Here is a 72,089-nt window from a genome sequence, read left to right as displayed (position 1 = left end):
TTCTTTTTTATATTTGGGTTACTTTCAGGGTTGTAATTCAAATATCTCAGTATGATTGTTTTGTTTTGATGTTAACTGTTTTATCGTTTCAAATTCAAAGAAATGTAGTTCAATTCCGTATTAAGTGATGTATCTTTTCCTTTTCCTAATTCCTTTCATTTTATTTCCATTTTAGTTTTGTTAATGACGGCTTTGATAACATGATATGCAGGCGGAATTCACACCCAGATCTTAAAAAGCTGTCTAATTTCGAAATAATGCATCAAGCGGTTGAATATGATGAAGATAAGGCTGTTGAGGAAATAAAAAGAGAATTGGAACAATTTAGAAACAAGCCTAAGCCCAACCTCAATGAAACCAAGCCAATTAACCTTGGAAGTGATGAAGAAATCAGAGAAACAAAGATAGGCATTCACACTGAACAAAAAAACCAAAGATAACTTGATTCAAATTTTATTTGAATACATAGATATGTTTGCTTGGTCTTATGATGATATGCCAGGTTTAAGTGTTGATCTAGTGGTTCATAAGCTTCCCATGTATCCTGATTTTCCACCAGTCTAACAAAAGAAACAAAAATTTTAAACGGACAGGAGTGATAAAATCAAGTGAAAATTATGAAAACATTGAGCGCTAGTGGCCAAAGCTGTCCAATACACCACTTGGGTGGCAAATGTTGTGCCTGTGCCAATGAAGGATGGAAAAATCATAGTCTGTGTTGACTATTGAGACCTGAACAAAGCAAGTCCAAAGGATAATTTTCCTTTAACGAACATCCACATCCTTGTAGATAATTGCGCAAAGCATGAGATACAATTTTTTGTGGATTTCTACACTGGGTACCACTAGGTTTTAATGGATGAGAATGATGTAGAAAAGCCCGCTTTCACCACTCCATGGGGTAGTTATTGTTATAGGGTCATGCCATTTGGTTTGAAGAATGAAGGGGCAACTTACATGAGGGTCATGGCCACAATTTTTCATGATATGATGCACAAAGAGAGTGAAGTTTATGTCGATGATATCATCATAAAGTCAAAGACACAGGCTGATTATGTGCGCAATTTGAAAAAGTTCTTCGAACAACTCCGGAAGTATAACTTTAAGCTTAATCCATCAAAGTGTTCATTTGGGGTTCCGTCTGGGAAACTCCTCAATTTTATAGTCAACCGCAACGATATCGAATTGGATCCATCTAAGATAATGTCCATTCGACATATGCCACCCCCGAAGAAAAAAATTGAAGTCATGAGTTTGCTCGGGAGGTTGAACTACATCAGTAGGTTCATTGCTCAGCTCACAACCACATGCGAGCCCATATTTAAGTTGTTGAAAAAGGATGTTGTTGTTAAGTGGATAGACGATTGCAAAAAGGCATTCGACAGAATCAAAGACTATCTATCCAAACTCCATGTATTGGTCCCCCCGAGCCTGGTAGGCCTTTATTTTTATATCTATCGGTTATAGATAATTCCTTTGGATGTGTTCTATGTTAACATGATGCGACAGGCAAAAAGGAACATGAAATCTACTATTTGAGCAAGAAGTTCACCAATTATAAGGTCAAGTATACCCTATTAGAGAGGACATGTTGTGCCCTGACTTGGGTCGCTCAGAAGCTGATGCATTATCTTTTGGCCTACACTAGTTACCTCATATTCAGCATAGATCCTTTGAAGTACATCTTTCAAAAGACAATGCCCATTGGAATGCTCGCAAAATGGCAAATTCTGCTCACAGAGCTCGACATCGCCTATGTCACTCGCACCGCAATGAAGGCACAGGCTTTGGCAGATCATTTGGTAGAGAATCCAGTTGATGATGATTACAATCCACTGAGCATGTACTTCGTAGACGAAGAGGTCAACTCTATACAGGAAGTAGTTCTGGACGACAACCATGAAAGGAAAATATATTTTTATGGGGCTGTCAATATCAAAGGAGTTGGGATCGGAGCAATCCTCATCTCACCTATTGGACAATATTACCCTGCAATGGACGGGCTTTGATTTCTATACCAATAATACAGCAGAACACGAGGCTTGTTTCATAGGTCTGAAAATGGCCCTCGATCTAAATGTGTATGAACTATTGGTTATGGGAGATTATGAATCGCTTATCCGACAAGCCCAAGGCAAATGAGAGACTCGAGATATCAAGATTATTCCATACAGACAATGTGTGCAAGACCTGAGCAAAAGATTCAAATCCATCGAGTTCCCAGGTTTCACAATGAGCTAGTCGATGCCTTAGCTACTTTAGCCTCGATGCTCCCTTATCCAGGCAACACTCATATTGACCCACTAGAAATCTAAGTTCGGAATCAACACGGTTACTGCAATACAATTGAGATATAACAAGACAGCAAACCATGGTATCATGATATAAAACAATTCCTGAAAACAAGGGAATACCCAGAGCATGCCTAGGGAGATAAAAAAGAACTATAAGGCGGCTCGCCAGTGGTTTCTTCCTGAATGGGGAAATTTTGTACAAAAGGACCCCAGATTTGAACTTGTTGAGATGCATAGATTCCATAGAAGCTGAACAGATCATAAGTGAAGTGCATTCGGGGGTATGTGGACCTCACATTAATGGATATGTTTTGGCGAAGAAAATTCAGTGGGCAAGGTATTATTGGCTTACTATGGAGTGGGATTGCTTTAGTTTTGTTCACAAGTGTCACCAATGCCAAATTCATGGTGACCTGATTCATTCGCCTTCCTTGGAGTTGCACCACATGTCCTCTCCTTAGCCTTTCGTTTCATGGGGAATAGATGTTATTGGGCCAAGCATGCCAAAGGCTTCAAATGGGCATAGATTCATTTTGGTCGCCATTGATTACTTCACCATGTTGATAGAGGCAGTTACTTTCAAAGCAGTCACCAAGAAAGCAGTGGTAGACTTTGTTCATTACAATATCATATGTCATTTTGGTATCCCAAAGACCATTGTCACTGACACTGCAGCTAATCTAAATAGTCATCTTATGAAGGAGGTATGCGAGCAATTTAAAATTGTGCATCGCCATTTTAGCCCTTACCGGCCAAAAGCCAATGGAATCGTTGAAGCGGCAAACAAGAATATCAAGAAGATTCTTAGGAAGATGAGCGAAGGGTCCAAGCAATAGCATGAAAAGTTGCCTTTTGCTCTTTTGGGATACTGCACGACTACTCACACATCTGTTAGTACAACTCCTTATCTGCTGGTATATGGAACTAAAGCTGTAATACCGGTTGAAGTCAAAAATTCCCTCTCTTCAAATCATTGTGGAATCGGAGATTGAAGACACAGAGTGGGTCAAGACCCGTTTGGAATAACTAATGCTAATTGATGAAAAACTGTTAGCAGCAATGTGTTTTGGCCAATTATACCAGCAGAGAATGGCACGCGCTTATAACAAGAAAGTGCTCCCAATGCACTTTGAGGTAGGCCAACTCGTTTTGAAATGCATCATTCTGCACCAGGTAGAAGCTAAAGGAAAGTTCACCCTGAACTGGCAAGGACCCTACTTCATCAAGAAAGTGTTACCAAAAGAGGCCTTGCACTTGGTAGATGAAGAAGGACGGGTACCAGACATGACTCTTAATGCATATGCTGTCAAAAGATGTTATCTTTGATAAATACCCACTGCAGAACTTCCACACATAATTTTCTCGGATCGAGATAACGAAGGCTATTATTGCTCACTATCCCAAATAGGTGTCACCCTTTTGTTAACCTTTTGAGCGGTATTTGTCCTTTTTGTTTTCCCATTTTTTGGAACTTGTGTACTTGTAAAACCAAAAATGAAAAGAAAAGAAGAAAAAAAAGAAGAAGAAGAAGAAAAAAAGAGAGAAAAAAACCCAATCAAACAACAACTCTTCTGAGTAAGTGAACTACGTTTAACCTAATTCCAAAAAGGATACATAGTCATCCCTACCCTGTGTTCGGTCCCATTAAAACAAAAAATACACATCCCCAATACTCAAAAATTGGGGCAGAAGTTTGTTTTATTTTTTACGGTCTTTCTGTAAAAGCGGTTCCAAAAGTTGTGATTTAGTTCAAGGTTCTTTTAGCCTTTTCCCATTAAGGCCTTCTGATCGATCTTTAAGAATATTTGAAGTCACCATGCCAAGGGCGTTAGACAACCTGTCGTATGCAGTATCTTAGTCAAGGGCGGCGGAAAAAAAAAGAAAGAAATGAGAGAGTCTTATTGGTAAAAACCAGTATGAGCACCATAAGGCGACAGTGAGTAGAGAAATGAGAGTCTTATTGATAAAAACACATACGGGCACCATAAAGCGATAGTGAGTAGAGAAATGAGAGAGGCCAGTTAGCGAAAATCCGCAAAAGGGCGCTACTGGTTGAATGATGGTCTTCGATACGCCAGCATGAGCACTACCAAGAAAGTTTCAAGATGAACGCTTGCGACATATTTTGAGAAATAGACAGCTCAGACGGATCAGGTGTCCAGTCCAAAAATACATGTCATGATTTATTGAAGTCGGCATGTACCTCCAGACAAGTCTCCCTTTTCCTTTACCGAAAGGGACATCTTTTATTCAAACACAGTTCTTTTTCTCTTTCAATTACTTTTTTGTTTCACCTTTAATACTTTTTGAGTCCCTTTCGGTCTAATCATGCATCAATAAGCAAAGAAGTGGTTGCAAGACTGGCTATAGTTTCTCTGTAATACCAAGCACAATTTGGGGCATATACGGCATTGATAAAGGCTCAAATCCATCTGTGATCTCTTTTGATAAGCCGAACAGTTGTCTCAAAGAAACTGAAAAGGTCACCTAAGCAAGACTTGCTTCATGGAAAAAGTTGATAGCACTATGGACACAAACTGGTATTGGGTGCAAGACAACTAAAGTTTGATTTTTTAAAAGAAAAGTTGTCTTTAGGACAAGGGTCAATGGTATCGGGGACATCCGGGTATGAAATAGTTGGGGGCGGCAATGGAAAGCCAAGGTCTCCAAAAAGCAATACAGAGTATCCGAGCAACTCGGTACCGCGCTGAAAGAATCAGTTCTTCTGCAGCAAAGTGGCTGTGAATTCAAACTACTCATGGCATCAAGGCCACAAACGACCATCACTTTAAAAACTCACAAATGTTTATTTGTATGAAGCAGGAACAAAGCAGTGCAAAATGGCGATTCTCAAAAGCATGAATGTCAACAAAGGTAAGTTCCTTAAAATCTCCATTTCTTTTATTTTTAGCATGCATCCCTACTATTCATACCTCCCATTTTTGTAGCTTAACTCAGGTAGAACGTTTTCGCCTAGGGAGATCCAGTTTATGTTTTCGGGTAGAAGTACTCTTCGCTCAGACTGTTTTACGTATCTTAACTCAAGTAGAACCTTTTCGCCTAGGGGGATCTAGCTCATATTTCCCGGTAGAAGTACTCTTCGCTCAGGCTGGTTTACGTAGCTTAACTTAGGTAGGACCTTTTTGCCTAGGGGGATCCAGCTCATATTTTCGGGTAGAAGTATTCTTCGCTCGGGCTATTTTACGTAGCTTAACTAAGGTAGGACCTTTTTCCCAAAGGGATCCAGCTCATATTTTCGGGTAGAAGTACTCTTCGCTCAGGCTATTTTACGTAGCTTAACTCGGGTGGAACCTTTTCACCTAGGGGGATCCAGCTTATATTTTCGGGTAGAAGTACTCTTCGCTCAGGCTATTTTACGTAGCTTAACTCAGGTGGAACCTTTTCGCTTAGGGGAATCCAGCTCATATTTTCGGGTAGAAGTATTCTTCGCTCAAGTTATTTTACGTAGCTTAACTTAGGTAGAACCTTTTCGCCTCTAGGAATCCAGTTCATATTTTTGGGTAGAAGTAGTTTTCGCTCAGGCTGTTTTGCGTAGCTTAACTTAGGTAGAATCTTTTCGCCTATGGGGATCCAGTTTATATTTTTGTGTAGAAGTACTTTTTGCTCAGGCTGTTTTGCGTAGCTTAACTCTGGTAGAACCTTTTCTCTTAGAGGGATTCAACATTTTATCAATAATACAGGGCTCCAACCCCTAGTTATATTTTCTTTCAGTAATATAGGGTACCAACTCCTGGTTAAATTCCTTCCTAGTGATACAGGGAGCCAACACCTAGTTACATTTTCTTTCAGTAATATAGGGTACCATCCCCTGATTTCATTTCCTTTTGGTAACACAGGGTACTACCCCGTGGTTTCATATCCTTATATAGCTAGTTTATACTACTAGCTTTGTCTTCCTTTCAATAAATTAGATAGTTTATAGTTTTCTCTAAATAACTCACAAAATTTTTCTAGTCCTAAACTGGGGTAGAAAGTTTTTGTTCGTTTTGTTTGTCTTTGATGACTTTGAAGGACCCTTCCGTTAAATCACAGATTGTGACGCAAAGCTTGCAGTTTCAGTTCTTATCAGAAAAAAGAAGTTTTTCGATCACAAGATAGTTGGAGCTTTGATAATATATGGACAACTCAGTATCTCAAGGCTCATCTTCTTAATTTTGGATTAGGAAATCAAGCAACTGAGATTGAGTCATAATCTTTTCTTCAAAGAGCATCGAGATCCAATCTACAGTCAACACAAATGAGCAAATCAAGATTTGACTGTAGAAGACACATAGATAGGAATTTTGTAACTCTTAGCTTGCAGGGAAACGTAGTTCTCTTCTCTTTTTCTTTTGATGTAAGCAGCAAGTAACAGTAACAGCAACAACAATAGCAACACCAGTCTTAACTCCAGTGTCTGGTAGTTCCAGCTACCAAATTTTCTCAAAACTACATTGACCTAATTCCTTTATAGCCAAAGATATGTAGGTAACTTCGGAAGCAAGGTTCGGTCACCTTTTTCAAAAAATGCTTTCATTTGAGTCATATGTGAGTAAAATTAGTCATGACATTTACTATCTTTGCACGAAAACTTTTTATGGTCTCGAGCAAAGATGGGCAGCTGTAAATGCTTAATTTTTTATCTTTTTTTTTTCTACATTATGTTTTCTTTTTAGATTTATTATGTATGTATTTTTAGGTTTTAAATTATATTATATTAAATAGTTTATGTAAGGGGGTTTAGGGGATTGACATTGTGATTTTAAAGCAAAGATTGGGCAAAATTTGGCCCAAGAGTACCTGACCCCCGAGCCTGCAGGACCTAACCAGACGTGTCCAAATGGCATCGTTTTGGTTAAGTGGATGAGATTTAATCTGAACCACCCATCTTGACTTGATCCAACATCTCTCATCATTTTCCACCCCAGGTATTAAAAGCCTAGGTTAGCCGAAATTTGCGCCCCATTTTCCCTTATTTCTTCCCTTCTCTTCTCTTCCCTTCTTTACTCTTCTCTCTTTTCCCTTCTGCCAGCTCCGCTGCCTGAACGCTAGCGTTGACGGCCGAAAATCACCTCACAGCGGCGGCGCACCTCCAATCCCCACAAAATCGCACCATCTCCTCCTCTCTCCATATCTCCAACTCAAGTCCTCAAAATCCCAACCAAACTCCATGAATCGTCAAAAACCCGAAGCCCTAGCCTCCCCTTTCACCTCAAATTCCTCAATATTGAGACCTCACCACCCCTTAATACATACATGAGCGTGTATGTCTTCCCTTGATCTATAACATAGTACTATTTTGGACCCAATTTCCGATGACTAATTCCGGCCAAACTCCGGCCACCACCACTATACCACCACTGCTCCATCAGCCAAACAACCTTTGTAACTCTTCTTCTAGCATAAACATGACCGCACAATACCTTTTTCTCTTTGGCATGATCTGGAATTAACCCCAGTAATACCAAAAATTATTTTTTCCAGCACTTGCCATCGAGAAAATAGTGCTTGGGTAGTCGATTTGCTGCGGTTTGCATCGTCCTTGAGATTTGAGGACAACCGATTTGGATCGTTCGGTACAACTCCTAACTTTTTTTATTTTTCTTTTAGTTTCTATGTTCTGCTTTTTAGTTTCTGGTTTTGTTTGTCTGTTTTTATCGATAGTATGATTGTTGATTAGTCGTCTCTGTTTAGCCTAGTTGTTTATTAGATTGTCATTGACCAAACTGATCTTGGTGTCGTTGAATCGTTTATTTAGTTGTTGTTAGTCATTGTTGGATAGTTAACAATGCTCGTTTAATTTTTGTTTCGCACTTTAGTTGGTGAATTCAGTTGTTTTCCATGTTAGTTTGCTAGTTAGTTTGAGTGCTCAATTTAGTTAAAATCAAAAGTATTGTTTCTGCTTTGACAGTTCCATAGTGGTTTGAGTTTGGTTTGTGTTGATCAAGTAGGTTGGTACTGATAGTTAAAAGTTGAAGATTAGATAAAGTAATCATGAAATAGGGTACTTTAGTAGCCTACGTTTTACTAGTAGGGTGGATGAGAAGACTATTTTCTTCCTTGCTTATGCTACATCAGGTTTTCAGGCTGTCCTTTTACCTTTTGGACATCCTTTGAACAGTAATTAGCACACAAAGTTAGTCCTTTTTGGACATACTTTTGGTAAACCAAAATCTATCCAAAAAGTAGCTTTCTTTACCTATTTAAGGGTTGGCTTTTTTCTCACTTTAGACACACACACTCTATCACACTAGAAATCAGTTTACACACTCAAAAAAGAAAATAAAACTTGAGAGGAAAAAATCAACAGCTGATTTCACTACTATTCATTGCTGTTTTTGCTGTCGTTTTTGCTGATTTCACCGCTGTATTTCTTAATCTGCGAACCAGGTGATTTCCTCAACTATTGTACTATTTTTGGGTCAAGAATGAATACAATTGAAGCGCTTTGAGTTCTCTTTACTTCGTTGTACCTTAAAAGCATTCTGGTCTCATTAGCCTTGTGTTTAAATGTCAAGCATATGTAATGGACATTGAAGGTTCCAATTCCTTACGCGTTAAAAATAGATTTTGTTTAAGGTCAATTTTATACCATGTTGATGTTTTTTTTCCAGATTTATTCTTGTGGTAGACTCAAATGGAATACTATATTTAGTTTCTTGCTTACACCTCTATCTAAATAGATTACTGAAAATTAGCTTGCCATTTTAATTAGTTTAATGGCTCGGTAAGATTCAAGTCATATCCTTATTAACAGATTTCTCTGTTTTAGCATTTCAACTCTAAACTGATGAGTAGTTTAACTCGTTCTAGCTCGATTAGCTAAAGGTCTTCTATGTTCTGATTTTGGAGATTGAATAGTTTTCTGTCCATGTTGATATCTTTACTTTAAGTAACATCTTAGTTGCATGCTTAGGTCATTTTATTTTAATTAGCATGCTAAATGTTAAGTTTAAGTACAGAAATATATCTTGTTGGTTTCATTTTAGCTTTAGGAAAGGAAGATTGGGCCATGAGAGATAGAAAAGACTTTAAAAAAAAGATGTCCATATTTTAACTAATAAGTTAGCCCATTCTCTACAATAACCAACAATTGGCCCAATGGCCATTAATTTCAAAACAGGACAGCAGCCCAAGAAGCTACATGAATTGGGCTCAATGCCCATGACAACTAAAACATGCCAACATTTTCAATATAAGTGAGATGGCCCATCACTAATTTTTCATATATTATTTTATATAATAAAAAAACAAAAAGAAATCAGTTTATTGTTTAACTATTTTAATAATTTAATTAATTTTAAACTTTAGACAATTAGTTGGCACGCTTTAACTTTTTTATTCACAGACTCGCTTGCGTAGCGTGATGTTTAATACTTCATAAATTAATTCAATAATCTAAATAGCTTGATTCATTCCTAATTTAATTAATCTCTTACTATAATCGCGGATTCGCTTGTGTAGCGCGATAGTGGTATTTAATAATTTCCTAAACTATTTTCCTCAAGCACAAATGTATGTAATTTCACAAAAGTACTACAAATAATTGATTGTCATGATTTCGGATTCGCTTGCGAGGTGTGATTATGATAAGGTAATTAATTTTATTTTCGATCACGCATTCGCTTGCGTAGCGTGGTTATGACAACGTAATATTATCCAAGTCATTCTTAAATAATTCTAATAATCAAGCAATAAAAGCAGACATAGAAAAAATATAAAAATCATATAAATCACAGTTTGTCCAAAATTAATTCAAGCCAAGTTTAAGTCAATAAAGAGACTGTGCTAGAACCACAAGACTCGGGAATGCCTTACACCTTCTCCTCACAGAATTCCTTACCCGAACTTCATTTTTGCGGACCAATAAAAATAGAGTCAAATCTTTCTTTGACTAGGGATTCAAATAAAAGGTGACTTGGAACACCGAAAAATTAATTTCAAGCGGCGATTCTGTAAATAAAATAATCCCAACTCAAATTTGTCACTTTAATTGAAAAAACTCTTTTAACCCACAACAATCCATAACATATAACGTTTTGGGGTAAAAAGGGGTGTGACAACCGCATGTTAAATTATTAAGGATATATTATCTAATATGCATAATAATTTATCATAGTTAAAAAAATTGCTCTACTTTTACAAGATAGGGGTAAAACTACGTACACATTTGTGATGACCCGATAGATAATCTAGAATTTTAACCCTTAATTCTGTGTTCCGAGACCTCAAATAGCATATTTTAGCCTTCCTCCATTTGTGTGCGCAGTCCAAGTCTTTTTCTTGAAGGCTCTTATGTGAAAAATATTTAATTAAAATGTGAATTCATGCCTTAAAAATCCATTTGAGTTGACTCCGGTCAACGTTTTAAGCAAATAGACTCGGATTCATATTTTGACGGTCCTGGTGGGTCAGTGTCGTGATTTAGGACTTGGGCGTATGCCCGAAATCAAATTCGGAGGTCCCTAGCTTGAGTTATCGCAATTTGTTGAAAATTTGAAGTTTAAAGGTTTAAAGAATTTATGAATTTGACCAAAGTTTGACTTTGTTTCTACCGGGTCCAGATTTTGGTTCCGCAGCTTAGTATAGGTTCATTACTATATTTATGCCATGTCTACAAAGTTTGGAGCAAAACAGAGTTGAATTGGCGTGATTCGACGTCCGATTGTTAAAATAGAAATTCTTAAGTTTCATTAAAAATTTCATTTGATTTGGTGACCGATTCGTAGTTCTAGGTATTATTTTGATATTTTTATCACGCAAGCGAGTTCGTATGATATTTTTGGACTTGTGTGCATGTTTGGTTTGAGGCCCCGAGGGCTCGGGTAAGTTTCGGATAGGCTACAGAGTATTTTTTGGACTTAGAAGCATTGCTGGTGAAGTTTGGTTCTCGTGCAGCCTCTGATCTCGCAATTGCGAGGTCCATGCTCGCATTTGCAAATTGTTAAGGTTCCTGTCAGGTTCGCATTTACGAAGTAGTACTCGGGGGAGTGGGAGTGGTTCGCAATTACGATCAAAGGGTTGCAATTGTGGAAGTCCCATGTTCGCAATTGCGAACAAAACCATTGCATTTCTGATGGTAACAGAAATGGGGGACCTTCGCAACTGCGAAGGATTTCTCGCATTTGTGGGGTTCACAATTGTGAATCCCAGGTCACAATTGTGACATCTGCGCCTCGACTTAAGAAGGAAAAAATGGGATTTTAGCTTATTCTTTCAAATTCTCAACCCTAAAAACCTTAGAGGCGATTTTTCCAAGAGCTCTTCTTCCCCAATTTATTGGTAAGTTACTCTAACCTACTTTGATTAAATTACCCATTATATTTCATAAGATTTCAACCTTAAATCTAAGATTTTCAGGGTAGAAATTGGGGATTTGGGTAGGATTAGGGATTTTTGTAAAATTGGAATTTAGACCTCAAATTGAGGTCGGATTTCGAAACAAAGTACATGATCGAGCTCGGGGTGAATGGGTAATTGGATTTTTGTCTGAATTTCGGGTTTGGACCAAGTGGGCCCGGGGTTGACTTTCGTTGACTTTTTCAATAATGACCTAAATTGAACCTCTTCCATCTATGGGTAGTTCCTAAGGCTTATTATGAATCGTTTGGTTAATAAATTGCTAGATTTGGTTAGTCCGGAGGCTGGTTCGAAAGGCAAGGTTGTGGTTGGACTTTGAGTCAATTTTGAAATGAGGTAAGTATCGTGATTAACCTTAACTTGAGGGTTTAGGACTTGTTTGCATATTTCCTACGTGTTTAAATGTTTGGGCATAACGTATATGTGATGTGACGATTACTTATGCGTTGTTATTGGGTTAAAGCATGTGGGGGGGAGGGGGGGACTTGTTTCCTTGAAAATTATTTCCTTCTTTGATTATGATATACATGCTTAGACTAGTTTATTTCTTAATTGATCATTCTTTCCGCATTTATGAACTATTTGTGATAATTGAGTACTTTTGAAAGTTGAGGTTTGGTATTTTGGAACCGTTGTTTATGTAAGGTTTGTTCTTGCTTATTCTACCTCCCAAATGTTATATATTCATTGCTACATGGTAAGGGAGAGTGTTAAACCATGAAGGGTGATGTCGTGCCAATTATTATTTATTTTTTTGATTAATACATAGTGAGGAAGAGAGTTAAATCACGAAGGGTGATGTCGTGTCGTATTTATAGTTTCATGACGAAATTGAAAGCAAAAGCACGAAGGGTGATGTCGTGCTGTATTTATCATTTCATAAAGAGATTGAGAGTAAAAGCACGAAGGGTGGTCACGTGCCAATATTATTGTTTCATGGTGAGGTTGAGAGTTAAAGCATGATGGGTGATGTCGTGCAGTCTTTATTCATTATGTTATCCGTTTTCATTGGTTGGTGATTTACTTGGCTGTCCTATGTTGACATTCCCATTATAGCTATCGTATCTTGTTCCCCTTCGCATGTCCCCTCCCATTAGTACGTGTTTAATCTCTATTTGTTGTCATGTTGCACTTATATCTTCGTTTGTATAAGTTTAATTACGTGGGTGTCCTGTCATAGCCTCGTCACTACCTCGTCGAGGTGAGGCTGGACACTTACGGAGTACATTGGGTCAGTTGTACTCATACTATACTCTGTACTTCTTGAGCAGATTTTGGTACTGGTATCAGCCGTCTATGAGGGGCATCAACTCGGATTAGCTTATTTGGATACTCGAGGTAGATCTGTTGGCGTCCGCAAACCTTGAAGTCCCCTTCCTCTTTCCTTATTTATTGTTTATTTCATTCGAGACAGCTGTATTAATTTTAGACTCTATTTGTAGAACCTCTTGAAGCTCGTGTGCTTGTGACTCCAGAATCCGGGTTGTACTTAGATAATTAGGTTATTATGCTATTTCTTATTTGTTTTAGTTTCATTTCTTTTTAATTGGTTAAATTTGTTCGAAGTGTTTAAAAATTGGCAAAAGAATTACTCAAACGTTGGCTTGCTTGGCGAGTGAAATGTTAGGCGTCATCAAGGTCCCGAACATAGAAATTCCGTATCGTGACAAGTTGGTATCAGAGCACTAGGTTGCCTAGGTCTCACGAGTCACGAGAAGGCTTAGTAGAATTTGGAGGATCGGTACAGAGACGTCTGTACTTATCTTCTAGAGGCTATAAAGTTTAGGAACACTTTCACTTCTACTCTTCTCTGTCGTGCGATTTTATTCTATCATTGATGATTAAACTCTTCGATTCTTGCTCTCTCGCAGATGGCGAGGACACGTACTGCATCTTCAGCTGGACAGCAGCCGGAGCCCCCAGTGGCAGCTCCTACAAGGGTCAGAGGTCGAGGCCGAGTTCACGCCAGAGGCCGAGGCAGAGCTCAGCCTATAGCTCGAGCAGCAGCACCAACAGTAGAGCCTCGGGTGGATTTTCATGAGAAGGTTCGAGCTCAGAATGTACCTGTTGGATAGGATCAGGTCTCGGAGGGGTTCATCGCCACTCCAGTACTTCAGGACGCTCTAGTCCGTTTGGTGGGCCTTATAGAGAGTGTGACCCAAGCTGGTACATTTCTGGTAGCACCAACCGTCTCTCATGCAGGGGAGGAGCACATATTCCCACCACTCACGCTCCGGAGCAGATGGCTCATCCAGTTATTGCGACACAGGCCGATGATAGGCCCGCCATGTCTTCTGAGGGTTTATTGAGATTGAACAAGTTTACAAAGCTTTTTCTAGTTCACTCCAGTGGTGCACCTTCTGAGTACCCACAGGATTATCTTGACCGAACCATGAGGTGCTACAAAACATGGGTATAGTTGAGACTAATGGGCTCAATTTTGTTGTGTTTCAGATGACAGGTTCTGCCAAGAGGTGGTGGAGAGATTATTTGTTGACCAGACCAGCTGGGTCGCCTGCACTTACTTGGGACCAGTTCTCTCAGCTATTTCTAGAGAAGTTCCTCCCTATCATACTGAAAGAGGATTACCGCAGGCAGTGTGAACATCTCCAACAGGGAAGTATGACTGTTACTCAGTACGAGACTCGTTTTGTGGATCTACCTCGTCATGCCCTTATATTGCTTCCTATTGAGTGACAGAGAGAGTGAGGAGATTTATTGATGGACTCACTCACCCTACCAGGCTATAGATGGCCAAGGAGACTGGGGGAGAGATTTCCTTTGAGGCGGCTGCAAATGTTACTAGGCGAATCGAATTGGTGCTTGCAAAGGAGAAGGGGCAGGGGTCTGATAAGAGGCCTCGTCATTTCGGTGGGTTCAGTGGTGCCTCGTCTGGAGGCAGGGGTACTTTTGGTAGAGGCCATCCTCCCAGGCCATTTCAGTCAGTTCTCCAGGCTTCTCACAGTGCTTCAGGTAGTCGCGGCCCTCATATGTCTCATCCCGACCATCTAGCCTACAGTGCACCACCAACTCCTATTAGTGCACCTCCACTCCACAGGGTGGTTACCCAGGTCGACAAGGTCAGTTCCTGGGTCAGAAGTCATAGCAGCCGAGGTCATGTTATACTTATGATGATCCAAGACACATTGCTAGATTTTCCCCTAGGCACCGGGCAGCATACAACAGCAGGGTTCTCGTGCCATGGTTCTGGCACCGGTTGCTTCACCGCCCACTTAGCCATCTAGAGGCAGAGGTCAGTCAGCCAGAGGTGGAGGTCAGGTTGTTATAGGTAGAGGTCAGGCCATTAGAGGTGGAGGTCAGCCAGTTAGAGGTCGTCCCAAAGACATGGTTCAGAGCAGTGGGGCCCAGTACCGGTGTTATGATTTCCCGGCTAGGCCTGAGGCTGAGTCATCCGATGCTGTCATCACAGGTATTGTTCCAGTTTGCCATAGAGATGCTTCAGTGCTATTTGATCCGGGCTCTACTTATTCCTACGTGTCATCCTATTTTGCTTCATATCTGGTTGTGCCTCGTGATTCTTTGAGTGCTCCTGTGTATGTGTCCACACCTCTGGGAGATTCTATTATTGTAAAGCATGTCTATCGTTAGTGTGTGGTTACTATTGGGAGTCTTGAGACTAGCATAGATCTTCTACTTCTTGATATGGTAGATTTTGATGTCATCTTGGGTATGGATTGGCTGTCACCTTATCATGCTATATTGGATTGCCACACCAAGACGGTGACCTTAGCCTTGCCAGGGTTGCCTCGATTAGAGTGGAGGGGGACTCCTGGATATTCTACCAGTAGATTTATCTCTTATGTAAAGTCTCGACGTATGGTCGAGAAGGGGTGTCTAGCTTATGTGGCTTATGTACGCGATTTTAGTGCGGTGGTTCCTTCCATGGATTCAGTACCAGTTGTTCATGAGTTCCCAGAGGTGTTTCCTGCAGATCTGCCGTAGATGCCACCCGACAAAGATATTGACTTCTATATTGATTTGGCTCTAGGCACTCAACCCGTTTCTATTCCGCCATACCTTATGGCCCCGCCAGAGTTTAAAGAATTGAAGGAGCAGTTACAAGATTTGCTTGATAAGGGCTTCATTAGACCTAGTGTCTCACCATGGGGTGTACCTGTGTAGTTCGTGAAAAAGAAAGATGGATCGATGAGGATGTGCATAGATTATCAGTAGTTGAACAAAGTCACCATCAAGAACAAATATCCATTGTCGAGGATTGATGACTTATTTGATCAGCTTTAGGGTGCCAAGTGAGTTTTTGAATATTTATTTGAGATCTGGCTACCATCAGTTGAAGATCAGGGCATCCGATATCCCTAAGACAGATTTTCGAACACGGTATGAGAATTATGAGTTTCTAGTGATGTCATTCTGGTTGACAAATGCCCAGTAACATTTATGGATTTGATGAACCGGGTGTTCAATCCCTACTTGGATTCCTTCGTGATTGTATTTATTGATGACATCTTGATCTACTCCCGCAGTCGAGAGGAGCACGAGCGGCATCTTCGGATTGTACTTCAGACTCTGAGAGACAGCCAGTTGTATGCCAAGTTTTCAAAGTGTGAGTATTAGTTAGACTCAGTCGCCTTTTTGGGGCACATCGTATTGGAAGAGGGCATAAAGGTGGATCCTAAGAAGGTTGAGTTAGTTTAGAACTAGCCTAGACCCACTTCAGCTACAGGGATCCGGAGTTTCCTGGGTTTGGCGGGGTACTACCACCGGTTCGTGGAAGTGTTTTCATCTATAGCAGCCCTATTGACCCGGTTGACCCAGAATGGTGCCCCGTTCAGATAGTTAGACGAGTGTGAGTTGAGATTTCAGAAGCTCAAGACTGCTTTGACTACGACGCTAGTATTGGTACTGCCCACAGGTTTAGGATCTTACACGGTGTATTGTGACGTATCTCGTGTTGGGCTTACTGCAGTATTGATGCAGGATGGCAGGGTGATTGCATATGCACCACGGAAGCTGAGGGTTCATGAGAAAAATTACCATGTTCATGACTTAGAGTTGGCATCCACTGTTCATGCGCTGAAGATTTGGAGGCATTATCTTTACGACTTGTCGTGCGAGATATTCACGGATCATCAGAGTCTACAATATTTGTTCAAACAAAGGGATCTTAATTTGAGGCAGATAAGGTAGTTGGAGTTGTTGAACGATTATGATATCACCATTTTTTATCATCCCGGAAAGGTCCATGTGATGGTCGATGCTTTGAGTAGAAAGGCAGTGAGTATGGATAGCCTTGCGTATATTCTAGTTGGTGAGAGGCCGCTTGCTGCAGATGTTCAGGCTTTGACCAATCAGTTCGTAAAGTTGGACGTTTCAGAGCCCAGTTGTGTTTTAGCTTGTACAGTCGCTCGGTCTACCTTGTATGAGCGCATCAGAGAGCGGCATTATGATGACACTCATTTGCTTGTCCTCAGGGATACAATGCAGCACGGTGGTACCAAGCAGGTTACTATTTCTAGATGATGGGGTTTTGAGAATGCATGGTCGTATTTGTGTGCCCAATGTGGATGGGCTTCGTGAGTTGATTCTTGGGGAGGCCCACAGTTCCCGATATTCTATTCATCTGGGTGCCACCAAGATGTATTAGAACTTACAGCAGCATTATTGGTGGAGAAGGATGAATAAACATATAGTTGCATATGTATGTCGGTGTCTAAATTGTCAGCAAGTTAAGTACGAGTATCAGAGACTTGGTGGTTTGCTTCAGAAGTTAGAGATTCCCGAGTGGAAGTAGGAGCGTATCACTATGGATTTTGTTGTTGGACTCCCATGGACTCAGAGAAAGTTCAACGCGGTATGGGTCATTGTGGACAGGCTGACCAAGTCAGCGCATTTTATTCATGTGGCAGTTACCTCTTCTTCAGAGTGATTGGCTCAGGTCTACATCCGCGAGATCGTCCGTCTTAACGGTGTGGCCGTGTCTATCATTTTTTATTAAGGTATGCAGTTTAACTCGCACTTCTGGAGGGAAGTACAACATGAGTTGGGCACGTAAGTTGAGTTGAGCACAACATTTCATCCACAGACGGACGGACAGTCCGAGCGCACTATTCATATATTGGAGGATATGCTTCGCGCCTGTGTTATGGATTTCGGGGGTTCTTAGGATCAGTCCTTGCCACTTTCGGAGTTTGCCTACAACAACAGCTACCAGTCGAGTATTCAGATGGCTCCCTATGAGGCATTATATGGGAGGCGGTGCCGATCGCCAGTTAGATGGTTCGAGCCGAGGGAGAGGCTCGGTTGCTGGGTACAGATTTGGTACAGGATGTCTTGGATAAGGTCAAGATTATTCAGGATCAACTTCGCATAGCTCAGCCTAGGTAGAAGAGTTATACTGACCATCGAGTTCATGATGTTGCATTCATGGTCGGAGAGAGGGTATTGCTCTGGGTTTCACGCATGAAGGGTGTGATGAGGTTTGGGAAGAAGGGCAAGTTGAGCCCTAGGTACATCGGACCCTTCGAGATTCTTGAGATAGTGGGTGAGGTGGCTTACAGGCTCGCATTGCCACCTAGTTTAATAACAGTCCATCTGGTGTTCCATGTGTCTATGCTCCGGAAGTATCACGGTGATTCGTCCCATATGTTAGATTTCAGCTCAGTCCAATTGGACAAGGATTTGGCTTATAAGGAGGAGCCGATGGCTATTCTTGCCCGGCATGTTTGATAATTGAGGTCTAAGAGTTATCCTTCAGTCCGAGTGTAGTGCAGAGGTTAGCCGATCGAGGCAGCCACTTGGGAGTTCGAGTCGGACATACGGAGTAGATATCCACACCTTTTCACCAGTCTAGGTACTTTTCTACGTCCGTTCGACGAACGTTTATTTTAGAGGTAGAGAATGTGATGACCTGATAGGTCATCTAGAGTTTTAACTCTTAATTCTGTGTTCTGAGATCTCAAATAGCTCTTTTTAGCCTTTCTCTATTTGCGTGCATAGTTCGAGTCTTTTTCCGGAAGGCTCTTATGTGAAAAATATATTAAAATGTGAATCCATGCCTTAAAAATCTATTTGAGTTGACTTCAGTCAACGTTTTGAGCAAACAGACCTGGATTCGTATTTTGACGGTCCCAGTGGGTCCATGTGATGATTTGGGACTTGGGCATATGTCCGAAATCGAATTCGGAGGTCCCTAGCTCGAGTTATCGCAATTCGTTGAAAATTTGAAATGTAAAGGTTTAAAGAATTTATGAATTTGACCAAAGTTTGACTTTGTTTCTACCGGGTCCGGATTTTGGTTCCGGAGCTTGGTATCTGTTCATTACTATATTTGTGCCTTGTTTACAAAGTTTGGGGCAAACAGAGTTGAATTGACATGATTCGGATGTCCGATTGTTAAAATAGAAATTATTAAGTTTCATTGACAATTTCATTTAATTTGGTGTCTCATTCGTAGTTTTAGGTGTTATTTTGGTGCTTTGATCGCGTGAGCGAGTTCGTATGATATTTTTCGACTTGTGTGCATGTTTTGTTTGAAGCCCATAGGGCTCGGGAGAATTTCGGATATGCTGTAGAGTGATTTTTGGACTTAGAAGCGTTGCTGGTAAAGTCTGGTTCTGGTGCAGCCTCTGATCTCGCAATTGTGAGGTCCATGTTCGCATTTGCTAACTGTTAAGGTTCCTGTCAGGTTCGCATTTGTAAATAAATTATTCGCATATGCGAAGTATTACCTGGGGTTGGGAGTGGTTGGCAATTGCGATCAAAGGGTTACAATTGCGGAAGTCCCATGTTCGCAATTGCGAACAAAACCATCGCATTTGCGATGGTAGCAGAGACGTGGGACCTTCACAATTGCAAATGATTTCTCGCATTTGTGGGGTTTGCATTTGCGAACCCCGGGTCGTAATTGCGATATCTGCGCCTGGACTTAAGAAGGGAAAAACGGAATTTTAGCTCATTCTTACAAATTCTCAACCTTAAAAACCTTAAAGGCGATTTTTCCAAGAACTCTTTTCCCCCAATTTATTCGTAACTAACTCTAACCTACTTTGTTTCAATTACGCATTACATTTCATAAGATTTCAATCTTAAATCTAGGATTTTCATTGTAGAAATTGGAGATTTTGGTAGGATTAGGGATTTGTGTAAAATTGGAATTTAGACCTCAAATTGAGGTCGGATTTCGAAGCAAAGTACATAACCGGGCTCGGGAGTGAATGGGTAATCGGGTTTTGGTCCGAATTTCGAGTTTGGATCAAGCAGGTCCGGGGTTAACTTTTGTTGACTTTTTCAATAATGACCTAAATTGAACCTCTTTCATTTGTAGGTAGTTCCTAAGGCTTATTGACATAAGGTTTTCTCTTGCTTATTCTACCTCCCAAATATTATATATTCATTGCTACAATGTAAGGGAGAGTGTTAAAGCACGAAGGGTGATGCCGTGCCGATTATTATTTTATTTATTAATTAATACATAGTGAGTAAGAGAGTTAAAGCACGAAGGGTGATGTCGTGCCGTATTTATCGTTTCATGACGAAATTGAGAGTAAAAGCACGAAGGGTGATGTCGTGCCGTATTTATCATTTTATGGAGAGATTGAGAGTAAAAGCATGAAGGGTGATGTTGTGCCATTATTATTGTTTCATGGTGAGGTTGAGAGTAAAAGCACGATGAGTGATATCGTATAGTCTTTATTCATTATGTTATCTGTTTTCATTGGTTGGTGATTTACTTGACTGTCTTATGTTGACATTCCCGTTATAGCTATCGTATCTTGTTTCCCTTCGCATGCCCCCTCCCACTAGTACGTGTTTAATCTTCATTTGTTGCCATGTTGCACGTATATCTTCGTTTGTACAAGTTTAATTATGTGGCTGTCCTGTCATAGTCTTGTCACTACCTCGTCGAGGTTAGGCTCGACACTTTCGGAGTACATTGGGGTCGGATGTACTCATACTATACTCTGCACTTCCTGTACAGATTTTGATATTGGTCTCAGCCGTCCGTGAGGTGCATCAGCTTAGATTAGCTTATTTGGAGACTCGAGGTAGATTTGCTGGCGTCCGCAGATCTTGAAGTCCCCTTCCTCTTTCCTAATTTATTGTAGATTTCATTCGAGTCAGTTGTATTTATTTCATACTCAATTTGTAGAACTTCTAGAAGCTCGTGTACTTGTGACTCCACATCCGGGTTGTACTTAAATAATTGGGTTATTATGCTATTTCGTATTTATTTTAGTTTCATTTCTGTTTAATTTGTTAAATTTGTTCAAAGTGTTTAAAAATTGGCAAAAACATTACTCTAACGTTGGCTTGCGTAACGAGTGAAATGTTAGGCGCCATCACAGTCCCGAAGGTGGGAATTCTGGGTCGTGACAACATTATCTTCCCCAAACCCCACTTGTCAAGTAAAATAAATTTATTTAGAAACACATGTTATACATCTATTGGTATGATGAAAATATTTTGTGCGAATAATTTTTACCCTGCGGGCACTATGATAAATATTGTCGGTATTTATTAAAAAGATTGCATGCGAAATTGTACAAGAACGTACATATGTACTGCCTTGCTCATACATTGTACTCATAATGAGTTACATTTGTGTCCAAATTATAGCTAAATGTTCCTTTATTAGAATAACAATGTTATGATGATTGTGCCCATTTGGGATTTCCAAGTCTCAAAAACCTTAATCATTCATTTTGTTTCGGTGAGTGATTGCATCCACCAAAAATATCTTGAGAAGTATATGAAGTTAAATTGCTAAGAATAATTATAACTATTTAAATTGCTAGCCTTGAATTGCTAAGAATAACAATTTCCCTGATAAATTTATGAAGTTATTTTTAGCAGAATATTTTAATATAATTATTTAAGCTGGAATTATTTTGCGTTTTCTTAGGAGTAAATAGCAAAAATAAGCTAAGAAAATCCTAACACCAAGCATGATTTCTAAATACGGTCAAATCTCTTTATAATAATCGCGTTTGTTCTCATATTTTTTAGATGCTATAGTGAAGTGTTGTTATAGATGACATGTATTATAACATAATACAAAAGATCGATTCCGAGAAAACTTGGCTTTTATGATAAATGTCTGTTATATAGGGATGCTGTTATAGAGAGGTAGAATTGTATAACTCAAGTCCAATGTACTGGTAACTATTTAAGTCCTACTATTGCTAGCTACTCCTAATACCATTTGTTCGCAGAATGTTTATTTTTAAAAAAATCATGTAGACATCATTTTTGTTTTATCTCTTTTTTAAAATAAAAAATAATGGGATGTGAAACTAAGCTTATATTTCCTTCATATAGAAATTAATCCAAATTCCATACAAGTTGTCTCGCGTCCTAGATATTCTTTATCTATTCCCCTGCGTTAGTTTGGATACAAGTACACAATGTAGGTACAATGTGAAAATTGTTATGAAAAGCGAACTATTTTTGTTTTCTTCTTCTTAATTCCTCTTAAAAGTTATTTTTTTTACACATAAAAGTGACCAAATTGGCAATTTTCTGGAATTTTGGGAAGAATTTGCATTTTTAAGTGTGACAACCCTACATGCGCAAATGAAGAGACATGGCCCTTCCCACTTAACTTTTTCCTATTTATCTTTTGAACCTTTGGCTAACTGCGATTAGTCAAACTTAATCCAAATTGTAATAAATGGGTGAACAATTAAAAAGCAATTATTCATAATGCAGTATTGGTCAAAAGGGAGAATTTTACTAATCAAATTTACTGATTAAAAGCTAGAGGAAGGAAGGAGGGAAATCTTTTTTAAAAGTTAGGCCAAATTAATTAAACACTGCAAGAAAATCATATAATTGTGGGTTCAAGAGGGGACATGCATATCCCCTTGAGACTCACATACCTTGATTTGTTTAAGAAAAGGGTAATCATGATTTGATCTGCAATTAGAATCTAATCTCTTACATGCATTCTAAACACTAATTAGAATAAGCATGTTTAAAGAGTTCCAAGATGTCGGAATCAAGTTTAGTCGATGAATCTGCCATGGGACATTTGTTAATTTAAAACTATTTTATTATTAGTCATTTTGGACTTTCTGAAAGCAGGTTTGTCACACCCTTTTTCTACCCCAAAAAAATTATGTGTGTTGATTGTGGGTTAAAGAGTTTTTTCAATTAAAGTGACAAACTTGAGTAGGGATTATTTTATTGTTCAGAGTCGTCACTTGGAATTGATTTTTTTTTTTGGTGTTCCAAGTCATCTTTTATTTGAATCCCTAGTCAAAGGAAGGTTTAACTCTATTATTATTGGTCTGCGAAAATAAAGTTCAGGTAAGAAATTCTGTTGATCGGAGAGAAGGTGTAAGGCATTCCCCGAGTCTCGTGGTTCTAGCACGGTCGCTTTATTGACTTAAAACTTAGCTTGAATTAATTTTGGACAAACTGTAATTTATATGATTTTCATGTTTTACCTATCCGCTTTTAATACTTGCTTTATTAGAATTGATAAAGAATAACAAGATATCGTAACCACACTACGCAAGCGAATATGTAGTCATGACAAGGATTATTAGCACACTATGACTTTTGGGAAAATTATTACATTTGAGAAAATTAATTTTTTTTTTAAAATTTATTAAAAGTTAATTATCGCGCTACGCAAGCGAACCAACGATTTTAGCAAAGAATTAACTAAAACTAATGGTTATGGTGTGAGGTTATTGAACTAATTTATTGAATGTTAAACTTCACGTTACGCAAGCGATTCCATAAAGTTAAAAATACGCCTACTAATTGCCTAGCGTTTAAATTAATTCATTTGTTAAAATTATTTATTTAATAAATAAACCTAGTGTTTAAAAAACTGAGTCAAAACTTGTTTACTACTTTAAACTTGACAAATTCAAATTTTCCAGTAGCCTTGATGTTAAAAAAATGGCCAGCAAATTTAAACTAAAGGTGATAGTGGCCTAAAATATTCTTAAAATTAATGTAAACCCAACTAAGACATGTAGCTAAAAATAATGCATTAATGAACATGGACTTCTAGACATATAACTGAGAAACAAACATATGCATCAAGCTCAACCAAACAGAAGTTCAAAATAGCAATAATACATTTAAGAAATTCTTTCACTGGTTCTCTCCTCTCTCCCGCACACTCATCACATACTATTCCCCAACTTCATTTCAACTTAACCAAGAAGAGAAGTATTACTATCAGTTATTTTTAGCACTAAGAGAAAAATTAAAATAACAAAACCACAAATACATAAAACCAAGACAAAAGGAAACTAAACTCTACATAATAATTCTAAAAGATGTTTCTTTTCCTTAACTAGATACACTTAACATAATGTTATTTGAGCTACACATGTAAAGAAAAATGGAAGATCAACCAAATATTATAGATGTACATGCTAAAATATGACTATATGAATAACATGATAAACATTCATTTATTCCAGTAAAGCACATCAAGCGTATCCATAGAGCTGAAAAAGAGACATATCCTCATCCATTGAATATAAAAATCTGCATTGCAAAGTTTAAGAAAATACCTGGATTGCAGAAAATAAATACAGCAGTGAAAAAATAGAGCTCAGCAGGAAAACAAAAAACAGCAGCAGTTTCGTTTTTAAACAGCCCGAAAACCTTAGAAGAAACCCAGAACCAGCTCTAAAGAAGACTTATACTTTTCTAAAAGTTTGTACTCTAAAATTTACTCACAAAGCTCACCATTTCAGCTTACTAAAGGGTGCTTTAGTTGCTGATTTTTTACTCTCCAAGTTGCATTTTTAGGGTGTAAAGACTGTCCAACAAATGTGTGATACTCTCCTCAAGTGAGGAAATAGCAGCCCCTTAAATAGGCAAATAAAGTCCTTTTATTGGGACAGATTTTGGTTCACCAAAAATCTGTCCAAAAGACTGACTTTGTGTGCTAAACACCGTTCAAGATTTGTCCCAAAGATGAAAGGACAGCCTGAAAATCTGCTGTGTCAGAAGTAAGGAGAAAATATATCATTTCAGCTACCCTACTAGTAAAAGTAGGCTACTATTACCCTATTTTGTGATAAAATAAACTAAACTTTAGATTTTAACCATCAACAACAAACTACTTGCTCAACACAAATCAAACTTGAACAACTATGAACTGACAAAGCATAAACGAGACTAAAAACATAATTGAACTAAGTATTCAAACCAACTTGATGAGACTGAATTCGATTTGTGCAAACTAATTACTAAACAAACAACTAAATTCACAAACTAATGTTCAAAACAGAACGAGCATCGTTAACAATCGGACAACGACTAACAACAACTAAATAATCGACTAACTAAGTGAATGATTTAACTAATACGCTAAAGATCATGTTTAAATCAATAACAAATCTAACAAACCACTAAACTAAATAGAGATAACTAATTAAATAAACCTAACTTGAAACTCTAATTAACAAGAAACAACCAAAAAAGAAAAATCAAAAATTAGAAACTAATCTACTAATATAAAAAATCAGAAATTAATTAAAGAGATGACGATTATACCTAACAAGTATGCTTGAAGCTGTTCGAGCCACGAGAAGACACCGGAGATGCTAAAATGCGCTTGCCCGACTCCGAAACACACATTTCTTTCGGGTAGATGCTAGAACGAAATGAGTTTCAGCATCTCACCAAAAGAAACGAGTGTCTTTGAGTCGAAAAATAGCAAAGATGGGGGTTCGGGATATTTTGGCGGTAGTGAGGCAGTGGAGCCGCGGCGGCAGTAAGGAGCGGGGCCGGCGACGACGAGGATTTTGGGGGTGAAATAGGTAGGAAATGATAGGTCTCGTGGAGCTCTATCCATTTATGTATATGTTGTAGGGTGGTGTTGGCCGGAACATCAAGAATTTGGACCAAAAAGCGGCGGCTAAAGTTTCCTAGATCTAAAATTCAAGGAGTTTGAGGGGGTTTTGAAGGAATTGATATGGAGATATGGGAAGAGGAGGTTGTGCAGATTACATGGTGTTAATTTGGAGGTGTTTGGAGGTGGTCCGCCGCCGGTGGGTGATTTCCGGCGGCGGCGGAGAGAAGAGAGAGAAGAGAAGAGATAGAGAGAGAGAGAGAGAGAAGAGAAAGAGTTATGGGGGAAATGAGGGAATTTTTCAGATTTTTGAGGCTTTAAATACCTCTTGAGAGATCAAATATGGACCATTAGATTAAGGGGTGATCAATGGGTGAGATTTGATCTTGGGTCACTTAATGAAACGACGTAGTTTTGAGTCAAAACTACGTCGTTTCAGACCCTTTCAAGGGCAGCCCCTTATCTTGCACTTTTGGTCACTTTCTCTTTCAAATTTGGCCCAATTTCTTTCTTAACCCTACTTAATAAACTAAATTTATACAAATAAATAAATTAATTAAGTAACTTATTCAAATGATCAATTAACTAGATTAATTCACCAACTGAATAGTTAGTTAATTCCTAAAATACACAAATAAAGAAAGAATTATTTTTTGGTATTTTTATGATAGGAAATATGCAATCAGAGACACAAAAATTGGGAAAAATAATTAAAGTAACAAAACACTAATGACTTTAGGAGGTGTTAAAACAATAAAAAAATTAGGTATCCACAGTTGTCCCTCTTTGCTCGAGAACATGAAGAGTTTTCGTGCAAAGAAAAGTGAATGCCATGGCTAATTTTTGCTCATATATTACTCTAATGAAAGCATTCTTTTTTAAAAGGTGAACGAACCCTGCTTTCGAGGTTGCCTACATATCTTTGTTTAGAGGAATCAGGTCAGTGTAGTTCTGGAAAAATTTGGTAGCTGGGACTACCAGACACTAGATTTAAGACTATTGTTGATGTTGTTGTTGCTGTTACTGTTACTTGCTGCTTACATCAAAAGGAAAAGAGAAAGAACTACATATGTTTGCAAACTAAGAGCTACAAAATTCCTAATCTATGTGTCTTGTGGACTCAAATCTTGATTCTTGACCTGCTCACTTGTGTTGACCTTAGATTGAATTTTGATGCTCTTTGAGGAAAAGATCATGGCTCATTCTCGATTGCTTGCTTTCCGGATCAGAATTAGAAAAAATAAAACTCGAAAAGCTGGGTTGCTGACACATTATCCATGCTAACTCCAACTATCTTGTGACCAAAAACCTTCTTTATTCTGATGAGAAAGCTAAAACTGCAAGCTTTAATCATCACTTTTGCTATGCGGCGGGGCCTGCAAAGCCATCAAAGACGAACAAAACGAACAAAATTTTTCTGCCCCAGTTTGGCACTAGGAAAGTTTTGTGAGTTAGAGAAAGCTAAAGTATCGAATTTGTTGAAATGAAGACAATGGGAGTAGTATAAACTAACTATGTGAGGATATGCAACCACGAGGGGAAGTAACTTATGTTACCAAAGGAAATAAAATTAGAGGATGGTACACTGTATTACTAAAAGGGAATGTAACCGGGGGTTGGTACCATGTATTACCGAAAGAAAATGTAACCAGGGGTTGGTACCCTATATTACCGAAATGAGTATAACCAGAGGTTGGTACCTTGTATTACCGAAAGGAATGTAACCAAGGGTTGATAACCTATATTACCGAAAGGAGTGTAACCAGGGGTTGGTACCCTATATTACAGAAAGGAGTGTAACCAGGGGTTGGCACCCTGTATTACTGAAATGAGTGTAACCAGGGGTTGGCACCCTGTATTACTAAAAGAAGTGTAACCAGGGGTTGGCACCCTGTATTGCTGAGAAGGAATGTAACCAGGGGTTGGTACCCTGTATTACCGAAAAGAATGTAATCAGGGGTTGGCACACTGTATTACTAAAAGGAGTATAACCGGGGGTTGGTACCCTGTATTACTTAAAGGAGTGTAACAAAGGCTAGCAACATGTATTACTGAAAGAAGTGTAATCAGGGGTTGGCACCCTGTATTACTGAGAAGGAATGTAACCAGGGGTTGGTACCCTGTATTACTGAAAGAAGTGTAACCAGGGGTTGGCACCCTGTATTACTGAGAAGGAATGTAACTAGTGGTTGGTACCCTGTATTATTGAAAGGGAATGTAACCGGGGGTTGGTACCTTGTATTACCGAAAGGAAATATAACCAGGGGTTGGTACCCTATATTACCGAAATGATTGTAATCAAGGGTTGGTACCCTGTATTACCGAAAGGAGTGTAACTAGGGGTTGGTACCCTGTATTACAGAAATTAGTGTAACCAGGGATTGGCACCCTGTATTACTGAAATGAGTGTAACCAGGGGCTGGCACCCTGTATTACTGAAAGAAGTGTAATTAGGGGTTGGCACCCTGTATTACTGAGGAAATGTAACCAGGGGTTGGCACCCTGTATTACTGAGAAGGAATGTAACCAGGGGTTGGTACCCTGTATTACTGAAAGAAGTGTAACCAGGGGTTGGCACCCTGTATTATTGAGAAGGAATGTAACCAGGGGTTGGTACCCTGTATTACCGAAAGGAGTGTAATCAGGGGTTGGTACCCTGTATTACATAAAAGAGTGTAACCAGGGGTTAACACCCTGTATTATTGAAAGGTGTGTAACCAGGGGTTGGTATCCTGTATTACCAAAAGAAAATGTAACTAGGGGTTGGTACCCTATATTACTGAAATGAGTGTAACCAGGGGTTGGTACTCTATATTACCGAAAGGAATGTAACCAGGGGTTGGTACCATGTATTACATAAATGAGTGTAACCAGGGGTTGGCACCATGTATTACTAAAAGGAGTGTAACCAGGGGCTGGCACCCTATATTACTGAAAGAAGTGTAACCATGGGTTGGCACCCTCTATTCCTGAGAAGGAATGTAACCAGGGGTTGGGACCCTGTATTACCGAAAGGAATATAACCAGAGGTTGGTACCATGTATTACATAAAGGAGTGTAACCAGGGGTTGACACCCTATATTATTGAAAGGTGTGTAACTTGGGGTTAGTACCCTGTATTATTGAAAGGAGTGCAACCAGGGGCTGGCACCCTGTATTACTGAAAGGAGCGTAACCAGGGGCTGGTACCCTGTATTACAGAAAGGAGTGTAACCGGGGGATGGCACCCTGTATTACTGAAAGGATATTGAATCTCTTGGGCGAAAAGGTTCTACCTAGGTTAAACTACGAAAAGCAAACCTGGGCGAAGAGTACTTCTACCCGAAAACATGAGCTGGAACCCCCTAGGCGAAAAAGTTCTACCTGGGTTAAGCTACGTATAACAGCCTGAGCGAAGATTACTTCTACCCGAAAATATGAGCTGAATCCCCTTAGGCGAAAAGGTTCTACCTCGGTTAAGCTATAAAAAATAGCCTGAGCGAAGAGTACTTCTACCCGGAACTATGAGCTGAAACCCCTTCGCCTACGGGGATCCAGCTCATAGTTCCTGGTACAAGTACTCTTCGCTCAAGATGTTTTACATAGCTTAACTCAGGTAGAACCATTTCGCCTAGGGGGATCTAGCTCATAGTTCCGGGTAGAAGTACTCTTCGTTCAGGATGTTTTACCTAGCTTAACCCAGGTAGAACCTTTTCGCCTAGGGGATCCAACTCATAGTTCCGGGTAGAAGTACTCTTCGCTCAGGTTGTTTTACGTAGCTTAACCCAGGTAGAACCTTTTCGCCTAGGAGGATCCAGCTCATATTTCCGGGTAGAAGTACTCTTCGCCCAGGCTTGCTTTTCATAGCTTAACCTAGGTAGAACCTTTTCGCCTAGGGGGATCCAGCTCATAGTTCCGGGTAGAAGTACTATTCGCTCAAGTTGCTTTTCGTAGCTTAACCCAGGTAGAACCTTTTCGCCTATGGGGATCTAGCTTATATTTCTGGATAGATGTACTCTTTGCCCAGGCTTGCTTTTCATCGCTTAACCCAGGTAGAACTTTTTCGCCTAGGGGGATCCAGCACATAGTTCCGGGTAGAAGTACTCTTCGCTCAGGTTATTTTTTGTAGCTTAACCCAGGTAGAACCTTTTCGCCTAGAGGGATCTAGCTCACAGTTCCGGGTAGAAGTACTCTTCGCCCACTCCCATTTTCGTAGCTTAAACCAGGTAGAACCTTTTTGCCTAGGGGGATCCAGCTCATAGTTCCGGGTAGAAGTACTCTTCGCCCAGGCTTGTTTTTCGTAGCTTAACCCAGGTAGAACCTTTTCGCCTAGGGGGATCCAGCTCATAGTTCCGGGTAGAAGTACTCTTCGCTCAGGTTGTTTTTCGTAGTTTAACCCAGGTAGAACCTTTTCACCTAGGGGTATCCAGCTCATAGTTCCAGGTAGAAGTACCCTTCGCTCAGGATGTTTCACGTAGCTTAACCCAGGTAGAATCTTTTCGCCTAGAGGGATTCAGCTCATATTTTCGGGTAGAAGTACTTTTCGCCCATGCTTGTTTTTCGTAGCTTAACCCAGGTAGAACCTTTTTGCCTAGGGGGATTCAGCTCATAGTTCTGGGTAGAAGTACTCTTCGCTCAGATGTTTTATAGTAGCTTAACTCAAGTAGAACCATTTCGCCTAGGGGAACCAGCTCATATTTTTGGGTAGAAGTAATCTTCGCTCAGGCTATTATACGTAGCTTAACCCAGGTAGAACTTTTTCACCTAGGGGGTTCCAGCTCATGTTTCCAGGTAGAAGTACTCTTCGCCCAGATTTGCTTTTCGTAGTTTAACCTAGGTAGAACCTTTTCGCCTAAGAGATTCAACATCCTTTCAGTAATACAGGGTGCCAGCCCCCGGTTACACTCATTTATGTAATACAGGGTACCAACCCTTGATTACACTCATTTCAGTAATAAAGGGTACCAACCCCTGGTTACATTCCTTCTCAATAATACAGGGTGCCAACCCCTGGTTATATTCCTTCTCAGTAATACAGGGTGCCAACCCCTGGTTACACTCATTTATGTAATAAAGGGTACCAACCCATGGTTACACTCCTTTTGGTAATACAGGGTACCAACCCCTGCTTACATTCCTTCTCAGTAATACAAGGTGCCAACCCCTGGTTACACTTCTTTCAGTAATATAGGGTACCAACCCCTAGTTATATTCCTTTTCAGTAATACAGGGTGTCAGACTCTGGTTACACTCCTTTCAGTAATACAGGGTACCAAACCCTGGTTACACTCATTTCTGTAAAACAGGGTACCAACCCCTGGTTACACTCCTTTCGGTAATATAGGGTACCAACCCTTGGTTACACACATTTCGGTAATATAAGGTTCCAAGCCCTGGTTACATTTCCTTTCGGTAATACAGGGTACCAACCCCTGGTTACACACCTTTCAGTAATACAGGGTGCTAACCCCTGGTTACACTCCTTTATGTAATACAGGGTACCAACCCGTGGTTACACTCCTTTTGGTAATGCAGGGTACCAACCCCTAGTTACACTCCTTTCGGTAATACAGGGTACCAACCCCTAGTTACACACATATCAGTAATCTAGGGTACCAACCCCTGGTTACATTTCCTTTTGGTAATACAAGGTACCAACCCCTGGTTACCCACCTTTCAGTAATACTGGGTACCAACCCCTGGTTACACTCTTTTATGTAATACAGGGTACCAACTCCTAGTCCCTTGGTTACACTCCTTTCGGTAATACAGGGTACCAACCACTGGTTACATTCCTTCTCAGTAATACAGGGTGCCAACCCCTGATTACACTTCTTTCAGTAATACAGGGTACCAACCCTTCGTTACATTCCTTCTCAGTAATACAGGGTTCCAACCCCTGGTTACACTTCTTTCAGTAATACAGGGTGCCAGCCTCTGGTTACACTCCTTTCAGTAATACAGGGTGCCAACCCCTGGTTACACTCATTTCTGTAATACAGGGTACCAACCCGTGGTTACATTCCTTTCGGTAATATAGGGTACCAACCCCTGGATACACTCATTTCAGTATTATGGGGTATCAACCCCTGGTTACATTTCCTTTCGGTAATACAGGGTACCAACCCCTAGTTACACACCTTTCAATAATACAGGGTGTCAACCCCTGGTTACACTCTTTTATGTAATACAGGGTACCAACCCCTGGTTACACTCCTTTCGGTAATACAGGGTACCAACCCCTGGTTACATTCCTTCTCAGCAATACAGGGTGCTAACCCCTGGTTACAGTTCTTTTAGTAATACAGGGTGCCAACCCCTGGTTACACTTATTTCAGTAATACAGGGTGCCAACCCCTGGTTATACTCCTTTCTGTAATACAGGGTACCAACCCCTGGTTATACTCTTTTCGGTAATACAGGGTACCAACCCCTGATTATATTCCTTTCGATAATCCAGGGTACCATCCCCTGGTTATACTCATTTCGGTAATATAGGGTACCAACCCCTGGTTACATTTCCTTTCGGTAATACAGGGTACCAACCCCCGGTTACATTCCCTTTCAGTAATACAGGGTATCATCCTCTAATTTCATTTCCTTTGGTAACATAAGTTACTTCCCCACGTGGTTGCACATCCTCACATAGTTAGTTTATACTACTCTCGTTGTCTTCATGTGAACAAATTAAATACTTTAACTTTATCTAACTCACAAAATTTTCCTAATGCTAAACTGGAGTAGAAAATTTTTGTTCGTTTTGTTCGTCTTTGATGTCTTTGCAGGCCCCGCCGCATAGCAAAAGTGACGATTAAAGCTTGCAGTTTCAGCTTTCTCATCAGAATAAAGAAATTTTTCGGTCACAAGATAGTTGGAGTTAGCATGGATAATTTGTGAGCAGCCCAACTTCTCGAGTTCCATTTTCTCGAATTCTGATCCGGAAAGCAAGCAATCGAGAATGAGCCATGATCTTTTCCTCAAAGAGCATCAAGATCCAATATAAGGTCAACACAAGCGAGCAGGTCAAGAATCAAGTTTTGACTCCACAAGACACATAGATTAGGAATTTTGTAACTCTTAGTTTGTAGACATATGTAGTTCTTTCTCTTTTCCTTTTGATGTAAGCAGCAAGTAACAGTAACAGCAACAACAGTCTTAAATCTAGTGTCCGGTAGTCCCAGCTACCAAATTTTTTCAGAACAACACTGACCTGATTCCTCTAAACAAGGATATGTAGGCAACCTTAGAAGCAGGGTTCGGTCACCAGTTTAAAAAAAATGCTTTCATTGGAGTGATATGTGAGCAAAAATTAGTCATGGCATTCAGTTTTCTTTGCACGAAAACTCTTCATGTTCTCGAGCAAAGAGGGGCAGCTGTGAATACCTAATTTTTGTATTGTTTTAACACCTTCTAAAGTCATTAGTGTTTTGTTGCTTTAATTATTTTTTCCAATTTTGGTGTCTCTGATTGCATATTTCCTATCATAAAAATACCAAAAAATAGTTCTTTCTTTATTTGTGCATTTTAGAAATTGTCTAACTATTCAATTGGTGAATTAGTCTAGTTAATTAATCATTTTAATTAAGTTACTTAATTAATTTATTTGTTTGTGTAAATTTAGTTTAATAAGTAGGATTAAGAAAGAAATTGGGCCAAATTTGAAAGAGAAAGTGGCCAAAAGTGCAAGATAAGGGTTTGCCCTTGAAAGGGTCTGAAACGACGTAGTTTTGCCTCAAAATTACGTCGTTTCATTAAGTGACCCAAGATCAAATCTCACCCATTGATCACCCCTTGATCTAATGGTCCATATTTGATCTCTCAAGAGATATTTAAAGCCTCAAAAATCTGAAAAATTCCCTAATTTCCCCCATAACTCTTTCTCTCTTCTCTTTCTCTCTCTCTTCTCTTCTCTCTCTTCTCTCCGCTGCCGGAAATCACCCACCGACGGCGGACCACCTCCAAACACCTCCAAATTAACACCATGTAATCTCCACAACCTCCTCTTCCCATATCTCCAAACCAATTCCTTCAAAACCCCCTCAAACTCCTTGAATTTTAGATCTAGGAAACTTTAGCCGCCACTTTTTGGTCCAAATTCTTGAAGCTCCGATAACACCACCCTACAACACATACATAAATGGATAGAGCTCCATGAGACCTATCTTTTCCTACCCATTTCACCCCCAAAATTTCCGTCGCCGCCGGCCCGCTCCTCACTGCCGCCACGGCTCCACTGCCTCACCACGGCCAAAATGCCTCGAACCCCCATCTTAGCTATTTTTCTACTCAAAGACACTCGTTTCTTTTGGCGAGATGCTGAAACTCATTTCGTTCTAGCATCTACCCGAAAGAAACGTGTGTTTCGGAGTTGGGCAGTCGCCTTTTAGCATCTCCGGCGTCTTCTCGTGGCTCGAACAGGTTCAAGCATACTTGTTAGGTATAATCATCATCTCTTTAATTAATTTCTGACTTTTTATATTAGTAGATTAGTTTCTGATTTTTGATTTTTCTGTTTTGGTTATTTCTTGTTAATTAGAGTTTCAAGTTAAGTTTATTTAATTAGTTATCTCCATTTAGTTTAGTGGTTTGTTAGATTTATTATTGATTTAAACATGATCTTTAGTGTATTAGTTAAATCATTCACTTAGTTAGTCGATTATTCAGTTGTTGTTAGTCGTTGTCCGATTGTTAACGATGCTCGTTCTGTTTTGAGCATTAGTTTGTAAATTTAGTTATTTGTTTAGTAATTAGTTTGCACAAATCGAATTCATTCCCATCAAGTTGGTTTGAATACTTAGTTCAATTACGTTTTTAGTCTCGTTTATGCTTTGTGAGTTCATAGTTGTTCAAGTTTGATTTATGTTGAGCAAGTAGTTTGTTGTTGATGGTTAAAATCTGAAGTTTAGTTTATTTTATCACAAAATAGGATAATAGTAGCCTACTTTTACTAGTAGGGTGGCTGAAATGATATTTTTTCTCCTTGCTTCTGACACAACAGATTTTCAGGTTGTCTTTTCATCTTTGGGACATATCTTGATCAGTGTTTAGCACACAAAGTCAATCTTTTGAACAGATTTTTGGTGAACCAAAATCTGTCCCCAAAAGGGACTTTATTTGCCTATTTAAGGGGCTGTTATTTCCTCACTTGAGGAGGGTATCACACATTTGTTGGGCAGTCTTTACACCCTAAAAATATAACTTGAAGAGTAAAAAATCAGCAACTAAAGCACCCTTTAGTAAGCTGAAATGGTGAGCTTTGTGAGTAAATTTTAGAGTGCAAACTTTTACAAAAGTATAAGTCTTCTTTAGAGTTGGTTCTAGGTTTCTTCTAAGGTTTTCGGGCTGTTTAAAAACGAAACTGCTGCTGTTTTCTGCTTGTGTTTGCTGCTATTTTTTTTTCCTGCTGAGCTCTATTTTTTCACTGTTGTATTTATTTTCTGCAATCCAGGTATTTTCTTAAACTTTGCAATGCAGATTTTTATATTCAATGGATGAGGATATGGCTCTTTTTCAGCTCTATGGATACGCTTGATGTGCTTTACTGGAATAAATAAATGTTTAGCATGTTATTCATATAGTCATATTTCAGCATGTACATCTATAATATTTGATTGATCTTTCATTTTTCTTTACATGTGTAGCTCAAATAACATTATGTTAAGTGTATCTAGTTAAGAAAAAGAAACATCTTTTAGAATTATTATGTAGAGTTTAGTTTCCTTTTGCCTTGATTTTATGTATTTGTGATTTTGTTATTTTAATTTTTCTCTTAGTGCTAAAAATAACTTATAGTAATACTTATCTTCTTGGTTAAGTTGAAATGAAGTTGGGGAATAGTATGTGATGAGTGTGCGGGAGAGAGGAGAGAACCAGTGAAAGAATTTCTTAAATGTGTTATTGCTATTTTGAACTTCTGTTTGGTTGAGCTTGATGCATATGTTTCTTTCTTAGTTATATGTCTAGAAGTCCATGTTCATTAATGCATTATTTTTAGCTACATGTCCTAGTTGGGTTTACATTAATTTTAAGAATATTTTAGGCCACTATCACCTTTGGTTTAAATTTGCTGGCCATTTTTTTTAACATCAAGGCTACTGGAAAATTTGAATTTGTCAAGTTTAAAGTAGTAAACAAGTTTTGACTTAGTCTTTTAAACACTAGGTTTATTTATTAAATAAATAATTTTAACAAATGAATTAATTTAAACGCTAGGCAATTAGTAGGCGTCTTTTTAACTTTACGGAATCGCTTGCGTAGCGTGAAGTTTAACATTCAATAAATTAGTTCAATAATCTCACACCATAGCCATTAGTTTTAGTTAATTCTTTGCTAAAATCGTTGATTCGCTTGCGTAGCGCGATAGTTAACTTTTAATAGATTTCAAAAAAAAAATAATTTTCTCAAATATAGTAATTTTCCAAAAGTCATAGTGTGCTAATAATCCTTGTCATGACTACGCATTCGCTTGTGTAGTGTGGTTACGATATCTTGTTATTATTTATCAATTCTAATAAAGCAAGTATTAAAAGCGGATAGGTAAAATATGAAAATCATATAAATCACAGCTTGTTCAAAATTAATTCAAGCCAAGTTTTAAGTCAATAAAGCGACCGTGCTAGAACCACGGGACTCGGGGAATGCCTTACACCTTCTCCCCGGTCAACAGAATTCCTTACCTGAACTTTATTTTTGCAGACCAATAATAATATAATCAAACCTTCCTTTGACTAGGGATTCAAATAAAAGGTGACTTGGAACACCAAAAAAAAAAATCAATTCCAAGTGACGACTCTGAACAATAAAATAAACCCTACTCAAATTTGTCACTTTAATTGAAAAAACTCTTTAACCCACAATCAACATATATTATCTTTTTGGGGTAAAAAAGGGGTATGACAATGTCATCCGGTTGATTGTTCAGATAGTTACTCAACTAATTAAAATTATGTAAGAAGTTTATTTATTTTTAACAGAAAAGTCACTATATTTTTGTTATTTCACACAGATTTTTTTTTTTAAAGAGAAAAGTCACTTTATTTTATTTATTTCAGACATAAAGTCACTCTTATAAACAAGTGATATTTTCGATTACTTTATCTGACTTGGCAATTTCGTTTTAAGCCAAAATCACAAAAAGATAGAAAACAAAATGGCAAAGGGCCAAATATACTCTTGTACTTTCGAAAATGGTCTAAGAATTTCTCTCGTTATACTATTGGGTCATATATACCCCTTCCGTCATACTTTGGAACAAATATACCCTTATTTTGGATGGAGTGCCACGTGGCAGCACCAGATAAAACGACCCATTTTTTTTACCCGATCTGTTTTAAAAAACTCATCATCCGACCCGTTTTAAAATTCAGTTCTTTCAGTTTTTTTAAAGCATATATTTTTTAAAAACTGGAATTTATTTTTGTAAAAACTGAAAAGAAAAAAAAAATTGCAAAATATATATTTTAAAGTTTTTTCAGTTTTTTAAAGTATTGTTATTGTAAAAACGGAAAAAAAATATTTTTTGTAAAAACTGAAAAAAAAATTAAAAAAATATATTTTATAAAAACTGAAAGAAAAAAAAAGAATTTACAAAATATATATTTTTTAGTTTATAAAAGTATTTTTTTTAGTAAAAACTGAAGAAAAAAAAAGATTTTGCAAAATATTTTCTTTCTTTTAAACTAATGCATATGTAGTCCACTGCTTTAGGAGAGTTTGTTTTCTTCAGTTTTTACAAAAAAAAAATTCTTTTAGTTTTTACCAAAAAAATACTTTAAAAAAACTGAAAATATATATTTTGTAAATTCTTTTTTTTCTTCAGTTTTTACAAAAAAATAAATTCTAATTTTTACAAAATATATGCTTTAAGTTTTTCAGTTTTTTTAAAGTATTTTTTTTGTAAAAACCGAAAAATAATTTTATTTTTGTAAAAACTGCAAAAAAAAAAAAAAAAATACTCTCCTAAAGCAGTGGACTACATATGCATTAGTTTAAAAAAAAAAGAAAATATTTTGCAAAATATTTTTTTTCTTCAGTTTTTACAAAAGAAATACTTTAAAAAACTGAAAAAACTGAAAAATATATATTTTGCAAATTCCTTTTTTTTCTTTCAGTTTTTACAACATATATATTTTTCAGTTTTGTTTTTCAGTTTTTACAAAAAATATTTGTTTTTCAGTTTTTACAAAAAAAATACTTTAAAAAAACTGAAAAAACTTAAAAAAATATATTTTGCAAATTCCTTTTTTTTTTCCAGTTTTTACAACAACAAAAAATCTAGTTTTTACAAAATATATGCTTTAAAAAAACTGAAAAAATTGAATTTTAAAACGGGTCGGATGGTGGGTTTTTAAAAACGGATCGGGTAAAAAAAAAGAAATTGGTCGTTTTCATTTGGTATGCCACGTGGCACTCCATCCTAAATAAGGGTATATTTGTTCCAAAGTATGACGGAAGGGGTATATATGACCCAATAGTATAACGAGGGGTATTCTTAGACTATTTTCAAAAGTATAGGGATATATTTGGCCCTTAACCATTACTCAACTCTCATGTTATCCTCCCCCACCCCCCAAACAAAAACCCCTAGTAATTTTGATTAGTTAAGAGGTTGGAATTTTTTCTTGAGTTTGGATAAAATGCAAGTTCCTAATAACACAAAGAATAAGGAAGATATATTGCTAATTTGGTCATCTAATAACTCAGTTTTCATAATCTAGCCCTTAAAACTTTTGTATTGAGCTCATTGATCCTCAGATTATTACATTTATCATTAAATTTATCTGTGACACTTTTGAAAGTTAAAAATGAAAATAAAATGTTATTGAAAAAGACTTTGAAAATTAAACAGATAAAAAAGAGTTGAGAATACAACCCTTTTTATTCCTTGTTTACTGCAAAAAATTTTAAACTTTAGTCCTTCTGGTATCCAAATTAACGTTTAATGTTGAATTAGTATGTCCACTTTGATCCTTCTACTAACTCATTACCAGCTTAGCGAATCTTTAGCTGTTTACATGAAATATACCAAGCAAGGCTAATTAGGCACTTTGTCCCCATATTTTGAGGATAATCTAATTTTTGAATTTTTTAACCATGTAATATATTTAAAAAAAGGGCCTTAAATCTATTCAAATAACTCAACTAATAGCCACCATTGTTTTTAAGAGAAAATCCATTGTATCTAACAAAACTATTAGTAATAAAAATAAAAAGTACATTTAAAAAATTCATATAGTCAATCCTAACTAGTTAATTGAGATCGAGAAATATTTGATTGGTTGATCGACGCTTTTAACAAAATAATTCATTCAAAATTTCACAACATAATTTCCGAGTATAGTAAATTAAGATGAACAAAAATTACTTTGGCCTCCGTTTTTATTTAATGTGGTGGTGCTTGACTGAATATGAACTTTATAAAATAAAAAATATTTTTTAAACTTGTGGTCTTAAACATATCATAAAACTTATGTGACTATAAAATCATATCATAAGGGTAAAATAAAATATTTATTTTAAATTATATTAAATATAAAAAGTATTACTTTAGAAATATACAAAAAATATGGCACATAAAATGAAATAAAGAAAATAACAACAATACAACAACAACCCAGTATAATCCTACTAGTGGGGTCTGGAGAAGGTAGTGTGTATGCAGACCTTACCCCGTATAATCCCACTAGTGGGGTCTGGAGAAGGTAGTGTGTATGCAGACCATACCCCTACCCTAGGGTAGAGAGGCTGTTTGCGATAGACTCTCGGCTCCCTCCCTCCAAGAACTCCTCACCTTGTTCTTGGGGTGACTCGAACTCATAACCTCTTGGTTGAAAGTTGAGGGTACTCACCACTAGAGCAACCCACTCTTATCTCAAAATAACAATAATAAAACAACAATAATAACATAGCATTGTAGTCCAACAAGTGAGTCCGAAGAGGATAGTGAATGTTCAGTCTTATCCTTACATGCAATGCAAGAAGAAGAAAAGTTGTTTATGATAATATTGTTTAAGAGAGGAGTAAATTAGAAAGGGAATAAAAAAGGTAAAAAGGTAAGGAGGAAAGGAGACATAATGGCCTCCATGTTTTAGAAATCCATGCCTTCACACTCCTGACATTATCAGTAGTTTCAAAAAGGGACCAATGCTCTTTTGAATCTCTCTTGAAAACTCCAAACACTTTAAATCTTAATTTCTTCTAAATCTCCTTTTTTCCTTTTGGAAATCTCAACCTTCATATCCTACCTTTTCTTTCCATTGGGCCAAACTACCTATTTAGTTTAGAAAATTAGCATGCACATTAACACGGCAATGACGACATGTTTATGTCAGCAACAGTGCATCATGTTTCTTTAAGGGCAAAGGTCCAAATATGCATTTATACTATACGAAATTGAACACATTTGTCATTCGTTAATACTTTAGCTCAAATATGTCCTTACCGTCACATAGTTGGTCCATATATGCCCTTAAAGTTACACAGTTGGCCCATATATGCCATTTTCAAAACGGAATTCACCCAAACTGATTAGCTCTTTCGTTAATTGTATTAAATTGTATTACAAATACTATTTCCTTTTTATTAGTACTTTTTTTCTTTACCTTTCTCTTTTTTTTTGTTCTTTTTTCTTTTCTTCTCTTTTTTTTTCTTTTTCTTTCTCCCTTATCCGTTTCCTCCATTACTGATGTCTTCTCCATTTTCGTCACCAATTTCACTTAAAAAAACTCATAAATTTCAATTAATAAGAAAATTCTCCCATAAGGTAATCAAGTTCCAATTTCACTGACCCTCTAAATAAATGAAATTAAATTGTTCCAAAAATTATGGTTTAAACTTTAAAATAATAAAAATATCCCAACCTTTAACAATACTCAAAATACCAAAATATTAAATTATTTCAAGAAAGATAATTTAATGATTAAAAGCCTAGAGTTCAAGTTGTAGTGTTATAAATTTGAGTTGTTAGTCTTTTTTCATCTTTTTTCAGCGGGACATTTTTTATTTTTTTATTAACTATATAAATTAGGGTGTACATGAAACGGGTTGGTTCGATTTTGAAAAACCAAACCAAACCAATTATATCGGTTTGGTTTTGTTGGATTTTTCAGATTTTTTTGTTACAGAAATATTATTTCAATCTTACTTTGTTAAATTTTTTAGAACTAAATATATGTTCAGTAAAAATTAAAAAAATTGACAAACATATGATTTATAAAAATATTCTTATGAGGGAATTTTCTTAGTAATTGAAATTCATGAGTTTTGTCAAGTGAAATTGGTAACGAAAATGGAGAAGACATCAGTAATAGAGGAAATCGGATAAGGGAGAAAGAAAAAGGAAAAAAAAAAAGAAGAAAAGAAAAGAAAAAAGAAGAAAGAAAAGAGAAAGGTAAATAAAAAAAAAGTACTAATAAAAAGAAAATAGTGTTTGTAATACACTTTAATATAATTAACGAAATAGCTAATTAGTTTGGGTGGATTCCGTTTCGAAAAGGGCATATATGGGCCAACTGTGTAACTCTAAGGGCATATATGAACCAACTATATGACGGTAAGGGCATATTTGAGCTAAAGTATTAACGAATGACAAATGTGCTCAATTTCGTATAATACAAGGACATATTTGGACCTTTTCCGTTCTTTTAATTATCTGATATTCGAAATTCACTTGTCCAACTAATTCAGATTCATCATGCATTGCGTTTCTTACCAAAAAAAATTTCATTCTCAAAATTTAAATCTGAAACCTTTAGTTAAATGTGGAAAAATTCTATCTATTCTACTACGTGATCAAAGTATTAAGGTTTATCTCATTGTCTAGTAATTAAATTTAAAATTTACCTTATGTACACTATCAGGGTGTCCGTCTAAAGAAATTTTACACTGTCGATTAACTGACAGCAGCATATTACTTATTAGTTTTACCTTATCAAATACTACTAGGTTTATCTGCAATTGTTTTTTTTAAGTAATGCGAAATGTGTCAATATTTTTTGTACTCTTTTCACAGAAATTCTCTATCCCTTCACTACTAAAAAACAGCAAATTTGTGACCGTCAAATCAGTCGAAAATCGGTTGAAAATCGTATTTTCCGACGGATTTTCGATTGAAAAGTGTCAGTCGGAAAACACGTGGTCGCAATATATTTGCGACAGAATCAGTTGAAATTTTGCGACGAATTCAGACACAAATTGAATAATACGGGACATTTGAATTTAAGCAATTTGTGACCGAATCAGTCGCTAATTTTGCGACTGATTTAGTCGCTGACCATAAATAAAAAAACAAATACAAATATAAAGTTGCGACTGATTCCGTCGAAAATTTTAAAAATAAAATGAAGTTTTGATTAATTATTCCAATTGAAACATTCGTAAATATTGAATTATTAATTAATTAAAAAATTTAGAAATTCTGCAGTTGCGACTGATTCAGTCGCAAATCTTAATTATTAATTAATTAAATTTTTTAGAAATTCTCCAAATGCGACTGATTCAGTCGCAAATCTTAATTAAACTTTGTTAGAAATTTTCAATTTGCGACTGAATCAATCGCAAATCTAGGTAATTCCTGGTGAAATTTGTGGCTAATTCAGTCGCAAATGTGGGCATTTTTTAAGCAGAAACCTGCTGTATTTCTAATTACACTACTTACCAAATAAAACAGCCAACCAAACACCTAACAATTAACTAAAAATATAATATAACAATCCAAAAACTTAATATAACAATCCCAAATCCAATATTTACTACAAAACGAACAGTAACATTTATAATAATTCAACCAACTAATCAAACAACCAACTATCAAACATGTCTCTTACTTCAACTCTAAAACATTCAAATAGCCTATTCAAAATCAGTCTCCTCCTTAGACTCAGAGTACTCCATTGCAGCTCCTTTCTTGCTGTTCTTTTTTAACAATTTTTTAATCAAAGCCTGAGTTGCTTGAAATGCTTCCTACATTTGATCCATTTTTTGACGCATAGCTTCCATGTCTTCTTTGGGAACCGATGCCCCACTGAATAATGATGCTAGTGGACGACTGGAGGATGGCTACACTCCAATCCCATAGACTCGACCTTTGTTTATTATTTTCACGACAAATAAAAGAAAAGAAAGTAAAAGAAAAAAAACAAACAAGCAACTTTCAAATTAATACCAAAATAGATAATTACATAATATTTATACATTTATTCACACCACTAGCCGCTTGTGTCCAAATTGCAATCATATCCTCGGGGGCCGGCTGAGTTTCTTCAGGCTGAGTTTGTCGCCATGCATCAAGATCAATATGATACTTGTCCTAAAATAAAAATAATACACGTTATATAAATAAAATAAACCAAGAAGAAAAAATAATATAGTATTGGTGTTGGGTTCATACAAATGTCTTTGAAGCACGCAGTTCTATACATCCTTCTCTTGTGTCGTCCTTCTTCTTCTTGTTGTTGTGGGTCTCCGCAAAGACCTCAGCATAAGTCACATCTCCCCCACGTTCCTTTTCCTAAAAATTAAGAAGTAATTATATATATATATATATATATATATATATATATATATGTGTGTGTGTGTGTGTGTGTGTGTGTGTGTGTGTGTGTGTGTTCAATTTGCATACTAGTAAAACTAAGAATATTTTATAATAAAATTACCATTCTCAAACGATAGGCTGCAAAACTAATAGAACCTCCAGTATGCAATGATCCACCCTTAGTAGAAGCTCTGTTTAACTTTGCATGTTCACTCTTCTTCTTCTTCCACTCAGGGGTGTTCCACTTCACCAAGAGCTAATTCAAGACATCTTCACGTATCCAATCAGGCTTGTTGCTATATTTCCTAGCAACATGATGTGAATCTGATATCCGCTTCTGTGCTCTCTTCTCGAAGTTCTCATTTATCAGATTTTCAAGTGCTGGCTACCATACGCATCTAACTTGCAAAATTGAATAAATAATATTAGACGAATAAGGATAAGTATTAATAAAAATTAATTTATTCTTACCTTAAATTGTTGCCACATATTCATTCTGATCTGGTATGGTATCTGTCTCCAGGAATTCCACGGCTCATGAAAAAATGACTTCATAAATTCTATCACTATATGCGCGGCCTGAAAGGATGGCAAAAACCTGCATTTAATTTAATATATAAAATGTCATTAGATTTATTATATGCAAAAATTTATTGAAAGTTTTTAAAAGGAAATTGAAGAAAAACTCACTCGTCGCCATGGGGAACGACAACCAGCCGATGAAGATGATCGTACTGTACAGTCCCTCCAGTACACTCTCACGGTACCAGCAACTGTAGAAGTACTGGTAGATGGGGATGCAGCTGCGTGAGAGCCTCCAATATCCAAGTTAGATATACTTGGAGTGGATGATGCTGGAGATGATAATTGAGTGGGCGATGTATGAGGCACAAAAGATGAACCACCATGTTGGCTACTATGATGGCTCGGGGATGCAATCGGTGGTGAGTCACTGAACTGACTAGCAGGATCACGCGTGGAGGAAGTTGAAAAATGAGGCGTGGGTATAAAATTAATGGTGGTCGAAGCTGAGCCACCTTGAGAAGGCATGTAGTAATACTGAAGCGAGCTAGACGGGGGAAGGACTTTGAAAAAGTCAGATGACCGTGAAGCTGGCATGGGAGGACGAGGAGGCATAGGAGGAGGGCCCATATTTGGTGTAGGTGGAGGAAGCTGAGTTGGTCTAGGTAAAATGTATTTTTTCTTCTTAGACTTTTTTATTTCTTTACAGCGAGAATCCATCTATGTAATGAATATAAAATATTTACATGTAAAAAAATTTAACATAACAAATATAAACATAAAGTATACATGATAAATATAACAATATAAACATAAAAAATGAAGATGTCATTAATAATATAAAGTAATTTTATTACATATTACGATGAAGCACATCATAACATATAAATACTATATAAGTCATAAAACACATAAATAGCTTAATACTCATCACTCGTTTTATTTTCATTTTCTTCATCATATGATTCTTCATCGCTTGTTTCATTTTTAACATATAATTCTTCATCCTCGTTTGTTTCATGATCATCAATTGAATCTTCGTCCTAATTTTCTATTGATGTTCCCTCACCATGCTCAGTTAAAATTGATCTTAGGACCGAAGGATCGAATTCTTCGTATATATCTTTGCTATCCTGCAATCCATCTGCTAATTCATTATCCACTACTGTTTCAACACTTGAAATATCATTTTGGTACGCTACATCCAATGCATCCTCGACTTCAACTCTACCCACTGTCTTAGATTTTATACTACCCGCCATGCAGACTTATTCTTGCACAAAGGATACGGTACATAATACACTTATTTCACATTTTATGCAATAATAAATGGGTCATATAGTCTATACCTCCATGTGTGCTTTATTTCAATAATTTTGTATTGTGGATGCACTTTCGTACCTCTATTTAGTGTTGGATCATACTACTTTCACCGAAATAGTACCATTTTTTTCTTCGGCCAACCCACTTTATACTCAAGTTCTATGATCTCTTGAAGCACACCATAATAATCAATATCCACATCGGCTTTCACACATACACACCACTATTATTTATTTTCTTACTCTTAGACCATTCTTCTGTATGAAATTTGTACCCATTGATACAATACTTAGACATCTTTCAACAAAAAATTTAGATTCCTAAATAAATTCTAAAATATTATATTCTTCTATAACAAGATGGGACAGGGGGGTGGGTGGGGGGAGGGGGGGGAGATAACAAGATGTAGACGACAGTGGGGGTGGGGGGCGGGGGTGGATAAAATGAAGGGGTGAGGGAAGTGGCGAATATAGGGGATGGGTTTAACGAAAAGGAGGGTTGGTGAAGAAGAGAGGAAGAAGTCACATACCTTTTCCGGCGAGCACCGGGCTGGGGCTCTCAATGGAGGAAGAAGAGAGAAGAAAGAAATGGGGGCAGGACTGGGATTTTAAAAAGGATCCGTGACTGATTCCGTCACAAAACTAGCGACCGTTTCAGTCGCAACATTAAAAAAATAATTTGACCAAAGTTTAAAAGAATTTGCGACCGAAGCGGACGCAAATGGTCAAATAAAATTGTTTGACTTTAAGTTTCCGACTAAATCCGTCGTAATTTTTTATCCCGGATTTTTGCGCATAACGTTGCGACCAATGTTGTCGGAAAAATAGTCGAAAGAATTAAAAAAAATATATATAACAAATATTATTTTTGAAAATTTCGACCGAATCAGTCGGAAATTTCCGACTAATTTTTCCGGTCAGAAATTTTCAGTCGCAAATCAGTTGTTTTTTAGTAGTGCTTTAAATAAAACCGGTGAAGTATTGCATTAAACTTAAATTCATAAATTTATCATATAGCCGCATGCATCAAGTTAAGAGGAACATTAATCACAAATCATCTTATATTTATTAATTATACAATTGGAGGTCAAATTTACGATTGCTATCTTAATAAACTTGTTTTAGTTTTATTAACCATCAGTCATCCACATTGATTAAAAGAAAGAAAATGGCAGTAAATCCGAAAACTATAGTAACATTTAATTCCAATACCATATAAGAAAATTTAGTAACTTGCATGTACTAGAAAGAAACCAAGAAAATACGATCCACCGCACTAAAGGTTGTGGTGATCATAAATAGCCATTCATTTTAAGTAAGATATTTCAAGTTTGAGTCCCGAGGAAGTTGTGATAGAGAGTGATCCCAAAGTGGAATTTTTTTATGCGAATCTGAATTTATCGAAACACAAAGCTAGTAAAAAAGAGAAGAAATTTCGATCTCTTTTGTATGTCATTGATAATGGAAGAGTGGGAATAACCTCACTATTAAATATCTTAACGTGAAATAAGAGTGAAGTGCTAAATTTGGCTAAAAATTGAAGCAAAATGAGATAAAATGGCATAAAGAATGAAGGATCATGAGAAAGGAAACATTGGTTCCTAATTAGCCAAACAAAAGTTTAAGACGCAGCAGCATTCAAGTTACAAATTCAGAAACTCAAGAGGACACAAATGATGATTCACAGATTCGTATCAAAATCCAGAAGGAAGAAAGACATTATTTCTCTTTAAGTTTTCTTCTATCTGAATTATAAAAATAAATAAATACACAAAAATGAAAAGAAGAATTAATAATAAAGGCACGAGAAAATGATTTGGCGTGTAAGTTTGCACCAAACATCGAGAGATTTGCTTCAGCTTGTGGCAGGGCTCGAGGAGAATATACGTACATTGATGAATAGTCATGTGATTGTAGAGAAAAACAAACATTTGTTTCAAATAAAGTATTATTTTTAGAATAACAATAAATTAAATAGAAACTGGTAAATATCATTTGTAAACAATATATAATAATCAATAAATATTAAAAGCACTTGAAAGTCCTAACATGTCTTTGCTTGCTTCAAGTAAATCTTCCACCTTCTGGCTTCTAACAATCATATGTATTGTCATAAAAGTAACGTATCTATTAATAATCTGCAAAGTTGTCATAACTTCAAAGTTCAAACCCTAAAAATTTGCATTTGGTTCCCTATAAAAGTCTAGCATGGTATGCATGCTCGTTTATTTAACTTCCCCAAGACCCCTGCCTAACTTATCGATCTGTTAGATTATATTATGCATCACTGCTTATAAGGATTACGGTAGGATGGATAGAATCCGTTAATTTATAAATAGAGGTTTCGGGCTTGAGTCTTGGGAATATAAAAAAAATCCTAGTAAAAAACGTTTTTTCTTTTAATAAACTTTATGCGGGTAGGATCCGAATAGTCGAAGATCAACGGGATGCCAGATACCGGATAGAAAACCCGAAAAAAAGACTATGCATCAAGTGACATTCTACTATTGCATAAAATTAATTAACTTTATACGTATATATTTTTTAATGTAATAGACTCTATCTTCTTATCTCGTTCTCTTTCTCTTTCTCTTTCTCTTCCTCCGAACCCTCTATTCCTTTTTTCTAGAGGTGAAGATTTTTTTATTTTGGGTGTTAACTATTAGATAAAGCTATTTGTTTATAAGCAATAATAATTATAAATAATTAACAATTATTCAAGTAAAATGTAACAATAATAATAATATATCAAGTAAATCAAAATGTAACGCGTGCAAAATTTTAATCTTACATAAAGGTCGAGAGACAAAGGATGGAATTTCTTATGCTTTCCCCGTCAGTGATGTTTGCATACAAGAAATTATAGAGGGTAGACGAGTTTTCTAATGCGAAGACTTTGATAAATGATAATATAGCAATCTTTCACAAAAAAGGTCAAAACTATATGTTCGCATAGTAGAATATAAATGATAGCTAGATTAGGACTAATTAGATTCTTTGATCAAACAAGCGAGGGAAAAAAATTAAACATAAGTCCTCCTAATCTTAAAAGTTATGACCTTAGTTGGTGGTGTTACTATTAGAGGTAAGTGCATTATTAAATTTGAAAATCGAGAAAAGAGAGGGGATTAGGGGTAGGACTTTGGAGATTAAGATTGAAAGTGATCTATGAACTAATCTTGTTTAACCATGGCAAATCCAAACTCCTAGCTAGCTATCCTCCAACCAAAGGAGTGGTGGGCACCACTCATGCACAAAAATTATGCGCATGAAACAGTTGCACTCACAAAATGCTCACATATCAATTTCTTATAATATTGGTGGCGAGGTTTTTTATTTCCCACATGATGCTCGGGCACTCGTTTTAGGCTCATTTTGGGAGATAAAACGTTTTCTACCAAAGACATAAAACGTTTTCTATCAAAGACGATTACATATTTAGGACTCAAACGTGAGACTTTTGATTAAGAATGAAGGAATATTTATTATTTCACCATAAATTTTAATAGTAGCGAGTTAATTTGTACGCATTTCGACTATACCATTGATTGATTCTGTCAACTCTTACCACCATCACAAATATAAAGTAAGTTTGTCTAATCTAAACAAGTTAGAATGTACATTGCATTCATTTACGTACCTAAAAGTGCTTATGTCGGTATGTATATGTCTTGTATATATCGAATATATACTACATAACATAGATGTAAAAAACCAGACACCCAAACTCACCACTCCACTAGATGATCGAACACATACATAAGTTTTACATGGATGTGGAAATTTGCGCGTGCAAGCATGTCTGGCGGCTAAAGTCACTTGTAACCCTCTCCCAACTCATATAATTGTCTCCCTATCCATTAACCCTATGGTCCCAAGTGGGGACTCTTTTGTTTCCATTTTGCTAAGGTGGCATTCAAGAAAGTTTGGAGAGTTGCCTTTAAGTGGGGTCCTTTGGTGTCTTGGAGGTAGGACAAGTACTTAGATGATGTAAGTTTATGTGGGGGTAATAACACAATTCTTGGAGTAGGTCCTAATCGTGGCTTTGGTAGATATCATTTTAGTGTGTAATACAAAAATGTGATATAATAAAAAGGGTTCACTAAAAGGATACAAACTCAAGATTTGGGTCCATCAAAAGACAGGTTTTGGTGTCTTTCTATTCTCTAGATCTCTTTTGTAGTTTATTGGTTTTTGTCCATTTCTAGATTCATGGTTGTCCAAATTCAACCCATCCCCCTTCCTTCCATCCCCCCACCCCACCCCGAACTCAATCCCTCTACCCTCAAGAGGGGGACTTTGGTTGACTTGCACATTTTCATGTAAAAGTTAGGATTTTCTTAGAATTTGGTTTTTGAGACATTCCAAGAAAGATTTGGATTTGGTTCAATATACGAATTCCACCTTTCCCTCTTTTTGTTGTATTTGAATTAAATGAAGTTTTATTATTTTTTCAATGCTTCAAGTGTTCAGTGTCAGAAATTTATTGGTTCGATTAATCCGAATTAGAGTTGCTCTCATTTTATCGAAGTAGTATTTAAGCTCGCGCATGAGCTCTGATTAAGAATAAAGAAATATTTATTATTTCACCACATCGTTCGATGATGAGTTGGAAGAATTGTTGGTACATTTATATAGGCAGAGACGGATTTAGGGGGGAGGGGCGGAAGGGGGTTCACCCGAACCATTTTCGCCGAAAATTTACGCTGTATATATAAGGCAAAATCTGGTTTTTTTACCTCTATACATTATATTTTGAATCCCCTTGAAGCAGCCCAAAAACATAGTTTAGTGGTTAAGGGGGTTCAAAAGCATAACTAAGTGATCATTGGTTCAATTCCCACTAGTGATATTCTTTTTTAACTTTTTTTCTTTTTTTCTTTTTTTGAAACCTTTAGCGAAAATCCTGTATCCGCCATTGTATATAGGCATATATCGTTCCAACTTAATTTGTTGCAGGTAGGTGTATGTGGAAAGTAGATCAATTTATATGTGTGTGTGTGTGAGGGTGATAGGTATACATCTACAAGAGGAAAAGGGGATGGGTTGGTGGTTAGCGTGCAGCACAAAGAGGAAGGGATATTTGTGGTCATAATTTGAGTGTGCCATCCACCCATAAGAATATTGTTCATGAAGCATACACTTCTCAAAATCATTTCTATCCTCTCTTAAAACCTTCAATAGTATCTATACCTTTCTTGATTATGTAAAACTCACCACTTACCATCATTATCTTTTTCTACTCCCAATCCTTCCCCTTAACTCTTCTCTCTACTCTTTTCTACCCTCTAATTTTGACACTCACACAAACACATATTTATACATATATTAATACTACGTACTTACTCTTTACTATGATTGAGGTATAAGTCTTGTAAGGTGAAACACCTAAAGTAACTTAAAAGCTAAGGGGAGAACAGATTTTTTTTTTTGTTTTTGCTATTTATGATGAGTAGATACTACATTACCTTCCTAAAGCAGTGTAATAATCTTCACAATCTTTCTCGAATTGGAACAAATTATTAACTTAGTTTCACCTTGTTGTATGACTTTAGAAACACAGACAACTTCCACGCTTGACGTTATCATGCAAATACAGACTCTGTCTAACTAATCTCATTCTCTTGACAAGGTTTGGTTCAATTTTTCCTCCTTTTGTTAGTCTATTCGTCTTGAGTATGACTAATAGTTATTGACTGGGTAAAAAATATTGTTTGCTATCCAATTCTTTAAGAGCCAGTTATAGTTAAACTTAAGCACCAATCATAGATTGGTAACCTACAATTAAAATGTCGTAAATAATTAACTTAATACAATTAGAAAAAGCGACTTAATAATCTAATTTTTTAATTATAGTGTCAGTATACATGTTAAACCGAAAACATCTTCTTGATTGTTGTTTCTCCAAGTACTGAAAAAAGTGAAAAAACAAACAAAAAATTTCCACGATGTATGGTTCATATATGAATTGGTCAAACTAAAAACTAAACCCCCTTATTAATTTGTATCTTAGGTCAATTTACTTTGTGTCATATTATTAAATTTGGCTAGCTAGTTGGCAAATTATTTAACGTATCTTTTTCGTTGTAATGAAATAATTTGGATAGTTTGAATACTATATTAGAAAAGAAATGATGATGATAATACATTGTATGAAGCATAAAATATGATGTCAATTGGCTTATATTTTCATCTACGGACCCCATCCTAATGTATTGAATATTATAATTATATTTAGTTGCCACGCCTGATACTTACTGTTTTATTATGCATATTAGAAATACACAATTGATTATATTTGGGCACGTCTATTAAACTTTATTTTGAAAAGATAATGGTGTCCTTTTCAACCAGTTGAATTTAGTCTCATGCCCCTCCAGTTTCCTCATAGCCATGTTTGTCAAAAACAGAGTAGCGCCTTGCCAGGGCTTGCAAAAATAATCTCTAATTCTTTTCGAACATTTTATATATTTCCGAAAAATAAAAAATACTGATTTTCCTAGAAATATATTATTATTTTTTGCAATTCATGTGCAATTACAGGCAGAAAAAAATCTAAAATTTCACATCATTCGGCAAGAAAACGGATGTGTTAAAGCACAATTTTACCTCTGTGAAAGAAAAAGATGGACTGATCTGTAGATCTTTAATCGATCTCAACTTATTTGGGATTGACGCATAATTATTTTTATTGTTGTATAAATCATTTTCAAAGTGTTTTAGCTTAGTGTGTCCACTTGAGAATATCTATATAAGGGAAGAGATATAGATTAGACAAAGCTTGCATGCCTCCTCGTAGCAAACTCTAATAATTGATGTCATGCATTCAAGCATCTTGTTTATAATTGTGTCTCTGTTTTACTAAGCTGCCATGTGATTTTCTAGGGTACGTTGGTCTCTCATATTTTCAACCTATATACTACACGCTTATTACTAACATATGTAACATGTACCCAAATTTATCCTAGCCATTTCAATGAAATCATCATGATGTATACATATTTCAAACTACAAGTTAGTATCATATGCAGAATTTCAAGTAAAAGATGTCCACATATATCACTGTTTAGTTAGTACATGAGTTTAGATTTGAGATTGTGAAGACTCTACTTTAATCCCAAACTAATGTTTACTTTGTTTATAAAATATATATGTACATATATATTGTTATTTTATTATTTTCGTACTGAACAAAACACTCCTTTGTTTGAAGTAAAATTAATACATCAAATAAGCCATTTATATTTATATATTTGACTCTCAAGGAGAAAAAATGAGAACAAACCATAGGAACACCAATTACAATGGTTTGATTTTTTACATGGGACTAGTTAATAAGAAAGTATGACAGGCTTAATTGATTAGCCTTAGTCAAGAGATAATTGAATTAGATGACATTTCCGATTGTAATCTCTTGAATGTTGACCATTTAGCTAACCCTTGGGACAATTATAATAGGTTGTTTTCAAGGTTTGAGTGCAGGAAATAGAGTGAATAGTACTCAAAATATAGACAACAAATGAGGGGAGAAAGGAAAAAAACAAGAATTGCGCATGGAAATGAATTTGGATTCATGTTGTTGTCTCAAGAAAAGAAAGATCTCTCTCTCTCTCTCACAAACACACAAACAAAACAATTTCATACCATCATCTTGTATTCATTATGCCTACAATTATTATTCTTTGTTGCCTCACCCCAGCATGCCCCCTTTCTCCCCCACCCCCTAACATCCCCTCCCCCATCTTATTCCCCTATATATACTCACTTCCCTGTTCCACTCTTCCCACCTCCACTTCTCTCTCTGTTTTTTTTTGTTTTTTATCAAACACCTTTCAATTTCAAAGTTTGATCATCAATGGCTGTTTCTGGATTTGAAGGATTTGAAAAAAGACTGGAGTTACACTTCTCCGGTGACGATCCGGTGATCGGAATGGGCGGTCTCCGGCAGCTGGACTTTGAGTCAATAGAGGAAGTATTAAATGCAGTTCAATGCACTGTAGTGTCAGCTGTTGGAAACCAATATTTTGATTCTTACGTACTATCAGAATCAAGCCTTTTTGTTTACCCTACCAAGATTATTATCAAAACATGTGGCACCACACAACTACTAAAATCTATTCTTCCTTTAATCCAATTCTCATGTGAAATGGGATTTGTCATAAGTGAGTGTAGGTATACAAGAGGCAATTTTATCTTCCCAAAAGCTCAACCTTTCCCTCACACAAATTTCAAAGATGAAATCTTTTATTTACAAGAACAATTACCTATTCATCTTTGCTACAAAAAAGCCTCTGTTATGCCTTCAAAATTCATTTCTCATTCTTGGCATGTTTTCACTGCTTGTGACAAATTTTATGACCCTTTTGAAATTAGCATTATCCCAAATGAACTTTTCACTATAGAAATTTGCATGACAGAACTTGACCGAGTACTTGCTAGGAAATTCTTTAAACATCCAACTATGGCTGCAAATGAGATGACTGAGATAACGGGTATTAGTGATATTAATCCTAATGCTTTGATTTGTGATTTTATGTTTGATCCTTGTGGTTATTCAATGAATGGAATTGATGGTGATCGTTATTCTACTATTCATGTTACACCTGAAGATGGTTTTAGTTATGCGAGTTATGAGTGTGTTGGATCAATTTATGATGATCCGAATGATATTATGAATATTTTGAAGAAAGTTGTGCAAGTTTTCCGACCGGGGACTATGTCGATTTCGACTACGTCGACAAGCAACGAGGTTTGGACGAGGATTGTTAAAGCTGTGGAGCCACTAGGAATGAAATGCCGGAGCTGCACAATGGATGATTTTCCGGCTGTCGGAAGTGTGGTGTTTCAGACTTTTACGTCTTGTCGGAAGTAGGCGGTGGCGGGAATGGCAGCGGTGGTGATGGTGGTAGGAAGATGGTGAACTGGTGGTGCAACCATCGGTGATGGTAGATATGTTGGAAGAGGTTTTGAAAGAGTAAAGAGAGGGAGTAGGTGACCTTTTTTTTTTTCTTTGTATTTTCTATTATCTTATTTTTATTTTGCTAGAGTTTAGTTGAAATTTTTTTAATTAAAAATGAAGTAGAATATTGATATGCATGAGTTATGTAATTGCATTGGATTGGATGGTGGGATGATCTTGATGATCAATGTAAGCTTTGACTTGTGTAGAGTGATGCAAGTAAAAAATTATCCTATAGTGTCATTGTTCGTTTCATGGAAAAAATGCAATTACTTAAAATAAAAAAACGAAATTTCCAAAAAAGATTTAGAAGGGAAGATAGTGGCCTTAGGTTGATATATCATGATAATGCACCCCACTTATGTTTGTCACGCCTAGAGAAATTTGTTTTGAGATTGCCTTGTTAATGTCTTGCAGTAGTGAAAAGTGCATGGATCTTTTTCTTGCTAGGTTTTCATTTTGTCTTCCTTCTCATCTCTTTGTCTCTAATGAGAACTTGCATGAACTTGTGCCCGTTTTTTCCTCCGTCATTAAGCATGCATCTTAATTAGATAAATAATGTACAATTATGAGTGAAAAAATATAGTATATTATCGTTTGCTTCTATTTCATTTTTCTTGTCGAGTGTTTATTAGAAATAGTCTCTTGCTTATATATGTGTCTTATATATGCCTTCCCATTATACAAACATACGTTCCATATACATTGCTAACAAGAAATGAGATTAAATAGCAGAGACAATCGAATCAAACATGTGACATTGTGAATTAAATTATGACTTTTCGATCACTGCACTGTCTGCTATAAGCATTCGCTTTCTAACAAAGTGGGAATTCACATAGATTCTGTTATGTCTCTGAAAAATAGCTATGTCTTGAAAGTTTTAAATTTCCACAAGTAAAAAATAATCATTATCCTGAAATTTCACTTGTCATATTTAACTTAGGACAATAGCTATTTTTAAATTACAATAACTGAGAAATGGCTATTCGCGATTTTCCCCCTAGATCCACCCATAATGAGGTCCCAAATCCAAATGTATTAGCTACTATTGCAAGGATGAAGTGCATCAATAGTCACTTTTAAGTCCGCTATTTAAAATATAACAATAATTTATAATGTATTAAAAAATTAGTCAATTCACCTAAACTTCAGAACTAAGTATCCTGTATTTAAAAATACAGGACACTCGAATTTTTGAGCTGCTAATTTGAAATTCAAGACTAAGTGTCATGAATTTCTAAACTACTAATTTAAAATTTAGGACATAAGATTCGAACTTCTTGACACAATTTTTGAACTTTAGGACACGATGTCCTGAAGTTTGAACTTTAAGGTTTAAACTCTAGGATGCCGTGTCCTGAAGTTTGAGCGAAATTACCTAATTTTTACATATATTGTAAACTGTGGATATATTTTAAATAACATGCTTAAAATGGCTATCTGGTGTCATTTCCACTCTGCAAGGCCCATAATAGACCAAAGGAGGAGTGGGCTCTTAAAATTCCAAAAGCATAACAACGCAATATGCATTATGGGCCTTACATATAGCAGCGGGGGAAATGCGAAAATAGTCCCTCTTAGAACTTTTATTTGGGGATTAGCCCGTACTTATTTTGTCTTAAAAGTTTGAATTTAAAATCTTAATTTTTGGACAATTCAGGACAACTTTTGTCCCAAAATATTATACTAAAAAACTAAAATTCAGGACACACTGACTAACTCTAAATAGTAACCCTTTAGAGTGGCTACCTGGTGTCATTTCTACTATAGTAGCCGATGCATGATGCCCCGTAGAAAACATATGAGCAGCGAACAATTGAATAATCCATTCTCTCTTGACGATGCTTCAAAACAGGAATTGTTCGATTTTGCAAGTCTCCAGTAGGTTTTAAAAATTCTATAAAAATCCTTCAAATTATCGGTGACTTTTTAAGTAATATTTCACCCATCTTGAAAAACTTCTAGACTTGATGTCGTGAGGAGAACCTACACAAATATTCTAAGACTAAAAAATTATTTTCTTTTGTGCGAGTCAAACAGGTATTTAGGTAAAGTACCGATGGGTCAATATTAATTTTATCTTTCATAATCACTTTAAAGGAAATGGGTTTCCTTTATAAAAAATATATATATATATATATAATCGCAATTAATATTTTTAATATTTTTTTTTGCTCGTATATGTTAATGAATCACGTCGTTACAATCATTATGATAAGATGTTTTATCATAAAACACTTCGTCTTTTCAAGTAATAAGCATGTTAAAGACATTATAATGATCATTTGTTTAGCAAATGAAATAGTAATAATTAATGTTTGAAGAATAATCGTAGTCTCTATTAAAATTAAGTTTTACGTCCTTTCTAACCTTATTTTATTCTCACCAAAATCCCCTATGCTTAGTTTTGAACTCAAGGAAACATAATAAAGTCAAAGAAGTAAGTACGATTCAACATTTGATCTAAATTATGACTCTTCTTACGTATCGTAATTTTATACTCATATAGTATCTCTCACTCTTTTTGCTTCCAACCCTGTCAAGCTGTCCTTGTACGCAGATAGTCATTATCACGAGTTTGAACTTTAATACAGTAACCTTTTTTTGTTGTTTTATTCAATTGAAAATATTCTAATTCTCTGCTACTTATGTAAAAACGAAAAAAAATTCCAACTATACCTCCAATTCGGAAGGGAAAAAAATAAGCATAATAAGAAAGCTTCTAGCCTAGCTAGTAGCTAGCAGTTTTATTATCATATGAAATAGCCCTAATACTATACAGATAGCATGAAATATAGGGGAAATGAGGAGAAAATGACTTTAAAAAGGCCATTTTGTTAACTTATAAGTAACACTTTGAAGATTTATGACATATAGTACGTAACAATAAAGGGAAACAAGAAACTTACAGAAGGAACAAAAATGAAGAACCTCTTGTCTATTCTGCACTCAAATCCTTAGAATTCCTGCTGAAGCCATCAAAACAAAGGAAACACTTAAGTTTATGGAGTCACTTGATTAGCTTTAAATTAAACTCAAATAAACATAACAATTGACTAATTAATCAAGAAAATTTAATTTTTCACTGTGAATGAGGTGGGGTAGCTATGGTATAGCTTGTTTAAATTAATACCAATTTGAATCAAACATGTGGCTATGATAGTGGGAATGAAATTGCCTTTCAGCAACATTAATGAGTAAACAAGAAATTCATTGTTAATTAGTGATTAGTTTTTGGTTAACACGTATTAGTCTTTCATTGAAAGAGCTTGGCATGCGTTTAAGCACAAAAGAAAGCTCTAAATGTCACCTTTTTGCAACTAAAAAGATTGGTGGAGGGTACGTGTTGCATTTACTTTGGTTTATTTTGATTAAAATATGATGATTGTATTTCTATTTTTTAAGTAGTACGGGTAGTTCTACTCATTTGATTTCAAACACAGTTCCTAAGCCATGTTTTAATGATTGACAACATTTTTACTTTCTTCTTTTTCGTTACTTTTCTAGATTATCTTGCCGGGAACTTGGACATGTGTCAAGACAAACCAATACTCTTTTGAGAAGAAAAGAATTGGTATTATTTCAAGAGAGAAAGGATTATTCATCGTCAAGAGGCACTTTTTTTATGTGTTTGATATATTATCTGAAATATTGAATCCTATTAGCTACTGAAAGGGGCGGATCGGGCGGATAATTACACTTAGCGGTTCGGCTTAACGGTTATTGGATTATAAATATAGTAATTCGTTAACCATCCAATAAGACAACAGACAGATTAGTACCGGATTAACAATTATCGGACGGTTTATCGGCTAAACCAAATAAAAATATTTTGAACAATCATTCAATCAATACCAAATAGTTTCAAATCAATACCAAATTTTTAATACCATCTAAGATCTAACCAAACAATATTTTTTAATTGAAGAGTCTTCAAGACTACTCATAGTGCCATATACGTATTAACCAAATTTTTAATACCATCAAGACTACTCATACAAACATACACGTATTAATCATTGAAATTTCGATTTTTTGACTTCTCAGTTCTCAGTTCAAGAGAAAGACGAGACTGACGACTTCTTTGCCTTAGAAAATAGAAATTAGAGATTTAGCCATTTAAGGTTTCAATAGTACTTTATATACATAGGGGTAAAAGTGTAAATATAAAATTTTTTAACAGGTTAACGGTTTACCCGATAAGAAAATTGAGTAATCCGCCTCCAAACTGTTAAGCCGTTAATTATAAAATCTCAAACAGTTCACCATCCATTACCCCAATAATTCGATACCAATAAACCAATAAGTAATCGGTTCGGTTTTGAAAAGCCCTAGCTATTAGGATGTGTATATGCAGCTATTTGGGAACATCTTTGTTGCTAAAATTTATCATTTTGAAACAAATTTGTTTGAAGCTGCCAAATGAAATGGGTATAGTATAGCGGCGTTGGTGTCGTTGGTGATTTGCTGGAATTGGAGAAGATGGTTGTTCTTGGGATAAGGGGAATTGATGGGAATTTTCAGTGGTGGTGATCGAGGAATTTGGCTCATCTCTACGGTATCTCTCCATTTCCATATGTCTAATTTTAACGACAGACTAAACTATGATTAATCTAGAAAAAAAATTCAAAACCATACATGATATTTGGCTTTAGACTTAAAGTCATACTTATTCTTTCACATGCAGCACTAATAGTACATTTATTTTAATAAAGTGGTGCACTTTTAGTCATAATATTAAGAAAAAGCCAAAAAATATACATTATCTTTGTTTTAGACTCAAAGTCATACATGTTTTTCCACATGTAGCACTAATAGTCCATTTACTTTAACAAAGTGGTGCATTTTTAGTCATAACACTAAACAAATTTTAATTTTTAACAGAAATCTAAGATCTAACAAAATATATGTTCCCTTTATTTTTTTATTTACCGAAAGAAATAAAGATGACAGATTTATCTAGATAGCAAATAGTAAATATACATAGAATTTATTTACTATTTATCTATTTACTATACGTAAAATATACATTTTACTAAGAAATGTTAGACACCGTTAATTTTTATTTGCAATGATTTTTATCTAGATAACCTCAAACGTTATCTAGATTTTTTATTATATACATAATATTTACTATACGTTGACATAAAATAAATATACGTAAAATCATTGCTGAGAGTAAATAAATATTTACTATACGTTGACATATTATGTATATAATAAATTTTATGTCAATGTATAGTAAATATTGTGTATATAATAAAAAATCTAGATAACATTTGAGGTTATCTAGATAAAAATCATTCCAAATAAAAATTAACGGTGTTTAACATTTCTTAGTAAAATATATATTTTACGTATAATAAATAGATAAATAGTAAATAAATTCTATGTATATTTACTATTTTCTATCTAGATAAATCTGTCATCTTTGACGCGAGAATGAAGAAAAACAAAAGATTAAACCATTTATTTCTTCTTCACATTAACTTCAACCAAAAAAATTTATCAATGCAACTAATTGCCTACTACAAAAAAAAATATTTATTTGGTTTCCAAGAAACAAAAAAGGTGGAAGACTATGTATATCTTAAATAGTCCCTTAAAATAGGCTATTTGTGGGGAAAGTGTATTAACAACCCTTCTTAGGACTGCTATTTAGGAATTAGTCCAGACTTATTTTGTCCTGAAAATTTGAACTAAATTTTTTAATTTTAGGATAATTAAGGATATTTAGACATATTGACTAATTACTGAATAGTAATTCTTTAGAGTGGTTAGATGATGTCATTTCTAGGTGTGTTATTTGTGCATTTCTCCCCAAATTCGCGATTGGACACTAAAATATAGTAGAAGCGTAGCTCGGACCAACCTCTTAGCTAGTTATTCCGCTTTAGCTGGGCCGTTGGACACGTCCATTTTATGAATGAATTTAGCAATCACCTTCATCTACAAACCAATAAAGTTAAAAGGAAAAGCCAATTAAATAGAACAACTCTTCTAATTAACTTTGAAATCGTTTAAAGTTCTCCTTAAGTATTTTATTTCTCATTACTCAAATTGTTCAAACTAGTTTAGTTCTTTCTCTTGGACTTACTGTTTCGATGCACCATTGTAGTTCTCCAAGTCCGGGCAAAGGCGGCACGTTTTGAATTTTATGGGTTCTAAGCTTTAGGATAGTAACATCCGGTGTAAGTAATTATGTTCTAAATTTAATTGTGTACATTTTATTAAATAAATTTCTCAAAATAAATATAGAATTTGTATTAAAGTTACTAGGTTCAACGGAACCCGTAGCTTACATTCTAGCTTCGCCCTTGAGTCCAGGATGCACCACCGAATTAGAGGCGACGAGGGGTGCTAACCCGGCCACCCAACCCATTATTTACTATTTTCTTTTTATCATTTGTCCATCGATCGTTTTCTTTAATTTATTTTTATGTAATCTATGTTCATGTTGTCTGCTAAAGTTTGGTGATTAAGCACCAACAGAAACCCTAACTACGAGGGAGAAGAGAAGGAAGGAAGAAGAGGGGAGTTATATGAGAGAGGAGAAAATTAATGAAACAATGAAATCGTATCTCCATTCTCATTACACATCTCTTACACTTTATATATATATATATATATATATATATATATATATATATATATATATATATATATATATAACACACAACTAATGTAACTAACTAACTAATCAAGCACCTCATTAACCACTAACTAACTAACTAATCGATCATACATAAATATACTAAACTACCCTCATACACTCATTTTTCCTCAACACCCCTCTCAAGGTAGGTGGTATGAAGACATCAAGTACCCCTAGCTTGGATATCAGATAATCATGTTGTACTCTGGTTAAGCCCTTGGTTAGAATGTTTGCTAGCTGCTCCTCAATTTCCACATATTCTGTCTTCACCGGCCCATTATGTATCTTCTCTCTTTTAAAATGACAGTATAACTTAATATGTTTGGTGGGTTCACGGAACACTGGGTTGGCAGCTATTTGAATTTATATGTTACTATCTGTGTGAATGTTCACAGGAAGATCAACTGCTACCCCAATATCCTTGAACAAACCAAGTATCCAAATCAACTCCGCCTCTGTTGATGCAATGCTTTTGTACTCTGATTCTACAGGGCTCCCGGAGATAGTATTTTGCTTCTTTGACTTCCAGAACACTAAGGAGTCATCGTACTTGATAAAGAAGCCAGCTACTGATTTCCTAGTGAGAGGGCATGCTGCTCAGTCAGCATCACAATATGTTGTGATAACGTTCCTCTTCTTTCTAAATAGTAGTATGCCTTGTCCAGGCTTCCCCTTCACATATCTGACTACTCTTTGTGCAACTTCCATATGGAAACTCTTTGGTTTCTGCATAAATTGACTTAGTTTCTGAACACTAAAAGCCATATCTGATCTTGTGACAGTCAAGTAGAGTAACTTTCCTAGTAGCCTTTGGTACTTACTGTGGTATGCCAAGATTTCATCTTCTGTGACATTAGGGATGCAGTGTGTTCATCATATTCCTTAGTAGTCAGCTTGACATTGGTTTCAATAGGTGTGGATGCAGGCTTGCAGCTCCTAGTCCAAGTTCATAAATGAGCTCTAGTGTGTATTTTCTTTGATGCATTAGAATACCTTGCTATGATCTAGCAAACTCAATGCCAAGGAAATATTTCAAATCTCCTAATTCCTTCATCTTAAAAGCCAGGTGGAGCTTAGCTTTGACGTCACATATTAGTGTCAAGTTAGATCCAGTGAGAAGCATGTCATCCACATAGACCAAAATGATTATAGTGCTCTTGCATGTCCCATTTACAAACAAGGAGTGATCATGTTTACTCTGCATGAAGCCCAAGTGCACCAGTGCTTCAGATAGGTTAGTATTCCATTATCTTGATGCCTATTTAAGTTCATACAAGGATTTCAAGAGTCTGCATGTTGGTCTGATCTCCCCCTGACTCTAAAAGCCTTGTGGTTGATTCATATAGATCTCATTATGTAAGTCCCATTGGAGAAAAGTATTGTACATATACATCTGATGAATGTGCCAATGCTCAAATGCATCAACAACCAGAATTGTTCTGACTGTAACCATTTTAACTACTGGACTAAATGTCTCATGATAATCAATGCCCTTGTTGGCTATAACCCTTGACCACTAGCCTGGACTTGAACATTTCTACTTCTCTTGAGGCTTTGTACTTTACTTTGTAGATCTACTTACAGCCAATATGAACTTTGCTATCGGGTAAGGAGACCACATCGCAAGTATGATTAGATTCTAAGGTAGCAGTCTCATCCTGCATAGCATCTACCCACCTAAAATCTTTACCAACATCTTCAAAGGAAGTAGGTTCCATTATAGTAGAGAAAATAGCTAGATAAGCTTGATGCTTGAGAGAGAGCCTAGCATATGATACATGATTGGCAATAGAGTAACGCACAAACTTGTGTCGTGGCATAGAGACAAATTCTTTCATCCAAATAGGAGCCTATTTGGTCCTTAAGGATCTTCTTAGACCAGTGGAGTTCTGATCCTGAGAAGGCAAAGAAGATTGCAACACTTCTGATGCAAGGTGCTGTAGTGAGGTGTCCTACCTTGAGTTACTAGCTATATGGATATAGTTGACATGAGTGAAGGCAGGAGGGTGAAATGAGGTGTGTTCTTCATCATAAGTAGATGATCTAGTAGGCAAGAACACATGTGGTACTGAGAACAGAGATTCTTTAAAAGAAAAGACATCTTCCATGAAGGAGACATCCATGTTGATGAAAAAACAATGAGTGTCCAGATCCAGCAGTACATAGGCCTTTTAAGTATCACAAAAACCCATAAGAACAGTAGGCTTAGCTCTGGGAAGGAGTTTGTATGTTTCTTGAACTTGTTTGGTATAACACAAACAACCAAGAACTCTCAGATACTCTAGAGTAGGTGCTCTACCATACAACAGTTTAAAATGAGACATGTCGTTGAGGACAACAGATGGCATCCTATTGATAATATATACAGCTACAAGAAAATAATGACCCCAGTACTTAATAGGGATATTATCCTGAAATCTTAAGGCTCTAGTTACCTCCAGTATGTGCCTGTGTTTTCTCTCAGCAACTCCATTTTGCTGAGGAGTATAAGCACAGGTCTTCTGATGGATAATGCCATATTTTTGTAAAATGTGTTGTAGAAAGAGTTAACAAACTCATATCCATTGTCAGTTCTGATTGCCTTCATAGTTTTGTGAAACTGGGTTTGAACAAACACAATAAATTGTGCAAGTACAACACATACATCAGACTTTAGTTTCAAAAGAAATAACCAAGTCATTCTGGTGAAGTCATCAATAATTGTCAAAACATACTTGTTACTATCAAAGGTTGCATATTTGTAAGGGCCCCAAACATCCACGTGAATTAGATCAAATGCATCAGTGCTCTTAATACAACTAGTAGGGAATGGCAACCTGGTTTGCTTAGTACATGGACATACATTGTATTTATTTATAGTGTCAGTAATACTTGCTAGTTTAGAAGGAAATAGTTTTTTAAGAATCATACTAGAGACATGTCCTAATCGTTTATGCCATAGAGTAATATCAATATGAGAGTTAATATTTCTTGACTTTATTCTAGCAGCAGCTAAGAGACTGTAGTAAGCTTCGTGGCACCATGCTTCTACATGAAATACATACCATCTCTTTACCTACCAATCTCCTTAACCTTGCCATTGAAGAGATCCTGAAATACACAGAAATCAGGATAAAAGGAAGAAAATCATTTTAGGTTTCTTGTCACTTTGGAGACTGATAACAAGTTGAATTTGATCTGAGGTACATAGAGCACTTCTTTAATAGTATTTTTGTCTGAAATATGACTATCTCCAATATGAGTAACTTGAGTAACATCTCCATTAGGTAATAGAACTCTTCTAGGCTTAAAAGGTGTAATTAGGGAAGTTTTGGACAGTAAATTAACATCTGACACAATATGGTTAGTGGCATCTGTATCAATGATCCATTCCTATGAGCTAATGGATCCAAAAGAGCAGTATCAGTACCTGTTGCATTTTCCTGAGTAGGAGGAGTTGGGCTATTGTTCAAAATCAGCATTATCTGATCATATTGCTCCTTGGTGAAGGGACATTCCTTGTCAAAAAGTACTTGCTGATCCGTGAGGCTGTTAGGAGGAAGAACATGCTTGAGTCTGGGTGCCAGAGTTTCCTTGTCCCTGCAAGCCTTCAACAACTTAGCTCATATTATACTGATGGCCATGGTACACAAGCATGGATTGCATTGGCATAGGTTTCATTGACATGTTTTGAGAGACATGATTAGTATACAAAGGCACAACATGGCTAGGTTCTACCATTATATTGTAAGCATCAGATCCCCCTTTATTTTTGAACTTATAGTCTACCGGATACCTTATTATTTTGTAGCAGTTTTTCTTATTGTGACCTTTCATTTTACAAAACTCACACTGAACATTGTAATTTTTCCTATACTTTTGATTGAAATTAGGCTTAGCACTATACAATGCAGTGGAGTCATATGCATTTGTGGTTACAGTAGGAGAAGATCCTAACACTCCAGCAGAAACAACTACAACTCTTTGACTCTCATCACTCATGAGCATATCATAAGCTTGATTCACTGTAGGTAGAGGTTTCATCATAAGAATTTGACTACGAGCTTGTGAGTAAGAGTCATTTAATTCCATCGGGAATTGGTACACCTTCTATTTTTGTAGATGCACAATAAACTCTTTTTTCTTGCCATAGTCACAATCAGGAGTAGGTACTACATGCTTAGACTTATCCCATAGATCTTTGGGCTTTGAGTAATAAACAAAGACAGATGCAGTACCTTGATTCAAGGTGGGAATTCCTTTGTGCCCACCTTAATCAAATCGTTCGTACATATCCATCCACACTATTTGAGCACTAGTATCATATGCAATGCCACTAACTAAGGTCGGATCCACTGAATTCATCAACCAAGACAACACAATTACATTGCACCTTTCCCATTGATACTAGTACTTCTCACGAAACTGCTCCTTTGGCCGCCTGCCATCAACAATCCCAAGCTTATTGCGGCCAAGTAGTGAAATTCACATAGATCGATGCCATAGAGAGTAGTTATCAGTGCCAGTTAACTAAAACGAGATCAAGGAGATTCTACCTGTATCGCTGGGAGCTAAGTACAAATGATGAGTGAGTGCTACTATCACTCCTTCCTCAAATTCATCATCTGATGATACATGTGATACATTTTCAGCAGTAACGGTCGCATTTTCATGAGTTTTTAACCAAAATATCGAGGTCACAATTCAGAAAATAGAGCAAAGGATAGAGTGAGAATAAGAGGAGGATCGATTTCTAAGCTTCAATTAAGAGCTCGATGCTCTGATACTATGCTAAATTTTGGTGATTAAGCACCAGCAGAAACCCTAGCTATGAGGGAGAAGAGAAAGAAGGAAGAAGGGAAGAAGAGGGAAGTTATCCGAGAGAGGATAAAATGAATGGAACAGATAAAGTGTATTCTCATTCTCATTACACAACTCGTACACATATACACACAACACACACACACACACAGTGTGTGTGTGTGTGTGGGGGGGGGGGTTAATAAGGTGCTTGATTAGTTAGTTAGTTATATTACTTGTTAACAACTAATGTAACTAACTAACTAATCAAGCACCTCATTAACCACTAACTAACTAACTAATCGATCATACATAAATAGAATAAATTACCCTCATACTCAAGTCAGTCATTTCTCCTCAAAAATGTCAGTACCTATTCATCTAACTACTGAATTTTAGCATCGACAAAGTCGTAGATTTTTCTTTGTCCCAATATTGCGTTAGAACGGGAATGACCTAGATGCTCATGAAATCATTCTCACATACATGAGGCAGAGCTAGTGTGTACCCTAAGAGTATGACCGCATTCACTAATTTTGCTCTATATATTGAATTTATTTTTAAAATATTATTAAGTTTGTACAAATCATTACTAATATATGACGTAATAACTTATAAATAACTAGAATCTAAAACCCATAAAATTCATATCTTGTCTCAGTATCTGCGTGTTGTTCTACTTTAAATAATGGAAGGACTTCTAGGAATCACAGTAGGATTATAATTACTTGATTGAGACAAATAACAATACAAGACTTTGTTAGAACTTCTTGAATAACTTAAGGGGCTGTTAATAATATTATATTTGCATTGCAACACTTGGACCCAACTAGTTGGTTTTTCTTGCCCATTTAAAGCAACTAGGTTTTAGAAGCAACGAAAGAAAACAACCAGAAGGAAACAAAGAATATTGGACCTGTAATGACCCGGCCGGTCGTTTCGATCTCTAGCGTGCCGTTCAGCGGTTTGATACCTCAAGTAGCTTCACTTCATATTTTATGACTGGTACGTGTGGTTAAAATTGAATTTCGGGAAGTTCGGAGTTGATTCGGATGAAAAATTCTCAATTCAGAAGCTTTAAGTTGAAAGAGTTGCCCAAGGTTTGACTTTTAAGTAAACAGTATCGGAATCTAGATTTGAAGGTTCTAATAGGTTCGTACGATGATTTCGAACTTAGGCGTACATTCGGATTGAGTATCGGGTGGTCCGGGAGTATTTCGACGCTTATTATGGGAAGTTGACATTTTGAAAGCTTAAGAATTTTCTAAGTTTGATTTGAAGCAGATTTTGGTGTTATCGATGTCCGTTTGGAGTTTTGAGCCTTGAAATAGGTTTGTTTTATGATTTGTGACTTGTACATAGAGTTTAGTATCATTATGTAATGTTTAAATATGGTTGAGACACGTTCGTCTAAGTTTGAGTATTTGAAAGTTGAAAGAAGGATTTTGGTCGTCGATTCGTGATTTTTATGTTATTCGTGGCATTTCGAATTGGGACTGGTTTGCGTGACTGGATGGGGTCTCGGAGGCCTGAGGTGTGATTTGGAGTGGTTCAGGATCATTTTTCCTTGTTTTGCAATTGCTGGTGTCCGTGTCTGGTTTTGTTCTTCGCGAACACGATGGGTCTCACGCGTTCGCGAAGAAGGATTTTTGGGATGCTGGGATTTGCTCATCGCAAATGCGACACAGGGGTCGCGAACGCTGAGAAGAGGCTGAGGTAACTACGCGAACGTGACTTGGAGGTTACGAACGCGAATGCGACTTTGAGGCCGCGAACACAAAGAAGGAAGGGGAGATGGGCATGACAGACATTAATCCTTCACGAACGCAGCATGTGGCCCGAGAATGCGAAGGGCAGGGGTCAGAAGGCTTCACGAATGCAACGTGGAGGTCGCGAATGTGTAGAGTAATTTTTGGGTAGCAGTATTTTGGCCTTTGTGATCGCAAAGATGCTTCTGCGATTGCGAAGATGAAAGGCCTAGGCAGTGAGCTTTTATTTCGGGACTTAGCCCATTTCTCTCACATTTTCAATTGGTTGGGCGATTTTTGGAGCTCTTGGAGGGGAGGATTTCATCATCTATTATGAGGTAAGTTATTCCCACTTGTTGTAAGGTAAATACCTGAGTTACATATGGATTTAAACATGAATTTTTATAGAAATTATGGGATTTGGAAGAAAACCTAAAATTTAGTATTTTTGGATTTTGATCACAAAATCAGACATTGAATCAGGGATAAATTATATATTTTAGTTCATGGCATTATGGGTAAAGTTTATCTTAGAAAATTTTAGGAATCCGGGCACGTGGGCCCGAGGGTTAACTTTATTGACTTTTCAAGCGGAGTTGAGAATTATTATAAATTAATTAATTATGGGTGTTGGAGTCTATTTTTATTGGTTTGCGTGTTGTTTGACTAGTTTTGGATCGTTTGGCTTTGAATTGAGGAGTTAAAAGGGTTTGGAGCCGGTTATTGGTATTTCGGAGCGAGGTAAGTCTCATGTCTAATTTTGGGAGAGGAAAACTACCCCATATGTTTTTAAATTGTTATGTGCTAGTAATTGTGGGTGCTACGTACGCACAAAGTGACGAGAGTCCGTGCGTAGCTAAAGTTCATTTTATGTCCGGGTAGACATAGGCCTTATTTATGTTATTACTTGCGCTAATTGAACTCAGTTTTCTAGTTTGAATTGCTTGAATTAATAAGAGTTTGGTTAAAGATTATGTTGAACCGAGCTTCATTATCTAGATATTTGGCGGACTGTTAATCATTGATGAGAATTTATATTCTTTTTTTGGCTTACCATGAAGTTGTAAATATACGATTCACCTCAAATCACCACCAGATGATGCACTCAAATAAGCACTCTCAGGTAATTGAGAACTCCAAACAACAGAAGGCTAAAATAAATATCATAACCCATACCTCTATGAATCTTTCAGTTGCAATGTAGAATGATGTTGATTCTATGGCTCAGAATCCTCTCTCTTCCCATTCCCTTGTTAATGTTGTTAGTAATGCTGAAGTTAATAGAGGAAAGGAGAATGGTCAGGAGATAACCTTAACCATACAGGATGGGGATCCAAAAGTGAGGATTTTTCTCATGCTTTGCATGAGTGTGCTTTAGCACCTTTGATTGACCATAGAAATGACTCTAGAACCTCGGTTATCATTGGTACTCAACCAGATACAACTTAGGGTCCTGTTGATGATCGCTACAAGGCAGAACAACTTGCAGTAAAAAGAATGGACAAAGGCAAAGGTCATGTTATTCCTGATGCTCTCATTCAACATACAAAACAGAAAAATAAACCAAGTCAGAAAAAGAGAAGAGATCTTCAAAGGAAAAATGTAGGTATCATATAGTTGAACATTCAGAGGAACCTCATGGCAAGTCTCCTGAGAACTATTCTCAAACACCACCCCAATGACAAGGCATCCTCCAAACCAAGAGGATAATTGTCAATTTTTAATGCATATGACATTCACATAGTAGTGGCACACTCTAACAAAGATAAACTCCCAAGCACAAACACACCTACAGAAACTACTGAACCAGACCAGGGAATCAATCTGCTCTAATACTCTCTTTTGACAGACATCCTTCAGGTCAGGTTGATGATGAATATAAACCTATACAATATGAGGATGAGTTAACTAGGGATTCAGAGGATGATGGGTTCAATGATGGTTTTGATGAAGATCAACATTGTGATCTCCTATCGATATCAGTTAATGGTGCTTCTAAACAGGACAGTTTCACATTTTCTCATGAGAAACCCCCTAAAATGAGACCTTCACCAAGACTTACCAGAAGCAAAGCTCCATCAAGCAGCAACAATCCACCAAAATCAAGAACCCCCACCATTCCTAAATGATTAGTACAATCACTTGGAATGTTAGAGGTATCAGAACCTCTGGAGCTATTGAGAGACTCAAAACACTCAAAATAGATTATAAACTTTCCTTCTTTGCTTTGTTGGAACCATTTCGGGACAACCCTTACTTTGATTTCTACCTTGATTACTTCAGAATTCAGCTCTCTATGAACCAAGCTGCTGCCAATATCAATAACAAAATTTGGCTCTTCTGGGATCAAGACTTTACTGGCACTCTTCTGGATCAGGATGAACAACATATAACCATTGAACTGAAGCATGTTGAACTTGGTGAAATTATTCAGCTTACAGTTGTGTATGCCAAATTCAAACCAGCATTGAGAGCTCCACTCTGGGAGAATTTGAGACATAGGTATACCATATGCAATATTCCTTGGTGTGTAATTGGGGACTTTAATGTAATTGCTTCAATTGGGGAAATTCCCTACCAGATGAACAAAAGCATTGACTTTCTAAGCATGATTGAGGACAGTGGTCTGACTGACTTGGGCTTCTATGGACAGAGGTCTAGTTTGTGACAATTGGCTAAGCTCCTTTCCTGCAACTACCATCACTCACTTGGCTTCAACTGGCTCAGACCATTCTCCTCTTCTGATGGAGATGAATCTGAGACAAACATCAATCAAGAAATACTTTAGATTCCTCAACTGTTGGGTGAAGGATGAATCCTTTATGCCTCTAGTTCAGGAAGTGTAGAATGGCCCTATCAATGGAAGTGCTATGTGGATCTTTCATAAAAAAACTTAAGGCTTTTTCTAGTGCTTTAAGCAAATGGTCCAGACAACAATATGGTGACATCTTTCAGAAACCCAAAGATTTTGAATAAAAGGTCAAAGAAGCAGAAGAAAAATGGGCAGCATCCAATGATCCTGGGGACAGACAGAATCTGCATGACCTACAGGCTCAATACACCAAACACTTGAAACTAGAAGAAGACGTTCTGGAAAAAAAACTCAGTTGCAATGGTTCAAGGATGGTGATGCCAATTCCAAATATTTTTATAGTTTGATAAGGGGTAGAAGAAGAATCTTTATATTCACAAAATCAAGGATGAAAATGGGGATTGGATCCAAGGTGATGAAGCAATAGGGGAAGTTGCTTGTAATTATTTTGAAGATCTTTTTACTGAACAAGGGGGCCACATTAGAGAAGATCTTCTCTATTGCATCCCTACTATGATCACTCCAGAAGATAACACAAATATAACCAAGGATCCTACTTTAAGTGAACTAAAGGAAGTTGTTTTATCCATGAACCCAAACAGTGCAGCTGGACCAGATGGAATGAATGGTAAATTCTACCAAACATGTTGGGGTGTTATAAAAAATGACTTAATCAATGTGGTTCTTGACTTCTTTGGAGGAAATGACATGCCTTGATATATGACAAATGCCTGCTTGGTTCTTCTTCCAAAGGTTGAATTTCCTAACTCCTTCACTTAATTTAGACCTATTAGCCTAAGCAACTTCATCAACAAGATCATTTCCAAGCTAATCTGTTCCAGGCTTGCACTAATTCTACCAAACATCATCTCTGCCAACCAGTCTGGTTTTGTTAGAAGAAGAAGCATATCTGAAAATATCATATTGGTTCAGGAGATTGCCCAAGGCATTAAAAAACCTAACAACGGGGTGAATGTTGTTATCAAGCTTGATATGGCAAAGGCCTATGACAGTGTCTTGGAGTTTTACATGCATCATTCTTAGAAGAATGTGGTTCAATGAGATGATTATCGACATGATCTGGAGAACCATGTCTAATAAATGATACTCTGTAGTGGTAAATGGAATATGATATGGCTTCTTCAAATCCACTAAGGGTCTAAAACAGGGATATCCCTTGGCACGATCCCTCTTCATCATTGAGGTAGAAATTCTCTCCAGAACGCTCAACATTCTCAACAATGATCAGTTCTTCAATGGTTTTTACATGGAAAGAAATGGTCCTCAAGTCAACCATTTGAGCTTTGCAGATGATATTATCATTTTCACATCAGGCAACAGGGTTTCCCTACAGAAGATTATGAGAACTATAAGGGATTATAAGAGTAGTTCTGGCAAGTTGATAAACAAGGCAAAGAGTTATTTCATGACTCCCACCTGTGTTTTCCACTACAATGTTTCCAGGATCACTCGAATCACTCGTTTTACGAGGAAAGAATCACCAAACACATACCTTGGTTGCCCCTTCTACATTGGAAGAAAAAGAATTCTACACTTCAATGGATTGATAACCAAAATAGTGAGTAGAATCAGAGGATGGCATAGCAGAATGCTATCTTAAGGAGGAAGAGCTACATTGATCAAATATGTGGTGCAATCCCTCATGATTCACCTACTATCAGTTGTTTCACCACCTAAAACAGTTATGAAATAGCTGGAAAGACTGGCAGCTAAGGTTTTCTAGGGCATGGAGAAGGATAAGAACAAACACCATTGGGCTTCGTGGGAGAAATTGTCATATCCACAAGATGAATGGGGTATTTGTTTCAGAACTGTGGTTGATGTTTGTAAGGCAATGGAACTCAAACAGTGGTGGAATTTTAGAACAAATAAGTCCTTACGGAGCACCTTCCTAATAGCCAAATATTGCAAAATATGACACCCAATTTCAAATAAATGGCACTCTGGCAACTCACAAACTTGGAAGAAAATTATGTGTAACAAGAAAGAAGTAGAATCACACATAAATTGGAGGTTATACTCAGGTAATGCAAGTTTTTGGTGGGATAATTGGCCGGGAACAGGTCCTTTAGCTAGCTACAGAACTGAGGTAGGTAAGCCAGACACCATCATTGTCTCTCAATTTTGGGATTCTGGGAAATGGGATCTTCAAAACTTCACAACCAAGCTCTAGCCAATAAAATTACTGATATCATTCAGATTCCAATACTTCTTTCTCCTCACACAGCTGATAAACCTATATAAAAACCAACTACCACTGGTAAATTCACTTGTGCTTCAGCATGAGAAATAGTTAGA

The 72,089-nt window shown here is 36.5% G+C and overlaps 2 protein-coding genes across 2 annotated transcripts; one reads left to right on the top strand and one right to left on the bottom strand.

Annotated features, from left to right (window-relative positions):
* The first annotated feature begins 52,605 nt into the window (after nt 1-52,605).
* LOC107767719 (S-adenosylmethionine decarboxylase proenzyme 4-like) lies at nt 52,606-54,161 on the top strand. The gene has a single exon (XM_016586806.2). The coding sequence runs from the start codon at nt 52,670-52,672 to the stop codon at nt 53,684-53,686; it is 1,017 nt and encodes a 338-aa protein (XP_016442292.1). The 5' UTR covers nt 52,606-52,669; the 3' UTR covers nt 53,687-54,161.
* A 7,267-nt stretch (nt 54,162-61,428) lies between these two features.
* Nucleotides 61,429-64,502, bottom strand: LOC142168889 (uncharacterized). The gene is made up of 8 exons (XM_075230060.1): nt 64,207-64,502; nt 63,841-64,010; nt 63,618-63,784; nt 63,491-63,521; nt 62,867-63,353; nt 62,388-62,474; nt 62,048-62,195; nt 61,429-61,629 (listed from the first exon to the last, which is right to left on the bottom strand). Exons 1-8 carry the CDS (start codon nt 64,500-64,502, stop codon nt 61,429-61,431), a joined length of 1,587 nt encoding a protein of 528 aa, XP_075086161.1.
* Nucleotides 64,503-72,089: the final 7,587 nt, after the last annotated feature.

This window comes from Nicotiana tabacum, chromosome 14 (assembly GCF_000715075.1).
Source record: "Nicotiana tabacum cultivar K326 chromosome 14, ASM71507v2, whole genome shotgun sequence".
In the NCBI taxonomy this organism is placed as follows: domain Eukaryota; kingdom Viridiplantae; phylum Streptophyta; class Magnoliopsida; order Solanales; family Solanaceae; genus Nicotiana; species Nicotiana tabacum.
The sequence above is the reverse complement of the archived record's forward strand: the minus strand, read 5'-3'. Positions and strand labels throughout refer to the sequence as shown.

What these genes read in the sequence shown, in the direction of transcription:
- LOC107767719 (XM_016586806.2), top strand. Translation starts at nt 52,670, where the DNA reads ATGGCTGTTTCTGGATTTGAAGGATTTGAAAAAAGACTGGAGTTACAC.
- LOC142168889 (XM_075230060.1), bottom strand. Translation starts at nt 64,502, where the DNA reads ATGGAATTAAATGACTCTTACTCACAAGCTCGTAGTCAAATTCTTATG. An exon ending in TACTCAGGAAAATGCAACAG is followed by an intron (nt 63,785 to 63,840) that starts GTACTGATACTG and finishes TCATTGATACAG; the next exon opens with ATGCCACTAACCATATTGTG. An exon ending in TGGCAAGGTTAAGGAGATTG is followed by an intron (nt 63,354 to 63,490) that starts GTAGGTAAAGAG and finishes ATAAACGATTAG; the next exon opens with GACATGTCTCTAGTATGATT.